The 67,689-nt window shown below is 38.2% G+C and overlaps 3 non-coding genes and 1 pseudogene across 3 annotated transcripts; all 4 read right to left on the reverse strand.

Moving 5' to 3' along the window:
• Positions 1 to 19,509: 19,509 nt before the first annotated feature.
• LOC6637558 lies at positions 19,510 to 19,689 on the reverse strand. Its single transcript, XR_006954801.1, has one exon. It is a non-coding gene; the product is annotated as a 5.8S ribosomal RNA (ribosomal RNA).
• Positions 19,690 to 34,694: 15,005 nt separating this feature from the next.
• LOC124460807 lies at positions 34,695 to 38,504 on the reverse strand. Its single transcript, XR_006954803.1, has one exon. It is a non-coding gene; the product is annotated as a large subunit ribosomal RNA (ribosomal RNA).
• Positions 38,505 to 38,794: 290 nt separating this feature from the next.
• Positions 38,795 to 38,974, reverse strand: LOC6637613 (annotated as a pseudogene).
• Positions 38,975 to 39,544: 570 nt separating this feature from the next.
• Positions 39,545 to 41,544, reverse strand: LOC111519054. The gene has a single exon (XR_006954802.1). It is a non-coding gene; the product is annotated as a small subunit ribosomal RNA (ribosomal RNA).
• Between the last annotated feature and the right edge of the window lie 26,145 nt (positions 41,545 to 67,689).

Consider the following 67,689-nt stretch of genomic DNA (forward strand, 5'->3'; position numbering starts at 1 on the left):
TAACAGATGAGTTGCCAGTTTATCAGCATCCAAGGCGTCTAGCAGAGTCTGATCAGAAAATTGTTGATAGTACAGTACAAGAATGGTTGGAGGAGAAGATAATAAGGCCAAGTTTTTCCGAATATGCTTCGCCTGTTGTACTTGTAACAAAGAAGAATGGGAAAAAACGTTTGTGCTGCGATTACAGAAAGCTAAATGAGAAAGTGGTCCGAGATAATTTTCCTATGCCACAGATGGATACTGTATTAGAAAAACTTCAAAATGCTTTAGTTTATACTACTCTAGATCTAACAAACGGGTTTCTTCATGTTTCTGTTGAGGAAAAATCTTAGAAGTACACAGCATTCGTAACTCAGAATGTTCAGTATGAATTCCTATATGTACCATTCGGAATATGCAACTCTCCAGCAGTTTTTACGAGATTTATAATGGCAGTAATGAGAGAATCAGTGAAGAATGGAGATGCAGTGGTGTATATGAACGATATAATTATACCAAGTGTTAACGTGAATGATGGTCTAATTAAACTTAAAAGAGTGTTGAAGATAGCTGCGACAAAAGGGTTGAGAATAAACTGGGAGAAATGTCAGATACTGCAGAGTAAGGTACATTTTCTGGGCTATATGGCATATGAGGCAATTTTGGGTAGAACCATTTTAGATCCCGTCGATTTGGTTGTTACAAAGTTTGTGAGCATCAAGAGAAAAGAATCACTGTGTAAAGAGAATAAATCTTGTGCTGAGTTGTTTAAGGAATTTGAAAGTATGTGTATTCACAGTGCAGCACTGAATAAAAGGGAAATCAAGAGTGGCTTGTCACATATCATATCTGATCAGAAAATTATTGATAGTACAGTACAAGAATGGTTGGAGGAGAAGATAATAAGGCCAAGTTTTTCCGAATATGCTTCGCCTGTTGTACTTGTAACAAAGAAGAATGGGAAAAAACGTTTGTGCTGCGATTACAGAAAGCTAAATGAGAAAGTGGTCCGAGATAATTTTCCTATGCCACAGATGGATACCGTATTAGAAATACTTCAAACTGCGTTAGTTTATACTACTCTAGATCTAACAAATAGGTTTTTCCATGTTCCTGTTGAGGAAAAATCATTCGTAACTCAGAATGGTCAGTATGAATTCCTATATGTACCATTCGGAATTTCCAACTCTCCAGCAGTTTTTACATGATTTATAATGGCAGTAATGAGAGAATCGGTGAAGAATGGAGATGCAGTGGTGTATATGGACGATATAATTATACCAAGTGTTAGCGCGAATGATGGTCTACTTAAACTTAAAAGGGTGTTGAAGATAGCTGCGGTAAATGGGTTGATGGGAGAAATGTCAGATACTGCAGAGTAAAGTATATTTTTTGGGCTATATAGTTGAAAATGGAAGCATTAAGCCAAGTAAGGAGAAGACTGATGCCGTTTCAAGATTCCCGATCCCACATGATAAGAAGTCAGTTCAACGATTTTTGGGGTTAACATCGTATTTCCGTAGATTTATCGAAGGATACGCAGTAACAGCTAAGCCCTTGACGGACATTTTGCAAAAAGACAACAAGTTTGAGTTTAAAGAATTGCAAATGGTGGCGTTTGAGCAATTGAAGTTAGCATTGATCAAAGGTTCGTTTTAAAGTTATACAATCCTAAGCTAGAGACTGAGAATTACACTGATGCCTCGAAACACGGTTTCGGAGCTGCGCTTTTACAGAAAGATTCAGAAGATGGTTTATTTCATCCGGTACAATATATGAGTCGGAAAACTAAACCTTGCGAAGAGAAGTATGATTCATATGAACTTGAGGTTTTAGCAGTTATTGGAGCATTAATAAAGTGGCGTGTATATGTGCTAGGATTGAGATTTAAGATTGTTACAGATTGTAATGCGTTCACGATGACAATGAAAAAGAAAGATGTTCCGTTACGTGTAGCACGCTGGGCAATGTACCTACAAGATTTCGATTATCAGATTGAACATCGTTCAGGTTCAAAGATGCGGTATGTGGATGCTCTGAGCCGTTTATCTTGTTTTCTGCTAACTGACACCATAACCCATAGATTGAGGGAAGCACAGTTGTCAGATGATTGGACTAAATTGATCAGGAGTTTAGTTCAGGAGAAGGGATATGAAGATTTTTACATTGAAAATTAAATATTTAAAGACCCCAATCAAGAACTTATTGTCGTTCCCTCGCAGATGGAAAAAGAAATAATACAGATTGCACACAAACAAGGACATTTTGGAGCTAAAAAGACTCAAGATATGGTAGAAAAGTCGTATTATATTCCAAAATTAAAAGAAAAGGTAGCCCGTGTTGTTGAGTGTTGCGTGGAATGTCTTATTGTTAAAGCCAAAACCGGTAAAAAGGAAGGATATTTGATCCCAATAAGCAAAGGAGATCAGCCATTGATGACATATCACATTGATCACGTTGGCCCGATCAAGGTCACAACAAAGCGTTACAATCCCGAAATAAGAAAGCTGACAACCGATTCGTTAATAGAAGAATTAGACTGTAGTCGTGATGAGATTAGAGCGGAGGCTCGAAAGAATATTTATGAAATACAGCAGGAAATGAAAACGACGTTTGACAAGAACAGCAAATGGGAAAGAAAATACAATTTAAACGAGTTAGTGGCGATTAAACGTACGCAGTATGGGACAGGTCTAAAGTTGAGAGGTAAATACTTAGGGCCATATAAAGTCACGAAGGTGAATAGGCACGGTCGATACGACGTTGAGAAAGTGTGGAGGTGCCTTGAGTAAAACTTGCAGCTCAAAAGAAAAAAAAAAAAAAGTAAAAAAAGAAAGGAAGGCAGCATTTAAAAGACCCGCGAATGCACTGCTTGATTGCAGAAAGAAAGTTCACCACAGTGGTACATTTCTTTTTCCCATTATGCCAATAGCGGATAATGTCACTTTGACAATTGACTTCGGGTCTAAGCGAAGATCAAAGCTAGGCATAGAGCATAGGCGAACTATCTTGATAAATTCTTTTCAAATTGGCAACCGAGCGGAACAGTCCTTTGCAGGAAGTGAGAAAAAAATTAATATTTCATTTTTTTTGTGGTTAAAATAACCCAAGTAAATTTTAAATCCGAATAAATACAAGCCATCTTCATGGGCTTGAATCGGAAATAAAAAAGAAACCATTGATGTTGGTGTTCTCTATTTCAAGATATACTTCTTGAGTAAGTGCTAATTTTTCTTTGAATCATTAAAAATTTGGTCATTTTTGCAAATAAAATTTTGCACGCAGATTTTCAAAGTCTCGGTATGTTCGTTCATGATGGAAAAGAAAAAAGGAAATTAAAATGTATTGCTTTGATTAAGCAGAAGGTAATTATACAGCTCTAAAGAAAAGAAAAAAAAACGCATTAACGACATTCACATTTTATCACGTATGTGTATATAATTTTTTTTTGTTAGACAAACGTAAAGCCCAAATTTTGGTGTCAAATTTTCCGAAGCCAGAAGTCCAAGACATTTATGTTGGATAGTGCAAGCAGCGAAGAAGTTAGTCACCAAAGAAACGAAACAATTACATTGGCGACCGTCTGATCAGTCAGATTTCGATACGACACGCGGCAAGCGGTGAAAAGTGAAAACAGCGAAAACACGCAGCCCAAAGAATAAATTGTATCCGAGTTAAAAACGAGTGAAAATCAAGTAAAAAAAGGGTTTAAGCCAGAAAGCCATAGTGAAAACGAAAATTTTTAACTTCTTCTTTTGTTTAAACCTAGGTTATATACTAGAATCGAAAGCTAGAATAAGTTGGTGTACAAATAATAATTGGTAATAAGAGAAAAAAAAAAAAAAAAGCAAAAGGAGTGAAGCAAGTGAAAAAAAAGTACACAAAGAAAAAAACGCAAAGCAACATTTCGAGCCACATTGTGCAAAACCAAAATTGTTTTTTTAAGTCGCGAGGTAACATACACTAAAAATGAAAAAAAAGGAGCAAAAACAAAAAAAATGGAAAAAATGAACTAATGCAAAATTGAAAGGTCAAAAAAAAAAAAAAAAATCTATAACAGAGGATGAAGAAAGTGAAAATATAAACGAAAAGAACATTTAAAAAAAAAAAACAAGCATGAGCAATTGCTTTACTTGGTAACGAAACAAAAAAAATGTGAACATAATTAATACAAAAAAAATTAAATTAAATCTATAGCCTCTACAGCAATTCCTCGAAGGCCTTCGTCGGACGCTACAAGGGTGAGTTTTTTTTACTACATTTTTTTGTTACCAAAATATAAAGCGAAGTCGGAGACGTTAAGCAAGAGTATTCAATGCAAAGACAAAAGCGAAAACAATTGTCGTTGCTTATCTCCACTCCCTTTGCCCCTCTATATGTTTTTATATACTTCTAATGTGTTTCAAATAAAATCATGCGTAAAGAAAAGAAAAAAAGAAAATGAACTGAAAAGTGAAAAGTATCAAAAGAGAAAAAGGCAAGAGTGAAAAAATATGCATAATTGTTTTATTGAAACATTTTGTATGTGAAGAGTTGAAAAAAAAATTGAACGGTTAATTTTTATACGCTGCATATGTAAGCATTGCGTTTTGCTTTTGCACAGTGGGTCGAAGTTTAAAAGAAAAAAAAAAGAGAAGTTAATGTTCATGAAATTATGCCGAGTATTTAGAATGTTTTTTTTTGACATGATTTAATTATCTTTGAATATAAATCGATATGCGTTAAAGTTTCGAGCTATATATTTTTTTTGTAATTACAAATTAATTCATATCATTTATGAAGTTGTAAATTTTCTTATATATATATTATGGAATGGTTTTGGTTTTTTTTAATGTGAGTTAACTTTGTTCTCAGAATACTACATGAAACATTAGATTCTAAGAAATGAATGAATGTGAGAATACATTAATTTAAGTGAATAATAATGATTTTTATAATGAGGTAATTTTCTGAACTTTCTTTTTGGGCAATCTAATGTGAATAAGGATGTTTGTTCTGGGATTTTCCCCTAGCGCTGAAAGGAAAATCATGGTAGGGTGGGTAGAGAGCGCGGCTGTAAATACACCTATACAGCCCACACTAGGACTATTTTCTTCTATTCTTTTCTCTCTATTCTATTTCGAGTTTCAGCACAGGGACTTTATTTAAAGTTGCTGACGTGTGAGTGGGTGAAACACATTCATCAAAGAACCACCCCAGCCGATTGTCTTGCTAGCCGCATTAAGAGTCCCGCAGATGAATCGTGTTAACACCAAGATAGGCCTCACACAATAACGTATAGTTGCCGACTGCAATGGTTGGTAAGCCTTTGTGGTGTCGTGGTTATAGATATTTAGTTACAGAAATTTTTGCCGCCCAACCATGGGGCACATTTTAATTAGATACAATAATTTTTGCTGCCCATCGGCTACGTTAAGGCTTTGTACGTTACAGTAATTTTTGGCGCCCAACTGAGGGGCCAGATTCTAATTTGATAATTATCTCCTTAAGGTTTTCTCAGGTAGATAATTCATTTGGTAGATTGACCCCTTTTTACCTTTTGCTTTAATAGAATACGTATTACCTGGAATTATGATTGTGACAAATGGCTGAAACATCATCCAAGGATAATGCAACCGCTAGTATTATTGTAGAGAGTACATAGACTAGTCAGTCTAGTTTTGTTATCCCTTTTAGTATAGCCCGTAGCAGCTTAATTGTGAGTGGTCAGGACATTGGTGAAAACATTAATGGTTTAATCAGCCAACCCCAGATCATAATTGGCATAGCAAGCGACTATATTAAGCAGGTAACGAATCCCTTTTTAAATTCATTTATGTAGGTGCAACTCAAATAAAAGAGGGAAGATGATTTTTTTTTGAGAATAGGAACTATGGGATGTAGAGTCAAGTGACCCTAACCCAACCGCTTAAAAAGAAAGACACTACCCAAAATATGAGTGTACTTATGTATATTTCTATTTCCGGTTGCTAAGAAAATAGCATCCCTAACGCAGATTTCAAGAGTAGTCCCTAGTGATAAAGTAAATTATTACACCTGAATTCACTTAGAGTAACTCGAAAAGAAAAATTATTCAAAATTATTATTCAAGAAAAAAAAAAATAAGAATTTGATTAACATTTGGTTGAATTGATAACGCTATCGAATATTTAAAAATGTCAGTAATACACAGTGATAGAGAGTACGAGGAGGCACCACGATCATCCTCATCACAAGTGTGTAGCATTTGTTCACAAGTTATTTCAGACGTACACGAAAGGGCAACGACAAAGTGTATGCACTCATTTTATAGAAATCGTATAATTACTTATGTTTCGACAAATCAAGAGTGTCCGGTATGCAAGTCTTTATGCCACCTTAGAGATGTACAAGTTAGAACTGAGTTATCAGCCAGTCAAAAACGAGGAGCAGTTCCTAAAGTCCATAATACGCGACACCAGAGGCAAGCACACCTTTTATCTGGTCCAGAACAGTCAGCCATACCTGATGACAATAGTCCGCAAAATACGGTGATGAATTCATCAGAAGAGGTAGAACCACTACGAACAGCGAAAAGACAGGGAAGACCTCCTAAGCGAAGAGTACAACGCGCTCAACCAGAAAATTTTGAGAGACATCAGACAAGAGTCAACGCCACAGCTAGTACATCGGCACCAGCGGTCGACTACGAAAGATTGTTTGAAAGAATAGAGAATCTTATAAATCAGAAGTTTGAAAGTTTGCATACGAATGAAGCAGCAGCCAGCATACAAGAATTAAATACGCAGGCTAGAGCACAATCTTCACCCAGAAATTCTCCGATTTCTACATCAAGTATTAGGAGCGAAAAGGTTACACAGATTATCCAGAGTTGGGGTATAAAGTTCGAGGGATCACAAAAAGGCAGTACCGTGCAAGAATTCTTGTACAGAGTGCGTGCATTAACTATGGATAGTTTAGATGGAGACTTTTCAGTAGTCTGTAAGAACCTTCATATTCTCCTAACTGGAAAAGCCCGAGATTGGTATTGGAGATACCGTAAAGAGATCACGCAAGTAGAATGGACAGATTTTTGTGACAAACTCAAAAGACAATATCGTGATAACAAGGATGATGATTTAATTTTTGAAGAAATAAGAAGCAAAAGATTGGAGAATCATTTGATAATTTTTATGAGGATGTAATATCCATTGTTAGTAGGCTTTCGGTTCCATTGGAAGAGGATAGACTAGTGCAGCAGTTGCAGCGTAACCTGATACCGGAAGTGCGTGAAGCATTGTTATATATATCAGTTGTTTCGGTGTCACATCTACGACAGTTAGTAGAAAGAAGGGAAAATCTATTGGGAGAGACACTAATTAAGCGTCCGATCAAGAGTGTAAATTTTTCTAAACCCGTTTACAAATCCGTAGCTGCAGTACTAGACGCCACAGAACAGTCAGAAGACGAGTTGTCGGTGAAAGAGGTAGATGCAGTTCAGCGAGTGGCGAATTCTTTGGTTTGTTGGAATTGTGACGTAGAAGGACATCGCTGGGACATGTGCCTAGAAGATCGGATTATCTTTTGCTACGGCTGCGGAACAAAAGGAGTATACAAGCCGCAGTGTATAAAATGTTCAAATAGGACGGAAAACTATCGGAAGGGACAACCTTATGGCAACAAGCGGACGGACCCTTAGTAAATGTTGCTCACAAAAGATTAAATCGTAATTACACTGAACAAGAAAAGCAAGAAAACATTTCAGAGTTACAAACAAATAGAAAGAATATTAAGTTACATCCAATTAAACCATACCACATACGTTTAAAAGAATATGCAAGAGTCCGCGAAAGAATATTTTCTGATGATAGTAATGTCGCATGCGTCAAGAGAGCACCAAAGCGCTCAACCTTGCGTATGCGTAACTTTTGGAAAGCTGTACGAAATACCAAAAGAAGGTTAATTTGTTCAGTAATTAATGAAGCCGTAGATGGCCGATTTTATGCTTCAATTTCATTTTTACAATTTTTAGAATTAGGCTTATTAGACACAGGGGCAAATATTAGTTGCATTGGAGCAGACCTGGCTAAAATAGACTGGTCGCACAATTCAAAATTTTGCAAAATTAATTCGTCAGTAAAAACGGCTGATGGACAGCCACAAACAGTTATTGGATCCATACAACTGAACGTAAAATATAGGGAGCAGATGAAGGACATTAATTTCTTTATAATCCCTTCGATTAAGCATAGGGTAGTATTAGGAACAGATTTTTGGAAAGCTTTCAAATTGGCCCCGGGTGTAATTTCCTCGATTGAAACTTCAAATAGCAACGTGCCTAGATTAACAGAGAAAGACGGTGAGGAAAAGTTTCCGCTGACAGCAGAAGAAGAAAAACGTTTAGGCGGAATCATTAGTCTATTTCCAGACTTTGAAAGGCAAGGTCTCGGAAAAACAAAGCTTCTGCAACATCATATAGAGGTAGGCAATGCCACCCCGATTGAACAGCGATTTTACCCAGTTTCACAGGCGGTTGAAAAAGTTATGTTTCAGGAGATCGATAGAATGTTAGAGCTAGGAGTTATTGAGAAGTCAAATAGTCCTTGGAGTTCGCCCATGCGTTTGGTGATTAAACCTGGAAAAGTTCGTTTATGCTTAGATGCACGACGTATTAACGAGGTTACAAAGAAAGACGCATACCCACTGCCCAGCATCAATGGAATTTTCGCAAGACTACCAAAAGCTAACATCATCTCCAAGATAGATTTGAAGGATGCTTTTTGGCAAATAGGTTTGAGTGAGGAATCAAAAGCAATCACAGCATTTACAGTACCCGGTCGTCCATTGTATCATTTTGTGGTTATGCCATTTGGTTTGTGTAATGCCGCGCAAACAATGTGTAGACTAATGGATGAAATAATACCCCCTGAATTAAAATATTGTACTTTTGGATACTTAGACGATTTATGTGTAGTATCAGAAAGCTTTGAGGAACATCTTATTGTGTTAGCCAAGCTAGCTGAGCAATTTCGAATGGCGAATGTGACTTTAAATGTGGCAAAGAGCAAATTTTCTGTCACAAAAGTTGCATTTTTAGGATATATAGTAGGCAATGGAGGAATTTCAACTGACACATCAAAAACAGACGCGATTCAGTCATGGCCAATTCCGAAAACAGTTAAACAAGTAAGAGCGTTTATGGGAGTAGTCGGATGGTATAGACTCCGCAAAGTATGGAGTAGCAGCCCTTTTGTTTGGATCCTACGTTTTCTTGTTGCACCACGGCAACACCTTTTCATACTTCTCTTTTTTTTTTTTCTCTTCTCTTTGATTAATGTAAAATTTTTGCTTAACTAAAAGAAATTTAAATGAAGTATTAGTTTAAGTAACGTAACGAAACTTTAAATATCATTAAAATTAAGTCCCTATTTGGTTAAATAAAATCAGTTTTCCTTAGTGGAAAACCTAATGGGTATGTAATGCGTTGAGATTGGCTTTGTTGCATTTCATTTTTCTAATAACTAAATTATACAGCAAATCCCTGCAGCATCGATGGGCCCAGAGATCGCACCGTTGGATAAATCGTGAGTTAACACACACATGTATATACTATAAATATTTGTTTCATTGCCAACTGGCACACGCGGCCACATAACCCAAATCTCTTTTGAATTATTATGATTTTTTTTTTTTTGAATCTATATTTGCTCTAATTATCGTATTTAAATTTATTTTGCTATATCTTTTTGCATATCTTTATTTTGTAATTTCTTAGAAAATTAAGTCATGAAAACCCTTTTGTTTGAATTATACCCGTAACTTGAAATTTCGTCATGTTTGTGTAAACTAATTCATTGAGGAGTCCGTCACCTGAATCCATGACTATGCTGCCGTTACAAATCGTCTAAGATCATTTAAGAGTCTGTTAAGGGGCAATCAATCAAACCCAATAGGTTGCCAAGGTAGGGTGGGTACAGAAAGGTCTAGCGAACAACACCTTTAGCTAATCGGCAGAGAAGTCGTCCGCACAATTAATAGTATCCCTATCTGATCCAATATTTTGTTTTTTTTTTACATCCTTTTAGTTTCTGATAGTGCACTTATATTTTTTCTGTATGATCCGTGCGTATGCCTAGAGTAGGAAAGAACCCCCCTCATCCGACGAGCTAAGCAAGAGCAACGCTAGAAGTGCACGACCCCGATCTTTAGGATACACTTGTGTTATCGTTAGCAAGGTAAAAAAATTAGGCAGCTAACAACTACACGTGCACAAGTACATTACTATAGAAATGGCGCCCAACCGTGGGACCAGAATTCTAAATTATTCATTACTACAGAAATGCTAACCGTGGGACTCGAATAATTTAGAACAACACTACAGTAATGGAGCCCAATCATAAGGCCCGAATAAAACGTAGGACAACCCCACTACTAATCGGATATGTACACCACCAAAGTATCCACACACATGTTTTCGCTCATTATCATCCATTCATATTTAGATTAACTTTATTTTCAAGCTAGTTATGCAGACTCGTAATGCGATGGTGCCCGTTGTAGATTGCTTGTGTGAATCGCGATAGTAATTCGAGAATTTCCGGATTAGTCGACCAGAAGAAACTATTGGCGGCAACAGCATCGTAGGACGTATCTTTGTATGACTAGGCAGGAACGCAAATTTTATGATCTTTGTAGTTTGAGGCTATCGTTAGGAATTGCAGTTGCAACTCGGTTATATCGGGTTGACTGACCAATGGAGTCGTTGAAGTTACAATAGTATAAAATAGGCATTCTTAGACCTTAAATTTGTTTAGAGTGAAAAGAACCTGGACCAGGAATAGCATATGACTGGCATATGTCGGTATATGACCAGTTTAGGAAATCGTCATTCAGACAAATCGGCAATAGGAATTTTCGTTTAAGATTTAATAGAAATCTATTTTTTTGTGCAGATCGAATCAACTTTGTAAACGGCAATAGGATTGGATAATGATGGCGGATTCCAAATTTATATAATTTAAATTAATTAAAGAAAAATTTAAGTATGTCTGTTAGACACTGTCACGAGAGCATTGCGCGAGCTTTGCAAGAAAATGACCCATTTTGCGGCATTTGCCATGAAACTTTAAATGAAAACGAAGCAATTGCTTCGTCGCCTTGTAAGCACAGATTTCACAATAAGTGTATTACAGAGTGTTTAAAAACTTCGAATTTATGCCCCACTTGCATCCTTGCAAGATGAAACAACTTGTAAGATCAAATATTGACTTGGAAACGGAACTCCAAGAAGCTAGTAAATCAGGCGAGCCCACAACTCAGCCTGTGCCCCCTCATAATACTCGTTCAGGACCTGGTCAAGACCAAACCTATTCGTAATCAGGGAGCAATTCAAAGAAAAGGGATCGGCACGAGATCTTCGACCACCTCTCGTCAACATAGGCCACCGCCTACTCAAGCTAGTAGTCCAAGACCATGTACCCCTCCAGATTATACAACTTTGATACAAACTGCTATCCAAGCACAACAGGAACAGTTAGTAAACCATTTAGCTTTGCTGATTGACGACAAGTTAGCTTCGACTTGAGCGCAAAGAACCAAACCCCATTTCAGAACGTTCTGCAGCGTTCAGCCTCCCGGCACCAAGACAAGAGGAACACTATAACCACACGCAAACATCTAGAAATCTTAGTAGTCAGACTCAGAACTCAAATTATGCAAAGTTGGCGAATAAAATTTGATGGTTCCAAAGAAGGAATGCATTCGGAGGATTTCCTATACAGAGTTCGTTCATTAGCAGAACAAAATTTAAATGAAGATTATCAAGTACTTTGTGATCATTTGTATTTACTGTTTTGGAAATTTCATCGAGCACACCCAAATTTCGATTGGAATAAATTTTGCGTAGAATTTAGAAAGAAGTTTGATGAAGTAGATAACGATATGGACACCTGGGAACTGATTAATAGCAGACACCAGGGCGAGAATGAAACCTTTGAGGATTACCAGTTTAGTGTCGAAAGGCTAGTAGGAAGATTAAACACACAACTTTCAGAGGATTCTTTAGTCAAGTTATTAATTAGACATTCAAAGTCGGCAATTCGTTATGAACTGATGCATCTAGGAATTTTTACCTTATCTCATCTGAGACAGGAAGTACGAACCCACGAGCAATTTGCTAAACAAATGAAGAGCATACCAACCAAGAATACTTTTGGACATCGTTCAAAGATAGCTGAATTAGGATTATGCAGGAGGAGGTGGCAGCTTTTCAACATAAACTTACATGTTGGAACTGCCGGAAGCCTGGACACCGTTTTGATATCTGTCTGGAACCGCGTACTGTATTTTGCTATGGTTGCGGAGCCGTAAATGTTTTTAAACCGCGTTGTCGTAATTGCAACCCGCAGGAAAACCGACCGACGGATGCGGCGATCAACACTTCTTTGTCGCATCCACACCAATAATGAAGGATAAATATTCCCAAACAGAGGAATGTGAACCTCTTGTTTGTAGGAAAGAAACAGATTCACAAGGAAATGTAGGACCAACTTCGAAAACAGTTGATAAAAGCCCATTTCGTCCTCTTCACCTACGTTTGCCTCAGTATGAGACCGTTCGTCATCGCACCTGTGGTGACGTAGACAGCATACGACCAATGATTAAGTCTAAGCGCTCTACGCATAGACTACGCTTCTTTTGGAAGAAGGTTAGAAATAACCGCAAGAAACTGATTTCCAGTATATTTTCCCGATCAGATAATCGATTGTACACAGAAATAAAGATAGAAGGCCAGACCTTCACTGCTCTTTTAGACTGTGGCCCTAATATTAGTTGCTTAGGAAGTAAGGTAGCTAAAGAGTTTTTAAAGCATTCTAAAACACGCAATTGTTCAGGCAAAATAATTACGGCCAACAATTCTGAATGTTTTGTTAAAGGTAAATTGACAAGTGACATTACATATCGACAACTTACCAAACCCCTTGATTTCTTTATTATTCCTGATTTAAAACAAGACATATATCTTGGAATAGATTTTTGGCGTAAATTTGGTTTAATAGACAAATTGAAGGAAGACCCACTAATAGTATCGGATATTATTGAAGAAAAAGGAAAGGATCATGGAGATTCCGTGAAAATGCACCGTTTGTCTGAGTCTCAGCAGCAAAAACTTAATTTTGCAATTGCTAAATTACCCTGCTACGATAAAGAAGGATTAGGTCGCACACATCTCATTGATCATAATATTGAAGTTGATAGTACTAGGCCCATTAAACAAAGGCATTGGACAATTTCGTGGGCCATTGAGAAGTTAATGTTCACGGAAATAGATAGAATGTTAGATTTAGATATCATTGAAGAATGTAACAGTCCATGGAGCTCCGTGTATTGGTGAGACGTGGTGATAAAGTTCGATTATGTTTAGATTCTAGAGCAGTGAATCAGTGCACTCGTAAGGACGCGTATCCTCTTCCCCATATTGATGGAATACTTAGCAGGCTGCCACCTGCTCGATTTATTACTGGACTGGACATGAAGCACGCCTTCTGGCAAATTCCGTTAGAGGAAAGCTCACGTCAATACACCGCCTTCACCATACCTAACCGGCCACTTTACCAATATCAAGTGATACCTTTTGGTTTGTGCAACGCCCCACATACTTTATGTAGACTTATGGATCGTGTCATACCGTCTTATTTGCGCACAAGAGTATTCGTTTACCTCGATGACCTGTTAATTCTTTCCGAAGATTTTGAATCGCATATTGCTTTAATACAAGAGGTAGCATTGAGACTACGTAAAGCGAATCTTACGATTAATGTAGCTAAATCTAAGTTCTGCATGCAGGAGATTAAATACCTCGGCTTTATTATTGGATACGGACAAGTGAAAACCGATCCTGGAAAAATTTGTGCAATAAACGACTTTCCGATTCCAACAACAGTAAAACAATTAAGGAGATTTTTGGGACTGACTGGCTGGTATCGACGTTTTATTGAAAATTATGCCACCATTAGCTTTCCATTAACAGAACTCTTAAAAAAGAACCGATCTCTTAGTTGGAACGAAGATGCAGAACTGAAACGAAGATTAACTTCAGCACCTATTTTGACCACTCCCGATTTTAAGAGACCGTTTATTTTATTGTGAAACTGAACAAAGCTCAACGAAACTATACGATATCAGAACTCGAATGTTTGGCAGTAATTAAAGGAATTAAGAAATTTAGAGCATACATTGAGGGACAAACTTTTGTAGTAGTTACCGATCACGTTTCTCTAAAATGGCTTATGAAACAGAAGGACCTTTCCGGTAGATTAGCGAGATGGGCAATTAAATCGTTCATCGTCCTGGTTGTCAAAACATTGTAGCGGACTCATTATCGCGACGGGATGAAGTTTCAGAACTTTCGGAAATAAAACCTATGATAGATTTGTCGTCTTTGAATATTTTGAATCAGATGAATATAAGCGAACAGAGCACGCAAGCGGAAATGAAGCGCAGGAAAACGATTCTTGGAAATTATGGATTCCATCCAGGCTTACCGAAGACATAATAAAGACAGCACATAATCCCCCGAACTCAGCACATTGTGGCATTGGCAAAACTAGTGACAAGATTAGAAGATACTTCTTTTGGCCCAACATGGCATCCCAAATAAAAAAATATATTGACAGTTGTTCGACTTGTCGGTCTACAAAAAGCGGCAACAAGATTCTTCGACCTCCCATGGGAAAGCCCATGACATCCGATAGACCGTTTCAAAATGAAACGGAAATGAAGCGCAGGAAAACGATTCTTGGAAATTATGGATTCCATCCAGGCTTACCGAAGACATAATAAAGACAGCACATAATCCCCCGAACTCAGCACATTGTGGCATTGGCAAAACTAGTGACAAGATTAGAACAAGATTCTTCGACCTCCCATGGGAAAGCCCATGACATCCGATAGACCGTTTCAAAAGCTTTACATGGACTTATTAGGTCCGTATCCTAGATCAAAGCAAGGGCACATTGGATTATTGATCATCGTCGATCACAACACCAAATTTCATTTTCTCCATCCACTTAAGAAGTTTACATCCAATCGTATTTGCGAATATTTAGAAAATTGTATATTTTATACATTTGGCGTACCGGAATGTATACTGACGGACAATGGTTCACAATTCATATCCGGATTCTTTAAGTCATTTCTTACTCGATTCGGAGTCTCGCATCAATGCACCGCTATTTATTCCCCTCAGGCGAACGCAAGTGAACGTCTTAACCGCTCAGTTCTAGCAGCAATTCGCGCATACATAGGGACCGACCATACCACTTGGGATAATCATCTTACAGAAATTAGAGCAGCCTTTCGTTCTTCTATCCACCGCAGTACTGCATATTCCCCCTACTATCTATGTTTTGGTCAACACATGCTTCATAATGGTAAAGACTATGAACTTTTGCGGAAATTGAATTTAATGACTGAAGACACCTCGTTGAATAGATTCGATGCATTGCAGGTAGCTCGGCAAAAAGCTAAGGATAACATAGCCAAGGCACATGCAACAAATGCTCGTAATTACAATTTACGTATCAGAAGCAGACAACTAAAAGTCGGTGACACAGTTCATGCTCGAAATTTTACACAGAGTTCAGCCCCAAAAAGATTTAGTAGCAAATTAGCACCAGTCTTCATCCCAGCTAAGGTGTTGAGGAAGGTCAGTTCGTCGTATTATGAATTAGCTAACGAGCAGAATAAATCTCTCGGTGTATATCATTTGAAAGACATAAGTACCTAAATTAGCTAAAGAGGTCCCTTTTCAGTTCATGACTCCGTCAGTAGGCTTCCGTAGCATTAACTGTGGTGTAGTAGCCCTCTTTAATAATAATAATTTTAATTGCATTTCGGAAAGAATATTTTCTTTTGTTTGTTTGCAAAAATAAATGAATAACCCCCCCCTGAGTACTACGCACATGTCTTCACTTGGTACGGTTCTTACTCTGCCATTACAAATCGTCTAAGATCATTTAAGAGTCTGTTAAGGGGGCAATCAATCAAACCCAATAGGTTGCCAAGGTAGGAAAGGGTTAGCGAACAACACCTTTAGCTAATCGGCAGAGAAGTCGTCCGCACAATTAATAGTATCCCTATCTGGTCCAATATTTTGTTTTTTTTTTACATCCTTTTAGTTTCTGATAGTGCACTTATATTTTTTCTGTATGATCCGTGCGTATGCCTAGAGTAGGAAAGAACCCCCCCTCATCCGACGAGCTAAGCAAGAGCAACGCTAGAAGTGCACGACCCCGATCTTTAGCATACATTTGTGTTATCGTTAGCAAGGTAGAAAAATTAGGCAGCTAACAACTACACGTGCACAAGTACATCACTACAAGCTGTTCGATGCGTTCTCCGAACAACGTCCCGCATCGCACATACGCCGCATAAGCGTGTTCGTGCTTCGCCTTGATGTGGCTTATGTTTGCCAAGCTTTCCTCGTCGGTTTGGACTGTCAAGGCCTTGTGACAACGGGAGTATTCCATCTCGACAGTTGACCAAAGGGATTTGAGCTGCTCTAAGTGCATTTTAATGGAAAACAAGGGCACTTCAGAAGTTAGAGCTTCACTTTCCCGAGCTTCGAATAGAGTCAATGCGTCGCACGCCAGAATGAAATCGGAGAGGGACATTCTGGAGTGTTCTCTGCGCTGTTGTGATACGGATCGGGTGACGGGAGCGTCAGAGCAGTGCGTCATAACAACGTGCGGTATCTGGGTCTGGGTTGTAAGCTTGGAACGACCTTTGTGTTCATTCGAGTCTTTAACCGAGAATCTGCGACCCTGAGAGAGGCTGGACGAAGACGGACGGGATCTTAGGGATTCGCTGCGGCTGCGAACAGACGAGAACTTGCGCGAAATATCCGTACGCTTCACGGTCACCGGAGTTATCGGAGGCCGAACCTTCTCCGGAGTTGCAGAGGGAGACGAAAGACCGTTAGACTTCGGCGCAGTCTTGGACGGCTCCGTGGACATACTCAGGGGACGACCTTACCTTCGAACACCGAGTTTGTGGGTTTTTTTTTTTTTTTTTTTGTTTTGGAGAAAACTACAGGAAATGAGAAGTGGACTGTATGAGAACGCAAGAGCTTTCTCACTGTGCACCGCAGGATTGCGGTAGAATTATCTCGCGTGTGGCTCGGAAACGGAGCCCTTTTAATGGGGATAGATGCGGAACAACATACGAACGCACGAGTGCGGATCAAAACTTGCACGTAGACAAAGCGAAATGATTACAAAACAAGTTTGTATGGATTCGTAAGTAACGCTGGGAGTACGTATAAAACAAAACACGGAGGAAATATATAAATAAAGAAGTATAGGATAAAAGGAAATACGTTTTTGTATAAATCTGGATCCGGATATATATATGTGCGCAAAATACTGGCCGGAAAAATTATATATATAATTTATAAATATGGACGGATATATAAATATGGGCCCGATAGTGCTGGAAAAATATATATATGTATTTATTTATAAATATGGGCGGATATATATATGAGCGCAAAAGGCTGGCCGGAAAAAATATATATATAATTTTAAATATGAACGGATATATAAATATGGGCCCGATAGTGCTGGAAAAAATATATATGTATTTATTTAGAAATATGGGCGGATATATATATGAGCGCAAAATACTGGCCGGAAAAAATTATATATATAATTTATAAATATGGACGGATATATAAATATGGGCCCGATAGTGCTGGAAAAATATATATGTATTTATTTATAAATATGGGCGGATATATAAATATGGGCCCGATAGTGCTGGAAAAAATATATATGTATTTATTTATAAATATGGGCGGATACATATATGAGCGCAAAAAGTTGGCCGGGAAAATTATATAAATAATTTATAAATATGGACGGATATATAAATGTGGGCACGATAGTGCTGGAAAAAATATATATGTATTTATTCATAAATATGGGCGGATATATAATTAGGCGAAAAAAGGGAACAGGAAATAATGTGATTTGAATTTGGCGAAAACAGCTGTCGGCCGCTGTTTATATATTTGGTTTTTGATTTTGTTGTTTACTTATGTTAATAATTTTTTTTTGTGTTTGTGCGGAAAAACCAAGAACAAAAGAACGTTTTTACACACCGCGAGTGTTGTGCGCGAAGGCAAACAAAACAAACGATTATAACACTTTAATATTTTTTGTTTTTTAAACTTTTACGCGGACTTGGCAAACAGCTGTATAAATTACACACCGCGAGTGTTGTGCGCGAAGGCAAACAAAACAAACGATCAATGCATATGGACAAATGCTTTGATCTATGTATGTACGTATGTATATGCATAAGTACACAGGTGAGTATATAGATATGTATGCACACGCGTTGTTCACAACAAAAAAAAAACGTAAGTAATTGTCATTTAATTGGAGGTGGGGTTGTGTTAAATCAATGCGCGACACCGAAATGGATTATGTGTTGTGAATATGTACATATGTGCAATGTATGACTATGTAAGTATGTATGTACATATGTAAGCAAGTGCACCGGTTTCCAAAGACGCGCGTGAGGAAATTAATTTCGCACCTAATTCGAACGCGCAAGAAATCGCGGTGCATACGTTAAGTGCTATTAAAAAAAATATATTTTTTTTGCCTTTTGTGTTGTGGTAAATGTGCGAAGGGATTATATGTATATGTATATGTACAAATACGCGTAAATCAACAGATGACGATGTATGTATGTACGTTGATACGCGCGTTTGGAAATTTGTTTGGCATTAAAAATAATTATTTCAACACATAAGAAAACGCGGTGAACACTTTGATTATTATTTTTTTCCTATTTTTTATAACACTTTAATATTTTTTGTTTTTTAAACTTTTACGCGGACTTGGCAAACAGCTGTATAAATTACATGTACATGTGAATGCATATGTAAAAAAGGTGGATTTTGACAAGTGCGGGGAAAAAATAAAAATAAAAATGGAAATGTAATGTAAAACGAGAACGTTGGACAAACACGCTAAGGATTAGGAACTACCATGGAACCTTGGAACAGGTCAGGTATGTACATACAATATGTAAAAGTGTGTAGGTCGCTATTGAGAAGCGGGAAAACCTCACACTTTTATTAGTATGTAGGGCAAATGAAATGAATAATGAAATTTTTGTACTTATCAGGAATTCCGCCGATGCAAGCTGGAGGAGCGGAAGGATATCCGGCTCGAAGGACCAATGTTTGTGGAGGGGCGGAATTACCCGACCAAGCCTCAAATGGTTGGCGGGTGCCAATATCTTCAGGGTCTCGTATTTTTTCATTTCATATCATTAATAAGAGTCAATTCTAGATTAAAATTTAATATTTTTTATGCTAGACATTCCTCAGTATCATTTGATTTGAAAAAGAAAATTATACATCTTCGTTTTTGCCATACATATGTGAGCCAATGTGTTTCAATTATTATTAATATTATGAATATACATATATATCCAATAATATACCATATGCTTTAATATTTCGTAAAATATTAAAACAACTTATTTAGCATAGTCTTACAACCCTCAACCATATGTAGTCCAAGCAGCACTCTAAAATTAATTAAAGTACCATAACAGCATGGACTGCGATATGCGTTCAAAATGTCGATGTTCATGTGTCCTGCAGTTCACACGATGACGCACAGTTTGCTGCGTTCTTCATCGACCCATGAGCCGAGTGATCCACCGCTTAGAGTGATTATTAAATTGTTTGTTTCACATTAAGTGAGATGAGTGTTTTATAATTATAAGAAATTAATTCAATAATAATAATTTGATTTTAATAATGAAAAAAGTTTTGCTCTATATAAGTGACATATTAGCCTTCAACATGACTGAACAACCACTGTTCATCATGAGTAAGTTTTGTGCGACATACTCTCGAAATCGACCATTTATGTTTGAAGGTACCACTCAACAATAAATTTACATATGTATTTTTATAAATACCATCAAATTTCATTATAATAAATAAATAAATAGACATTGCCGATTATAAATGCATAAGACATATGTATTTAAGAATTTTACCAATATTACATATTTTTTTTTTTTTTTTTTTTTTTTATTTAACGGGTATCTCCTATTTACAATCTGTCCGATTTGTGGACAATAAGTAAATTATGGGGCGTGACAGTGACTTAAGGAATTGAATTTTACAACAAGTATAACAGACTATGATGTTTAGGCAAATCATCGTTAAGGTTAGGGTATTTAGGGTAATGTTGGTGGGGGAAGGGTGCTTTGGGGTGAGAGCCAGTGAGCTGATCACTCCTCGCGGACTGGTAGGTCCAATGGATGGAGTCTTCTTAGGCGGCGGATGGTAGTGCTGTTGTCTAGAAGATTTATGGCCAGCTGGTTGGGGTGCCTGTCGAGACGCTCCAGATGAGCCTTGCTGAGCCTAGCTATTTCCTGAACCCAGGGCATGTTGAGTTCCTCGTGGAATATTACATATGACTGACCATGCTCGACATCACACCACCTAAGTAGGTTTTTTGATACATACTCTCTAAATCGACCATTTATGTTTGAAAGTACGACTCAATAATAAATTAACATTTTTTCCCTATACAATAAATGGCCGTTTTTAAGAAGTCACCAAAGTATAAACATTCGTATGTGATATGCATATTCCCATATGATATGGATGTTCCCATACGATAAATGGGCGATATTAATATTTTTAGTTTTTATTAAATTTTTTTTCATATATATGGTCGATATTAAATAAATGCCATACGTTATGATATATTTTCATATGATATAAAAAATTTTAAATGTTGAGTAAATTTTTTTTTTTTTCATATGAATGGGCGAAATTAAATAAATCGCATACGTTATGATATATTTTCATATGATATGAAAAATTTTAAATGTTGAGTAAATTTTTTTTTCATATAAATTATGAAGATGACAGTTGGCACCGCCGTATTTTTTTTTTTTTTTTTTTTTTTTTTTATAGACGTAGTCGTACAACGCTCAGTACGAACAAGTGGCCCATATGACACCAGGCCCGGGCCTGTTACGAATGACCCTAAGTAAAGTTAATGTTACAACCTCTACCCACTCCGACCTAAGGGCATAGGCGTATTACATATATAAACATAAATTAAACTAGAGAAATAGAAAATATTAAATGTAATGAGATAATAGGTTACATATAAAAAGAAAACAGGATATGTTAAAATAAAGATGATTACAACTAATTACGAGCGAGGAACAACAAGATCGCAGTTTTTATACCCGGAAGCGATGTTTCGGAACCGATAACCTGCAAAAGTCTGTTGTAGTCACTACATAGTATACGAAAAGGTTCATGCAGAGAAAAGTTAGTTGTGCAAGTGGGAAGTATAAGCGGTGTGAAATTGCGGGTCCTTCTAGATGGAACAGAAATGTTAATTTGGCTCAACAGCTCGGAAGAGTCAATCTCACCATTCAAAAGTTTGTAAAGAAAAGATACACCAAGCATTGTTCTACGATTAGTTAAAGAAGGAAGGCTAATTAACTGAAGTGGACTAGAATAAGATGGAAGTTGTACAGTTGGATCCCAGCGCAAATCACGAAAGGCAAAGAGTAAAAACTGTTTTTGTACATATTCTAATTTGTTTTGATAAAACTTATATTGAGGAGACCAAACACAAGATCCATATTAAAATATGGGGCGGACTAAAGAAGTAAAAAGTATTTTGGTAGTTTATGGATCCTTGAACTCCTTCGACCAGCGCTTTATAACGCCAAGAACACTCTTAGCCCTACTAACAGTAGTCGATATATGCTGATTAAAATTGGGGAGAACCTCCATAAAAAGACATAACTTTGCACTTAGAACAGTTTAGAGATAACAAGTTAGTCCTACACCACCCCTGAAAAGCATTCAGGTCAGCTTGCAAGGTATGACATGAGAGAGAGTCTACGATGCGATTAGCGATTTTTACATCATCGGCATACATAAGAACTCTGGAATTTTAATAAAAAATAATGGGCCAAGGTCACTGCCCTGTGGGAGTCCCGATTCAACACAAATGATCTTAGAAAGAGAGGACCTAAAAAGAACCCTCTGCCTCCTATTGCCTAGATATTGTGAAATCCAAGCAAGCAGAGCATCCGGAAAGCCAACTAAATTCAGTTGTAACGATCCTTTTTCGTCCTTCGGGATATTTACAATATCTCTTGGGCTAGGTTCGGCACAACAAATTTATTTTGTGCCCCGGTGAAATTAAAACACGTTTGATTTCAGTTGCTAATGCTTAATTGTATGTTTATTCAAATCGTTAGTGGACTCGGTTGGATATGACGGTTTCTCGATGGTAGTTCTGGGCTTGGACAGCGTTGGTGAGTCACTTCGAATCCCTCGGCGTCCTTTCTTGTCTTCTTCTTGCTTCTGCAGCCGTTGCTGATTACTGTCTCGATCTGTATAGTGTGCTTGATTTGCGCTACACACCTCTGCACCCTTTTCGCTAAGTTCGTTGAGAATGCTTTTGCTTTAAAGCTTTGGGACGAATCCCGTAGCTGTTATCACGAAGCAGGATGTTCCTCAGAAATTGGTACTCGTCAGGATATATAGATCCTGGAATTTCGGCAGTAGGATATATCCTCGTGCCTACCACTGACTTTGGATACTCCTGGAGATTGCTTGGCTTCTCTCCAATTTACTCTAGCTTGGGTACGGTGTTTGTTATCCTTACTTATGGACTTGTTACTATCAAATGAAACTGTACAGGTTACTCGTAAGGCCTGTATAGTTCTTAGTTTTTCTGTTGCTCCTTGTGTTTCCTTGATAAGTTTCTTAAGGTTACTCGTAAGGCCTTAATTACTTGTTACTTGATCACGACTTGATGACTTGATGCTTTGCTTGATGGGCGTTGCCTTTATATAGGCAGTTCCCACGGCCTCAGGAATATCTTGGTGTAGTACCGCTATACAGGTGGTATATTTCCATCGGCCCTCTGCTTTCACCCACGCATCCACTTGTTACTATGCGTGGTGAAAGTCCCGTAAATCCTTTGCGCATATGTCCACTTTCTTTGTGGCTGAGCGCCCATTTATTCCCTTGTCCTTGTCTAGCTCCCTTGTATCTACGTGCTTCCATCACATTCACGCACTGGCGTCGCCTTTCTATTGGCCGCCCTTCGTATCCCGTTGACTCTCTCTGCTTTCTCTGCCAGCGCTGCCGTCGCCCGTCGCTCCCTTTAATCCACTCGTCATACCCAATTTCACCCATATTTGCTCAATATTATTATTTACATACACATATACTAATTGTATTAACTAAATTATCGTTTAAACATAATTAGCCTGATTAATTTAATATATTACATTATTTAATTCTCCATGGAAATACACTTTCATACGCATCTCGCATCCATTAGATAGAGGGCTTCCCCCATGGCTCATCCCTCCCCCTTCGGCTTGCATATTCCCCTCACACATCCACAAACCATTATTGCTTCTCGCATCTATGCTTTCCCCCCTACTCCCCGATTCACAAGCATAGCCCTCACTTGGTTTCGTTTTGGTACCAAGCGTCCCCCGCACCCGTCTTTCGGGCTTGCTTGGCCCTCACTTTTGTTTTCTCTCGCTCACGAAATTCTTTTGGTGCTCGCATTCTAACTGCTTTCGCTCTCCTGAGCGTGACGTAGGCATAGCGCGACCCATTGGCCACCGGTATTCTCCCTTGCCGTCACTCACGCATAGTGTACGTGTGATGTGCGTGTATGTACGCTAATGCATGCATTTATATTTGCCTCTCCATGCTCTTAATTTATCTAATGAGGCCAATGCCCCCTTTTTGCATGCAATTATGCCCTCAAGCCCGGTTTCATTTACTCTTATACAGCCACTAATATTCATTATGCCTCCCACGCATCTTCCCGCTTGTACGAAATCGCCAGCGGTTGCGTGTGGTTCGATCTGTCATGTTCGATTGCAAATCATGGGTTCGACTTGGTTCGATCGAGCCATGTTGGACTTGGTTGCCCATCGCATGCGCGAATTAAGATTGAGTCTGTTCTGGTTGAGTGTTAAATCAAGACTGCTTTATTGAATCAAATCATATTCTGGTTTGGCTTACATCTAAGTGTTTATAATGTTTTCTTCTGGTCACTTTTCTTGTGACACTCTATGTTTAGGGAAACTGTCACTTATCTTGTGACACTCTATGTTTAGGGAAACTGTCACTTATCTTGTGACACTCTATGTTTAATGGAATGGTATTGTTTATGTTTACATTAATGTGGAGTGTAGACCTCTTGGGTCGGCTGTTATGGGAAGTGTTGCTAATGGCATAACTCCTCCCCTCTGAGAGTATGAATTCTCCTGAATTCTGTTTACATTAATGTTTATATTTTTCTTTTTACAGTATATATGTATATAAATGGATAAACATATAATAATAATAATAAAAAGTGTTAAAAATATGCCATTTGTCATTTTCTTTTCGTATTTAAGTTCTGTGATTTCTTTTAAATTGTCAAAATTATCTATTGTTACATGATCAAAGTTTATTGTGTTTTTATAGGTTTGATTCAATAGTTCTGTTGGATAAAAAAATTTTTCGTGAAATTCTGTTTTTTCGTTAAAAAATATTTCATTTAGAATTTGAATTTTATAGTTACCGAATTGAATTAAGTTACTTCCCTTAAGTATAATATTTCTTTTATCGCAATTGTGATATATTTTTGTATTCTTGGCATTTTTGATTATAATTGTATCATCGTCAATTTCTTCGATACTCGTTATATTGTTGAATATAAATTTGCAATTATTATTAATGGTACAACTTTTACTTAATTTTAATTCTTTTAAAATTTTGTTGGGTTCATATGTAAATGTTTTATTATTTATTTCTGCAATTAACTGATTTTCTTGGTCTATTTGTATATAATCTATATTTGGTATAGGAATAATTAACTTAACATCTATGGTTATAAATGATTTTGGGATTTTAATTGCGATTATGATGCAATTATTCTTATATTTTAAAATGCCCATAGGATTAGCTTTAATTTATAAAAATCAATGTCAAATTTATTTATTTCCTCTTCTGATAAAATTTCTGGTACGATTATATTATTTTTTGCTGATGCTATGTTTTCCTGAATATAATTTATTTTGAATTCTATATTTTTTAATTTTCCCATTTGGTCATTATGAAGTATTTTCATTTCTATTTCTTGATTTTGATTGTCCATGCTTGTAAGTATGTCCTTGATTATTGTTCTGTCTTGTTTAATTGTTTCTGCTAAGTTGTGTATTGTTTTATTAAAATGTGTATTTATAACAATTTGTTGGTTCATGTCTTGTATAATATTATGGTTGTTTTGGTCAATATTGTTAAGGTGGTCTAAAATATCTGTTCTATCTTCATCGTCCATAATTCCAAAAAGCCATTTGTATGTTGTTCCTACAATATTTAACATTCCTCTTTTTATTCTGTTGTTTGGGGTTATGGATTTTATTTTAGCTCTAATTAGATTTATTTCGGCTAATAGCTCCTTTTTTCCTGTGATGTTAAAATTTTTAATGTTTGTCTCCATTTGATTTATTATATTATTTAAAGGGTCGATATTAATAATGTGTAGTATAATTACTGTTTCATTAACTATTTCCGTGGAATAAGTTTGTATAGGTGCATATCCTGCATTTGATTGAATTGGTTCAATTTGTAATCTGCCTTGAACACACATTATAACATAAAAAATTATGAAAATCTGAGGATAAGAGAAAAAAAATTTTTGTTTCAAAGATGTCAATCTGTATTTTGTTGGAAATTAATTTTTTCCTGCTTTGACGGTCTTTTTATATTACATGGATGAATATTATTTAATGTTGTAATTCTAAAATAAGGTTCATCCTTATGCCTAACTCGTTTATAGTTTTTAATTGGTCCTTCCTGTCTTTCCTCCTCATAATCTTCTCTTGTTTTATTTTGTTTGCTTAAAATTTTTTCTTTGTGTTTGATAATAGTGTTTTTTAGTTTTTCCTCATCTTCTATGTTTTTTGCATAATTTGGTGTACATTTTATTGTAGAGTGATAACGGTTATTATAAGCTGTTATTGCTAATTGCATTTTGGATGAAATTGATAAATCATCATCTATACCTGCTATTATTTCAATGAGAGTAGAATGTAGTCTTTCTATGTCTGCATTTCCTGTATGTGAATTTGGCTTTGTATAATGGATTTCTATTTGTTCTTGGTTTAAGTATTGTTTTATCTGTTCTGATCTAAATTCATTATCCATTATTATTTTATGTGGCTTATTGAATTTGGCAAAGTGTTCAATCATAATTTCCATTTTAGTTTTCCAGTTTCTATCTGTTATATTATAAGCGACTGCGAATTTTGTGAGCTTGTCTATGATTGTAACAAACGATTTGTGTATTATATGAAATATGTCCAAATGTATAATTTGATTTTTGACATCCGGTGTTTCTGTGAATTGAAACTTAGGTTGATTGGTTTTCTGTCATATTTAATTTCCTATTCTGTCATATTTAATATTCTGAGTCTGGAACTTCTGAAAAAATTCCTACTGTTCCTTTATTTATATTATTTTGCATTTTGATTTCGATTTAAATTTCTGTTTCTGCTGGGCTTACTTCTATTATTTTTCTACCATGCTGAATATTAATATTGTCCGTTGTTGTATAAGTTACTATTATCTGAGTTTTATATTTGTTTACAATATCGTCTTTTATATAGAAATTTGTAAATCCTCCTTCCTCTGCTGAATGCTGTGTATCTGATAGTTCAAAGTTTGACTTATTTGTTTTATCCTTGTTTATTAGTCCAGCTGTTTCCTGTCTACTTAAAAAATCTGCCACTTTATTGTCTTTTCCTTTCAAATATATTATGTCATAATTTTAAAATCCATCTTTGGTGTCTTGCTGTCATTTCTTTCCCTTTGTATTTTGCGTTTAGATATTTTATCGGAGCATGATCTGTTATAATTTGGAATTTATTACCTATCACATAGTGTCTAAAATAGTTTACTGCATGTATAATGGATAAAAATTCTTTATCAATTTTACTGTAGTTTTTTTCGTGTTTATTTAGAGTTCTTGAAAGGAATGCAACTGGTTGCCCTTGTTGAGACAATACTGCACCTATTGCGAAGTCACTGGCATCTGTTGTAATGGTAAATGGTTTATCAAACTCTGGATATTTTAAGATTGGATGTGAGCTTATAAGTGTTTTAAGGTTTTCAAAGGCATCTATAAACTGTGGGTCATTTGTATTAATTTGTGTGCCTTTTTGTAAATATCTGATCATTGGGTAAGCTATTTTGGAATAGTCCTTAATAAATTTTCTGTAAAATCCTGTCATACCAAGAAATCCTTTCAATTGCTTTTCTGTTTTAGGTAGCTGCATTGCTTTTATTGCTTCTATTTTATGTGGATTGGGTTTAATCCCTTCCTTTGTGAGAATGTGTCCTAAATATTCAGTATATTGTTTCATTAAGGAACATTTGTCTGGTTGAATTTTTAAGTTATGATTTCTAAGTATTTTGAAAATGTTTTCTAGAGCAATCTTATGTTCCTCAAGTGTTGTTGAAAATATCAAAATATCGTCCATGTATACAACACAACTTTTGTTTATATAATCCCTCAGTATTTCATTCATTAAACGTTGAAATGTGGCTGGGGCATTTTTTAACCCAAAAGGCATTCTAACATATTCATATAAACCCATTGGTGAAATGAATGCTGTTTTCTCTATATCTTCTTCTGCCATTAAAATTTGGTGATAGCCTTTTGCTAAATCTAATGTAGTAAAATATTGGGCTTTACCGAGTTTGTCTAATACAGCGTCCATGATAGGTATTGGGTACTTATCTGGAACGGTTACTTGGTTTAAACGCCTATAGTCTACACAAATACGATACTTTTGAATTCCAGAGCTATCTCTTTTTTTAGGTATGACACATATTGGAGAACTATATTTGCTTTTGCTTTTTCTTATAATTCCATTGTTTTCCATATAAATTATTTGTTTCTTTATTTCTTCTTCATATTTTGGGGAGACCCGATAGAGTTTTGAATTAATAGGTTGGCCTGTAGTAGTTTTTATGCTATGAACTATAGTGTTAGTATTGGTTAAGTGATCCCCTTCTTTGAAACATAACTTTTCGTACTTTTTTGAAAAATTTTTTCCTATTTGTTCTTCCTCAGTATTGAGTTCTTTTAACTTAAGATCATCAATTTCACTTACTTCCATTACGCAAACATCTTCTGATTGTTTGGAAAGGAATGGAATTTCGACCCCATTGTTAAGTTTAATAATTTTGTTTTGAAAATCAATATTTGCAAAATACCTTTGAATGAAGTCCATACCCAATAGAAAATCATATGATTTTTCCAGGGGCATAGCCACCCATTTTGTTCTTGCATAATTTATATATTTAAACTCCCTTGGCACTTTTGTTTTCACTAAGTAACTGTCACTTTCTATTTTTCCCTTTATTGTATGTATGGTTTTTGAATATTTTTCAATTATTGTGTATTTGGAATTATGTACATTAGTTGTGTTTAAAATGCTTATGGTTGATCCTGTATCTACTAAAATAATATAAGTATCTTCCTCTATTGTTCCTTTTATAAAAATTTTTTTTTCATCCGAGGCTAGTTGGTAAAAAACTCTTGATTATCTGTGCTGTTTACTACTTCCTCATTTATATTATCTACACTCATTGCTTCTGCTGGTGGTTGCTGATTATTTTGTGGTTGCTGATAATTTTGATTTTGTCTTACGTTCTGACTCTGTTGTCTATTCGGATTTTGATACTGTCTCGTATTTTGACTCTGTTGTCTATTGGGATTTTGAGACTGTTTTACATTTTGACTCTGTTCAGTATTTCGGTTTGTATTTTTATTAGTTGTCTGTTTGTTATATGTACTATGGTCATTGTCATTTTTGGTTAATAATAGTTTTTTATTTAAATTTCCATAATTCAGACCAATATAATTTGCAAGTTCAATTCTTATATCTGTTAATGTTGTTTTATTCATTAAGGCAATGGCCATTGGACCACAAGATAATTCTTTTACTCTTTGAATTAAGAGACCACTTAATATGTCAACTAATCTGCTATTGTTGTCAAAGACCGAAAAATCAGTAATTTCCTCAACAATTGCTCTTACTTTAAAATCAAGATCTCGAACGGTAGTTACCCTTAAGTTATTAATTTTTCTGGTTAGACCCATTTGATCCGTTCTTGGGCGATAATGATGTCGAAGACGAGTTTTGCAATCAGCCCAAGATGTAGGGGGGTTAATATTAAGCATAGTTCTAGCCTGACCTTGAATTTTGGTGTTGAATATAACAGTGAAGTCCTGGTCGTTATCATCATACTCCTCCATGATTTGGTTGACTGCCGAAATGAAACCATGTAACGTTCCCTCCTGTCCAGTGAACACCGGCAAGTACCTTGTTTCCTTCTCGATGCTGTTTCTCTCCCTTGTTCTTGGATTAGAATGCATCTCTTGATTGGATATTATTATTGATGTTAGCATTTGAATGCATTGTTGTATTTCGTTAATTTGTGCCATTTTAATGGTGTATGTTTTATTGTTTCGTTAACTTTTTTTTTTTTTTAAGTTTCCACAATAATTCTGTTTGTTTGCACAAAGTGTTTTTACAATATTATATTGTTTCGTTATTTGTCACAAAATGTTTTTATAATATTATATTGTTTCGTTGGCTTAGATTTTCTCCAAAGTTTCCACAATATATATATTTTATTTTGTCACTAAACGTTTTGTTTTCCACAGTATTATATTGTTTCGTTATCTTTGATTGCGTTCAAAGTTTCCACAATATTTTAGCTGTGAACTCGAGTACCGACTGCGCCAATTAAGATTGAGTCTGTTCTGGTTGAGTGTTAAATCAAGACTGCTTTATTGAATCAAATCATATTCTGGTTTGGCTTACATCTAAGTGTTTATAATGTTTTCTTCTGGTCACTTTTCTTGTGACACTCTATGTTTAGGGAAACTGTCACTTATCTTGTGACACTCTATGTTTAATGGAATGGTATTGTTTATGTTTACATTAATGTGGAGTGTAGACCTCTTGGGTCGGCTGTTATGGGAAGTGTTGCTAATGGCATAACTCGCGTGTATATTGGTTTTTCATTATGCTTCCCACGCATCTTCCCGCTTGTACGAAATCGCCAGCGGTTGCGTGGGGTTCGATCGGCCATGTTCGACCGGCCTCTTTCATTGGCTCTTATACGACCGAACTTATCGTATTATGTTTCCCACGCATCTTCCCGCTTGTACGAAATTGCCAGCAGTTGCGTGGGGTTCCATCGGCCATGTTCGGCCGGCCTTGTTTCATTTGTTCATTTACAGCCGATTTCACTCTTATACCGCCAATTCTATTCTTATACAACCAATTCTGTGCTTGGTCTGATATCGTGTATTTAGTTTGTGTCTTGGCTGCGTTCATATCTGGCTGTTTGTTGTATCTTGTTTGTTGTGGCTTTGTAGCTTGTTTGTTGTAGCTTGTTTGTTGTGTGGGACATTATTCTTGTCTATATAATGTTCCTCACACAGTTTATGTAATAGTAATAGCATGGTTTACCGAATCGAAAGCCTTACTGAAATCCGTATATATAACATCAGTTTGCTTTTGTTTCTTAAAACCTTGGATTACAAAAGATGTAAACTGTAAAAGGTTAGTTGTGGTAGACCTATTCTTGACAAACCCATGCTGGTATGGCGAAAAAATAGATTTACATAAATGCTGTACTTGAGACGTCATAATTTTCTCAAACAGTTTAGGTATCGCTGACAATTTAGAAATTCCTCTGTAATTAGTGACGTCGGATTATTGCCACATTGTGAAGAGGTAAAATAAACGAATCCTTCCATATAGTTGGAAACTCGGACAGTCTAACGGACAACTCGAAAAGCTTAAGTAAAGGCGAGCACAATGACTCCGCACAGAACCTCAAGACACAAACGGGAATACCGTCTGGGCCCGGTGAGTATACCGGCTTAAACGTTATTAGTTCCTTAGCTACCGAACTTTGCGTTATAATAGGATTAAGAATACAGTTGGATTTCGTTATAGGATATGGATATATCTGACTAGAGTTGTACTTAGTAGATATGTACGTAGTCGAGAAGAAGTTAGCAAATAAATTAGAAATAGATTGATCAGAAGAGGCCGAATCATTATTAAAAACTGCAAACGATGGAAGGGAGATAGAATTTCGCTTTGAGTTAACGAAACTATAGAACTCTTTAGGATTTTCGGAGAATTGCAACTTGCAACGTTGTAAGTAATTATTATAGCATTTAGAATTAGAAACAATAAAATTCGATTTAGCAACCAAGTAACGAGACAGATCCGATGATACCCGTGACTTTATATTTTTTGTAATACCTAGACTTAAGATTCTTCAGTTTTGACAGCCCCCGCGTGAACCATGGTGATTTTTTCGTCACCACAGGAGACACTAGGGGTACACAGTCATTAAAGATCGAGTCAACAGTGGTATAAAATAAAGAAATGGCGGAATTCATATCCGTACAAGTGTGTAAATTAGTCTAATCGGTATTAAGAAAGGCATTGTTTAGTGCGACAATGTCAGTCTTCCGAAAACATCGTGTGTGTACCGTAGGATCACACTCGGAGATGGGCTCACGGCTGGGATACTCAATAGATAACTCTAAAGTTGGATGATACCTATCCTCTGGTAACACCATTGGACTAGTTCTAGATACTTCACAAAAGCTAGGATCAGAAGTAAAAATCAGATCCAGAAATCTGCCAGACGTATTAGAAATCGAATTCAGCTGGCCCAACGAAAGCTCAAACAGACCATCAATAAAATCATGACCCCCAGAGGGCAGCAACGTGTTGCTACCATTAACTGTTGACCAAGTCATAGTGGGCAGGTGAAAGTCCCCAAGGACAATTTAAATATATATATTGCGTCACTAAATAAATGACGATTCATTTGGCTACATTATGACGATCACAGTTGGAACCGCCGTTTTCGTTCTTTTAACTTATTGTAACGATCCTTTTTCGTCCTTCGGGATATTTACAATGTCTCTTGGGCTAGGTTCGGCACAACAAAATTTATTTTTGTGCCCCGGTGAAATTAGAACAGGTTTGTTTAATGATTTGTTTTGGTGGTACGTTTATTTACGATTGTTTATGGGCTTGGTTGGATATGACAAGTTTCTTTAGAGGAGTCCCGAACTCGGGCAGTGCTGCTTATGACTGGGGTCCCTCGACGCTCGATCCTGGTCCGCCTCTCGTTCCTATAGTTCCTGCTCCGGACTTGTAATACGATTATCCTGTCTGATGTCTCCCTTGTCAGAATAATACCGGCGTGTTAATGGGCCGTAGGATATATCCTCTGGCTTTACTTTCACGCTATTGGCGTATTCTGATCCTTTAGGGATATTATTGCCACCTCAGTGCCTCTGACTGCGTTTCTAAGATGGTCTTTTTGTGCTCGTAGCCACAAGGATAGATCCTGTGGACGTTTGTTGTAGGGCGGAATTTTCGCAGCAATTGGTGTTCGTCACGATATATAGATCCTGGAATTTCAGGTAACAGGATATATCCTTGTACCTTCCAATATGCTGGGAATCTTCCTGGAGCAGTTTGACCTTTCTTGATTCTTGCCTAGGCACGGTATTTTAGTCCTATTCCAAGGACTTGCTGGTTACGGGATAATTTGAGAGGTTACTCGTAAGGCCGTCTCAAATTATTCTGACTTTTCTTGATACTTTCACTTGTTTTGTTTCACTCGTCTGAGCTTTTAAGGTTACTCGTAAGCCTTAAAACTCCTTGGTAGATCACGACTTGTAGACTTGATGATTTTTGATTGATTGATTTCGGTAACAGGATATATCCTTGTACCTTCCAATATGCTGGAATCTTCCTGGAGCAGTTTGACCTTTCTTGATTCTTGCCTAGGCACGTATTTTAGTCCTATTCCAAGGACTTGCTGGTTACGGGATAATTTGAGAGGTTACTCGTAAGGCCGTCTCAAATTATTCTGACTTTTCTTGATACTTTCACTTGTTTTGTTTCACTCGTCTGAGCTTTTAAGGTTACTCGTAAGGCCTTAAAAACTCCCTTGGTAGATCACGACTTGTAGACTTGATGATTTTTGATTGATGGGCGTTGCCTTTATATAGGCAGCTCCCACGGCCTCAGGAATATATTGGTGTAGTACATTTCCATCGGCCCTCTGCTTTCACCCACGCATCCACTTGTTGCTATGCGTGGTGAAAGTCCCGTAAATCCTTGGCGCATTTGTCCACTTTCTCTGTGGCTGCGCGCCCGTTTATATTTTGTCCTTGTCTTTCTCGGTTGTACATACTGACTTGCATCACTTTCTCATGCTGGCGTCGCCTTCCCATTGGCCGCCACACGTATCCCGTTTACTTTTCGCTGCTTTCTCTTTTCTGGCGGCGCTGCCGTCGCCCGTCGCTCCCCTCAATCCGCTTGTCATACCCATACTTTGCTCATATTATTTCCATATTAATATTATGCATACATATATATATATTCATTAAACTTAGTCTATAATTTAATAATAATTAGCTTGATTAATTTAATATACAACATCGTTTAATTTCCCATGCAATGCACTTTCATACGCATATCGTATCTATTAGATAGCGGGCTTCCCCATTGCTCAATCCCTCCCCCTTCGGTTCGCATATTCCCCTATCCAATCCACAAACCATTATCGTTTCATATAATGCATGCATGCCCCGCACCCGTCTCACGGGCTTGCTTGGCCCTCGCTTGGCTTTGTGTCGGCACGATGCATTCCCCGCACCCGTCTCGTGGGCTTGCTTAGCCCTCACTTTGTTCGCCTAATTTCGGCAGTTCACGCTCTCACTGCTTTTGTTCTCTTATGCGTGACGTAGGCAGAGAGCACCCATTGGCCACCGGTACTCCCTCTCTACGTCATACACGCATAGTATACGTGTATTGTGGGTGTATGCTTATTCAGCGTATTCATACATGCATTGTATGTTAATGCATGCATCTCTATTGTGGCCTCTCTGTGCTCTTAAACTGTCCCACTGGGCCAATGCCCTTTTTTTGATTGCACTTGTTTGCTCTTACATGGCCGATTTTGCCTATTATGCCTCCCACGCATCTTCCCGCTTGTACGAAATTGCTCGCGGTTGCGTGCGGTTCGATCGATCGTGTTTGATCGTAACCGTATCGTGTATCGTACCTCGTATATGAAGTGGCCGACTTATCGCTTTATGCTTCCCACGCATCTTCCCGCTTGTACGAAATCGCTTGCGGTTGCGTGCGGTTCGATCCATTGCGTTTGATCGTAACCTATTTTCGTTGCACTGGTTCGATCGACCGGTGACGCGATTGGTCGAATATCGTACATCTGGTTTGTGTCTCGGCTGTATCTTGTATCTGGTGCGTTATTTACACCGTTGGATTGTTTTGCTGCCGGTTTGTTGTGTGGGATATTATTATGATTTATAATATTCCTCACATTATATATACATATATATAACTTTTTTTTCACCCATTTAAACATGAAGAGTAGGAATCTCTTAAAGTACATTCATTGCGTCACTAAAGAAATGACGATACATTTGGCTACCTAAAAAAAAAAAGAGGATAGAAATGGACTTATTATTATATGAAATACTCTCCCATTTAATAATAGTACATCAGCAATTTAAAAGAAATCGAATCATCAGCAAAGGATAAGCTTCAGTGGGTCGCAGTATGGCAGCTGCTCAACCACTTACAACACCTTGCCTGTTACAAAAGTCGTTTACAATTGATTCTAGGCTTTGTCATTGTATTAAATAATGTTTTAATAAGTAACTAGCGCGGCATCAGGTGATCGAAGATCCTCCCAATTTACTATGTTACAAATAACATTGGCATCACATCCATTGTCGTTTATAAAATAAACTTTTAATGGTTTAGAAGCCATACAATGCAAATTGCCCCTTATTTATCATTGCAGTCCAGCACGGATACGACCTTAGAGGCGTTCAGGCATAATCCAACGGACGTAGCGTCATACCACTGTTCGCTCGAACAAGTATCGTGCCATTGGTCCGTACCTGCGGTTCCTCTCGTACTACGCAGGAATGCTGTCGCAACAACGTTTTGTCATTAGTAGGGTAAAACTAACCTGTTTCACGACGGTCTAAACCCAGCTCACGTTCCCTTGCATGGGTGAACAATCCAACGCTTGGTGAATTTTGCTTCACAATGATAGGAAGAGCCGACATCGAAGGATCAAAAAGCGACGTCGCTATGAACGCTTGGCCGCCACAAGCCAGTTATCCCTATGGTAACTTTTCTGACACCTCTTGTTAAAAACTCTTTAAACCAAAAGGATCGATAGGCCGAGCTTTTGCTGTCCCTGTGTGTACTGAACACCGAGATCAAGTCAGCATTTGCCCTTTTGCTCTATGTGTGGTTTCTGTCCGCACTGAGCTGGCCTTGGGACACCTTTGTTATTATTTGAGAGATGTACCGCCCCAGTCAAACTCCCTACCTGGCAATGTCCTTGAATTGGATCATACCTGAGTAATTGGAGTTATACCAAATATTTCAAATTAAAAATACATAAATGCACTCTCTCATTAAAGAATTTGTTTGCGATTATATAACAAACTCGTGATACTTTGATCAAGAAGCTTGCATCAAAACCCAATACCATAAGATATAATAAATATATCCGTATAATGGCTAGGAAATGATACACGTTCCATTTAATCAAGTAAGTAAGGAAACAATAAGAGTAGTGGTATTTCATTGGCGATATCAAACACAAGGAATAATATCTCCCACTTATTCTACACCTCTTATGTCTCCTTACACTGCCAGATTAGAGTCAAGCTCAAAAGGGTCTTCTTTCCCCGCTAATTATTCCAAGCCCGTTCCCTTGGCTGTGGTTTCGCTAGATAGTAGATAGGGACAGTAGGAATCTCGTTAATCCATTCATGCGCGTCACTAATTAGATGACGAGGCATTTGGCTATTTTTTTTTTTTTTTTTTTTTGATCGCAGAGGGAGGAAATCTTCGAAAGATACGGTCACCTTACTACGGGTGAATTGCCGCATGCACGATTCACTGCATCATCAGAACTATAAAGTTCCACAGCGCCTACGTACTAAAACCTCCTCTTTTAGCCATGCGATGTTTGTGCCTTCTTTTAGATGTCAAGCTGAGGCAGCAAGCGCCTTTGGTTAATTTGTTTGTAACCCCAAGATTAGAATGTGGCAAATCATATTTCATTTATGTTGGATTTTGCTCCAACTTAAAAGTGTACTCAAATTTTCAGTAGGCGGACGTAATCCTAGACCATATTCCAACGTTATCTAATATTCGTCAGGATTAGACCTTCAGAATACCGCCGCTCGAATCTGTTACTAACTAGACAATGGCCTAGATAGCATCCAGAGGACACCACGAGGAGGTTTCGAGTCGACTTGACCTGGATCCGGACTTACGAAGTATAGCATTTCTGCGTTGACCTTCTGCGTTCACCAGGACCCTGTCCTTCCGATACCTCTCGACGGCTTCTTTATGGTCGTTCCTGTTGCCAGGATGAGCACGAGGCCCATATTTAATAACAAACGGATACTCAACAGGTTACGGAATTGGAACCGTATTCCCTTTCGTTCAAAATTATTCAAGTGTTTTATTATTTATTATTTCATTTGACATTTTTAAAACTTGAAAATTTTCGGCTTTCGCCTTGAACTTAGGACCGACTAACTCGTGATCAACCACTGTTCACAGGAAACCCTTCTCCACTTCAGTCCTCCAAGGTCTCATTCGATTATTTGCTACTACCACCAAGATCTGTACCAATGGCGGCTCCATGCAGGCTTACGCCAAACACTTCTAAGCACACCATTGTACCTTCCTAAACCACTAAAGTTTCAAAATTTATATTATAAATAATATAAATCATCTACTTTAGCGGTAATGTATAGGTATACAACTTAAGCGTCATCCATTTTAAGGGCTAGTTGCTGCGGCAGGTGAGTTGTTACACACTCCTTAGCGGATTTCGACTTCCATGATCACCGTCCTGCTGTTTTAAGCAACCAACGCCTTTCATGGTTTCTGTATGAGTTGTTAATTTGGGCACCGTAACATTACGTTTGGTTCATCCCACAGCGCCAGTTCTGCTTACCAAAAGTGGCCCACTGGGCACAATATATCATAACCTTAAACTTCATATCAAGAAAGTTAAGGTTCTTACCCATTTAAAGTTTGAGAATAAGTTAAGATCGTTTCGACCCTAAGGCCTCTAATCATTCGCTTTACCAGATAAGATTATTTTATATAACATTTAAATGCACCAGCTATCCTGAGGGAAACTTCGAAAGGAACCAGCTACTAGATGGTTCGATTGGTCTTTCGCCCCTATACTCAATTCTGACAATCGATTTTCACGTCAGAACTGTTTCGGTCTTCCATCAGGGTTTCCCCTGACTTCAACCTGATCAAGTATAGTTCACCATCTTTCGGGTCACAGCATATATGCTCAAGGTACGTTCCAGTTAGAGGTATAAATAATATAAATATCATTATACATAACTATATAGAACGCCCCGGGATTGTGTTAATTATCTATAAATAGTTAAAAAACGAATCCCATTATTAGTCAAGTTAATTATGCTATTAGGTTTATATCCCAATAACTTGCACATATGTTAGACTCCTTGGTCCGTGTTTCAAGACGGGTCCCGAAGGTATCCTGAATCTTTCGCATTGTTAATCATACAAGTGCATATAATAAACACAGAAAATCAATGATAATCATGCTATTATATAATTCCGAAAAATTAACGCACTGTATTCATATAAATCTATCAACACTTTATCAAATTAATGACATTTATTCTATGTTAAAATGCAAGCAAAATAATTTAAATAAACTATAAGTCATATTTAATGCTAAATTTGGTTTATGTTAATAGATTACAATGTCCTTATATGGAAAAAATGCACACTATTATTATAATATTATTAAAATATTAAAACTCTAATGATGAATTTTCCATAATGGATATTCAGGTTCATCGGGCTTAACCTCTAAGCAGTTTCACGTACTATTTAACTCTCTATTCAGAGTTCTTTTCAACTTTCCCTCACGGTACTTGTCTACTATCGGTCTCATGGTTATATTTAGTTTTAGATGGAGTTTACCACCCACTTAGTGCTGCACTATCAAGCAACACGACTCTTTGGAAACACCATCTAGTAATCATTAACGTTATACGGGCCTGGCACCCTCTATGGGTAAATGGCCTCATTTAAGAAGGACTTAAATCATTAATTTCTCATACTAGAATATTGATGCTCCATACACTGCATCTCACATTTGCCATAAAGACAAAGTGACTTAGTGCTGAACTATTTTCTTTTCGCTCGCCGCGACTAAGAAAATCCTTGTTAGTTTCTTTTCCTCCCCTAAGTAATATGCTTAAATTCAGGGGGTAGTCCCATATGAGTTGAGGTTGTATATACACACAAATATATTATTTAATATATTAAAACCATTGTATACTTTAAGTGAAGAATAATATTATGACACAATTATTTTTTCATTTCATATCATTAATAAGAGGCAATTCTAGATTAAAATTTAATATTTTTAAAGAAAATTATACATCTTCGTTTTTCTCATACATATGTGAGCCAATGTGTTTCAATTATTATTAATATTATGAATATACATATATATCCAATAATATACCATATGGTTTAATATTTCGTAAAATATTAAAACAACTTATTTAGCATAGTCTTACAACCCTCAACCATATGTAGTCCAAGCAGCACTCTAAAATTAATTAAAGTACCATGACTGCATGGACTGCGATATGCGTTCAAAATGTCGATGTTCATGTGTCCTGCAGTTCACACGATGACGCACAGTTTGCTGCGTTCTTCATTGACCCATGAGCCGAGTGATCCACCGCTTAGAGTGATTATTAAATTGTTTGTTTATTTCATTACGTCAATAATATTTTTATTGAAAGAAATTAAAAATACACCATTTTACTGGCATATATCAATTCCTTCAATAAAATCTTAACCCAAACGAATGCTGCGAAATGTCTTAGTTAACATAAGTGATTGAATACTGGACTTGACTATCAATTTATGTAAAACGTTAACCTTAAATGCAGGTACAACATTGTACATTTGGGATGTTGATTTAACCAATGTATGCCCAAACCAACAATGGCCAATACATTACGCAACGCCTGTATATTATGGTACATATACACGCAGATAAATAAAGATATACAAACATAATTTTCAATCTCCGATCGGAACTTTATTATTTTACTTTATTTAAATTTAATTTAATTTAATTTAATTTAATTTTTCAAATCAAATATTGTATTAAATCGACTTCCACTGATCAGATTTAATAATAATAATAATCAATTTCATTTTCATTTTATGCTCTCATCTTCAATTTCATTTTCATTTTATATATCTTTATATTAATTTGGTATTTATTTATTTTAATAACGGTTGGAAAATACAATATTGATCCTTCCGCAGGTTCACCTACGGAAACCTTGTTACGACTTTTACTTCCTCTAAATAATCAAGTTCGGTCAACTTTTGCGAAACAACCGTAACACGCAAGGCGTCACAGTGATCACGTCCGGAGACCTCACTAAATAATTCAATCGGTAGTAGCGACGGGCGGTGTGCACAAAGGGCAGGGACGTAATCAATGCGAGTTAATGACTCACACTTACTAGGAATTCCAAGTTCATGTGAACAGTTTCAGTTCACAATCCCAAGCATGAAAGTGGTTCAGCGGTTTACCCGGACCTCTCGTTCTAGGAAATACACGTTGATACTTTCATTGTAGCGCGCGTGCAGCCCAGGATATCTAAGGGCATCACAGACCTGTTATTGCTCAATCTCATTATTGCTAGACGCAATTTGTCCATTTAAGAAGCTAGTGTCCTTATAATGAGACAAACCAACAGGTACGGCTCCACTTATATAAACACATTCAAACACAATAAATATTTTACTGCTACCATGAATGAAGGCAATATAAGTTTCAACACCAAAATCCTGAAGATATCTATTTAATATATTTGAGTCTCGTTCGTTATCGGAATTAACCAGACAAATCACTCCACGAACTAAGAACGGCCATGCACCACCACCCATAGATTCGAGAAAGAGCTATCAATCTGTCTTACACACTTATGTTCGGACCTGGTAAGTTTTCCCGTGTTGAGTCAAATTAAGCCGCAGGCTCCACTCCTGGTGGTGCCCTTCCGTCAATTCCTTTAAGTTTCAGCTTTGCAACCATACTTCCCCCGGAGCCCAAAAGCTTTGGTTTCCCGGGAAGCGACTGAGAGAGCCATAAAAGTAGCTACACCCAATTGATAGCTGGCATCGTTTATGGTTAGAACTAGGGCGGTATCTGATCGCCTTCGAACCTCTAACTTTCGTTCTTGATTAATGAAAACATCTTTGGCAAATGCTTTCGCTTAAGTTAGTCTTACGACGGTCCAAGAATTTCACCTCTCGCGTCGTAATACTAATGCCCCCAAACTGCTTCTATTAATCATTACCTCTTGATCTGAAAACCAATGAAAGCAGAACAGAGGTCTTATTTCATTATCCCATGCACAGAATATTCAGGCATTTGAAGCCTGCTTTAAGCACTCTAATTTGTTCAAAGTAATTGTACCGGCCCACAAAAACACTCGATTAAGAGCACTAATGTAGGTTTTTAAATAGGAGGAATATATAAAAAAGTACAAGTACTTAATTACATATAAGAACTCCACCGATAATACGCTTACATACATAAAGGTATAGTACTAACTGCAAATGTATGTTGTACTACCCGTATGAAGCACAAGTTCAACTACGAACGTTTTAACCGCAACAACTTTAATATACGCTATTGGAGCTGGAATTACCGCGGCTGCTGGCACCAGACTTGCCCTCCAATTGGTCCTTGTTAAAGGATTTAAAGTGTACTCATTCCAATTACAGGGCCTCGGATATGAGTCCTGTATTGTTATTTTTCGTCACTACCTCCCCGAGCTGGGAGTGGGTAATTTACGCGCCTGCTGCCTTCCTTAGATGTGGTAGCCGTTTCTCAGGCTCCCTCTCCGGAATCGAACCCTGATTCCCCGTTACCCGTTGCAACCATGGTAGTCCTAGATACTACCATCAAAAGTTGATAAAGCAGACATTTGAAAGATCTGTCGTCGGTACAAGACCATACGATCTGCATGTTATCTAGAGTTCAACCAATATAACGATCAATTGATCGCTTGGTTTTAGTCTAATAAAAGCACACGTCCCAGAAGGTCCGTGTTTTAATTGCATGTATTAGCTCTAGAATTACCACAGTTATCCACAGTTATAACTGTTAACGATCTAAGGAACCATAACTGATATAATGAGCCTTTTGCGGTTTCCCCTTTAAATCGTGTGTACTTAGACATGCATGGCTTAGACATGCATGGCAATCATATAACTACTAGCAGGATCAACCAGAATAATGTTATTTATTAAATGTGTTGTTAAATAACGATAAGTTTTATGATTTTTAACAAACACATATTTTTAAATATTTAATGATACTTCACAATATGATATATTTTTGAATAAAATAAATTAAAATACATATATTATTTGTGGTAACATTCTACGAATACGGCCATAATTTAATAGCGTTCATTTTCGTTTTTCATTAATTGAATATATTTAATAAATTTGTTCAAAAATATCTTTATTTTTACACTTACAAAATATATAATCACATTTGCTTTAATTTTGCTCATTTCAAAAGAAAATAAACATTTGTATTTTGATATTAAATTTAAAATTTAACTTGAATTTGACATTTAATGCGTAATATTATATATCAAGTAAAACCATCATAATTATAATTATAAGAAATTAATTCAATAATAATTTGATTTTAATAATGGAAAAATTTTTGCTCTATATAAGTGACATATTATTTAAGTTGCAAACATAACAAGATTTATGATGCATACTTATTTACTCTTCTTATATAAAAGGTTAAAGATTATGAACAATTAAACTAAGAACTAATTTAATGCCCATAATCTTTACTCAAGTATTAACGATAAATCCAAATATAACCAGTGAATCAACTTCAGCAGAGAGAACGATCCTAAGATCGTTTCATCATACACCTTAGAATACCTTGATAGGCTTTTTCATTATCTTTTGCATTTGACATATTAACGTTGAAGTAGAGCAACCTTCAACATGACTGAACAACCCCTTCATCATGAGTAGGTTTTGTGCCACATACTCTCGAAATCGATCATATAAATGGGCGAAATTAAATAAATCCCATACGTTATGATATATATTTTCATATGATATGAAAAATTTTAAATGTTGAGTAAATTTTTTTTTTTTTTTCATATAAATGGGCGAAATTAAATAAATCGCATACGTTATGATATATATTTTCATATGATATGAAAAATTTTAAATGTTGAGTAAATTTTTTTTTTTTCATATATATGGGCGATATTAAATAAATCCCATACGTTATGATATATTTTCATATGATATGAGAAATTTTGAATGTTGAGTAAATTTTTTTTTTTTTCATATATATGGGCGATATTAAATAAATCCCATACGTTATGATATATTTTCATATGATATGAAAAATTTTAAATGTTGAGTAAATTTTTTTTTTTGTTCATATAAATTATGAAGATGACAGTTGGCACCGCCGTTTTCATTTATTAAAGTTATATACATATAACTTTTTTTTTCTTTTGGCCTTTTAATAGGTACAGTAGGAATCTCTTAAAAAATATATATTGCGTCACTAAATAAATGACGAACCGCCGTTTTCGTTCTTTTAAGTTATATCATAACATTATTTTTCCACCTTTCAATATGGACAGTAGGAATTTCTTTAAATATATTTATTGTGTCTCTGAATAAATGACAATTCATTTGGCAACATTATGAAGATGACAGTTGGCACCGCCGTTTTCATTTATTAAAGTTATATACATATAACATTTTTTTTCTTTTGACCTTTTAATAGGTACAGTAGGAATCTCTTTAAATATATATATTGCGTCACTAAATAAATGACGATTCATTTGGCTACATTATGACGATCACAGTTGGAACCGCCGTTTTCGTTCTTTTAAGTTATATACATATAACAAGGTTATATACATATAACATTATTAGTAGGCCCAGTGTCCAAAGGTATTGCAACCACTGTTTAAGCACCGTTATAACTATTGATATTGATTCCTCACTCTCTGATTTCATAAAGCGTCTCTCGCTCTGCCTTGCAAGCCAAGATGCTCTCTTTATTTTTTGAATATCTAACTCTCTAACTACTCTGTCTGCGAGCAGAGAGGCAGTTCGTAAGCATAATCCAAAGCGATCAGATCAAATAAATAAAGCAACGAACAATTAATAAGTGACAAACCTCTATTGTTTGTACTACCATTATATCAGAAGTGGTTCAAAAATCCATAAAATGTCGGAAGATTTAAAAAAAAATTCCTACGGCAAGCCTAAAAAATTGGTTGGTGGCTTTGGGAATGGACACCAAGGGTTCCAAGACGGAGCTAATAGGCAGACTACTGGAAATTCCGGAGAATGTACGTGGAGGTCTTCCATTAGCACGAACATCAGATCCCGATGCCATTCCAGGTACAAGCGGTGTTGGTACAAAGTCATCACAAGAAGAACACCAAATGAGGCAATTGGAGTCTCAAATCCTACAGCAACAACATGACGAAATAACCGAAAGTACAGTTATGTTAGAGGGACTACGCAACGAAATAAAAGAAGCCAAGAAACTTCTAGAAAGTTTGCATACCGCAGTCGCAAGCGGCGACGCCATGCAAGAGCGAGACAGCGATATACGCGTCGGCGCCATGCAAAAGCGAGACTGCAATAGGCGCGACGAAAATGAGAGTGGCGACGAACATACGTCAAAAGCAGACGATGAAAACGACGAAGAGAGTTCGGAGCGCGAGCGTGTAACAGAGATGGCAACAGCAATGGACCAGCAGAACAATGTGACCAGAGTAGCTGAGCAGAAAATAAATAATTGGACTTATGCTGTCAACCAGATGGCTAAGGAAATGCAGCTGGAATATAATGGCGGACCAGACGTACAAAATTGGATTGTACAATTAAATAATGTGTCTGCATTGTGTGAACTCAGCGAGAATCAACGTCATTTGCTTTGCGTTGGAAAACTTAAGACCAATGCACTACAATGGCTACATGCACACCCAAAACGTATATTGGAGCCAGTGGACAAGTTGTTGGACGAGTTGGTGATGGCGTTTGGTTCCAGGAAATCGAAAGCAGAGTTGCGGCGTGCTTTTGAGGCCCGGGTCTGGAGAGAGACCGAGCGATTTTCAGAATACTTTGAGAATAAGGTGAAGCTAGCTCAACACGTCAATATTGAGGACGACGAGCTACTAGATTTCATCATATAGGGAATTCCATTGGAGAGCATGCGTATACAAGCGCGTGTACAATGTTTTGACAAGCCAAACCAGTTGTTAAAAGCATTTGCGGAGGTTCGGCTGCCAAGTAAGAAGTTCGTCGAGAGGCCAAAATTGTAATTCAAGAAATCATTGGGCGAAGGATTGCCTAAAACCTTTACGTGTTCGTGGATCTTGTTATGGGTGTGGTGCCAAGGAGCACCTCATAGCGCAGTGCCCGCAAAGGAAGAAGCCAAAGAACGAAGTAAACAATTATGTAAGATATATTAAATTATTTTTAAGAGACTATATTCATAAACCAATATTTACAGAGTGCCTCATAGATTCGGGCAGTGCCTTTTCGTTTATAAAAACATCAAAAGTGCCTAAGGATGTGCAGCTAAATGATAATTTTGAAAACTTTTGCGGGCTAAATCAAAGTCCATTACAAATTTTTGGAAAAATACAATGTTATGTTTCGAAAAACTGTTTGAAAATGTGTTTTGATGTAATGGTTGTGCCTGTAGAATCTATAAGTAGCGACTTAGTATTGGGTAGAGACTTTATGAAAAAATGTAATTTAGAAATTAGTCCAGATGCGTTGAAAATGATTACGTTGGAAAAAAGCGAACGAAATTTGTTGGAAAATCAGGAAAATTATTCAGATAAAATGCTGAAAAATGATAACGGAATAGAAAGTCAAAATTTGTTAGAAAATCGGAAAACGGAAAAGAAAGTCAAGTTGTTAGTAAAGATGAGAGAAAAATTGTTAGTAATGTAGATAAAGGAGACAAAATGAAAGATGTAGAAATTAATATTAGAAATGTGTTGGTAAAAATTTTGAGAAAGAAATGTTAGAAATCAATTTATTAGACAATGCAAAAGAAGAACTTGTATACAACATCGGTGAAAGTGTTGATTTTAGAACTCGATGTAAGTTTGTCAAACTGTTAGAAGAGTGCTTGTTGCCGCCGAAATTCGTTAACTGCCCAGCGACCCGACGCAGCCACCAATGGGTTAACCCATATCACTCATTCTCTTTCATTCTTATACTTATTCTTAAGCGCCAGCCTACGTGCTGGGAAATTAACCGTTGCATCTTGCGCTTTAAGCTTACATGTTAGGTTCTATGCTTGTTACTAAGCGGCGGACAGAACAGTTTGGTTACAACCGCGAGTAAGGGCGATTAATTTATAGCGGCTCGCATAATAACGACTCGCATACGGCACACACACCATACACACCCCATTAGCATAAGAAATACACGTGGAAGAAATAAATGAAGTATCACGTGAAAAGTGGAGTGTTTTCTTGTGGGCCCGCTAAAACATCGAACCTTAGCGCCAAACTCAACAATTCTATAAATTAATGGCAGGAATTAATTCTATAAATTAATTCTATAAATTATGCCAGGAATTAATTCTATAAATTAATTCTATAAATTACGCCATAAAGGCAATGAATTAATTCTAAAAATTAATTCTACAGATTAATTCCATAAATTAATCTTACAGTGGTAAACCACTAAATGAACCGGAAAAGTTAATTATTTAACTCAACTCGACGGGTCAACCCACGGTTCTATACGCCAATCATATAGAGGTTAACCTCGATGATTGCATAACCAATCACTAAATTGTGATACATAACCTCAACGGTCAACCGTTTACGACCTACATAGGTCACATAACTAATCAACATCGCTTAAAAGTATAAACTCATTGGTAAACCATGGCAACAAAAGACTTATCAAGTGGAATATATCATTGCAAGAAATGCATGCAGGAAGACAATGACCGCATGGTGCAATGCAATCGATGCTGTTCCTGGTATCATTTCGACTGCGTTGGAGTAATAGACGAGAAATCTGAGAACAGCTGGAACTGCGACTGCGGCAACGTGTCATCGGAAGTCATCACAACCATATTGAGCAACGCCCTGCAGAACCTCGGAAATACCACACGAGCAGGCGAACCTCAGGCTACTTCGTCACCAGCAAAACCAACGGCGCCGCTACCAGAACCGGATCGGGACTTTGGACTATGCCCGCCAAAAATATTCCCGGACACAGCTAAACGGCTGTTCCTATTTTTACTTCTGCCAAACAAAAAGCGATGGTCACACACTCAGCTGTGCGTGACACGTGGCATTACGATCACGAGGCACCGCAGCTGCCGTTCCTAACCTCAAACAACACGCGTGCTACGACACGCGAACAACCGCACCTAAGTGCTACGCCGATGGCTCCCTGGAATTTCACAAATACTCAAACCAGGGCTGCATCGTACTATCCAGAAAGTAAAGTGCGAATGGACATAGACCTAAACACAGCAATACCAAGCGCGGCACAACTTGCAGCCCGTCAAGCGATACCGAAAGAGCTTCCAACATTTGATGGCAATCCTCAGAACTGGCCTCTATTCTACAGTAGTTTTCAGACAAGTACGGAAATCGCTGGGTATACGAATGCAGAAAATCTTATGCGGCTGCAAGCTAGCCTAAAGGGAAAAGCACGTGAGTTAGTTCAATCCAAACTCCTTTTACCAGCAATGGTCCCTGAAATCATACAAACATTACGTATGTGTTTCGGTCGGCCAGAGCATATTTTGCACAACTTACTGGAAAAAACGCTGCAACTACCCGCAATAAAAGACAAGCTTGAACCACTTATCGAATACGCACTGTGTGTACGAAACATCTACTTAACGATGGAAGCATGTGGACTCACAGGTTACATGCAAAACCCAATGCTCGTACAAGAGCTACTAGAGAAACTCCCCACACAATTGAAGCTGCAGTGGGCAATGTTTCCCAAATACACTAAGGTACCATCAATGGAGTCTTTTAGCAAATGGATCTACGACATAGCTGAAGAAGCAAGCCAGGTAACATCGCCGCTTTACCATAAGAAGAGCGGAAGCCTAAATCATCACACAGAGGCACCTAAAGAGCAGGTCAAGGAAATTACGTGCGTCGTATGCAACGAACCTGGGCACAAAATACACAGCTGCCAATCGTTCAAAGCCACGCCACATCAACGAAAGATGTCTTTTTTGAAAAATCACAAGCTCTGCCAACAATGCCTAAACCGTCATCACCAAAAGTGCCAACGTGAAAAGGTTTGCGGCATACGAGGCTGCCGAAGCAAACATCACCCATTGATCCAGAGATGCAGCCAATACCAGAGGCTGCGAAATCCAGCAGCCCAAACAGACCAGCTATGGTCACCAACGTGCATACGCCGGAGGGCAAGCACACCCAACGATCCAGAGAGTCTGGCTCAACATATTTCCGTGTCATTCCAATACAAATTATCAATCAAACGAAAGTCACCAACACTTTTGCATTTCTAGATGAGGAATCGGCACTAACGCTCATCGACAACAAGGTCTTTAAGCAACTCGGCTTAAAAGGCGTGCCAGATCCACTGTGCCTAAAATGGACCAACGATACAACACGTGAAGAAAATGCATCGGAACGTGTCACGCTTACGGTTACCAATCCACATAATGGCAATCAATTTTACTTGGAAGAGGTTCACAGTGTAGATACCCTGGATCTACCTGTACAGTCTATCGACATAAGGGCTCTCGCCAAAGAATTCCCCCACCTAGCGGGACTACCGATAGCATCATACACCAACGCACGCCCAAGCATCCTAATCGGCACAAATAACTGGAACCTCGCCGTACCCCTTAAAATCAAAGAGGGGGCATGGCACCAACCAATAGCGTCAAAGACACGACTGGGATGGGCACTACAAATCTCCACGCCATCAAGGGCCACTAGAGCTAATGTCAGCGTTCACATGTGTGGATGCCGAGACGCAGACGCCAAGCTGCATGAGATCATCAAACAAGCGTTCTCATTAGACGCTACCACAGCAAAACCGCTATCATCACCAGAAGAAACTCAAGCTCTAACCAGACTTGAATCTACTACCGCCTTGAAGAACGGCAGGTACGAGGTCGGTCTAATGTGGAAAGACCCTGAAGTTTTATTACCTGATAGCTACGCAAACGCACTAAAACGGCTTAAATGCCTACAAAAGCAATTTTCCCGACAACCACAGTTGAAGGAGCAAATCACCAAGAAAATCGAAAACCTCGTCGAAAAGGGCTATGCTCGCATGCTGACGCCGGAGGAAATAGCTGCACCAAACAGACGGACATGGTATCTACCAACCTTCATAACTAAAAATCAAATAAACCAGAGAAGGTCGGCTTGTATGGGACGCAACCGCCCAATCCGGCGGCAAGGCCCTGAATGACTACATCTGGAGTGGTCCAGATCTCCTAAACTCCCTGTTTGACCTCTTACTCTCATTCCGAGTGGGACGAGTGGCGATCTATGGCGATATCGCCGAGATGTTCCACCAGATCCGAGTGAGACCAGCAGACACCCATGCGCAAAGGTTTCTGTGGTTCGACAGCAAATCCGAGAGGCAAGAGCCTAACGTCTATGTTATGGAAGCGCTTACTTTCGGAATCAATTGCGCACCCTGCATTGCACACTTTATTCGTGACAAAAATGCAGATCGATTCTGCCAACATTACCCTCAAGCAGCACAAGCCATGAAGGACTACCACTACGTGGATGATTTTATATACAGCGGGACCAGGAGACATCCATGCAGCAGGTGGTTTCCACATACGCATTGGTCTTCAAACTCAAAGGAGGTCCTACGAATACTAAAGAGCGATTCGCTACTTCCCGAAGCTGTCGAAATTACCGCAACAGAAAAGGTACTCGGCTTATATTGGATGCCGAACTCCGACGTATTCACATTCATCTGCAAGTTCGCCAGGCTGAAGCGCAACGTTTTAGACAGTGACAAAACACCAACCAAACGCGAGCTCTTGCAAGTACTTATGTCAATGTACGACCCACTCGGCTTCATCTCATGCTTTACAATAGAGCTGAAAATCCTACTGCAAGAAGTCTGGAGAAGCGGCATTGGTTGGGATACTGGTTTGCCCGACGCATTGTTACCCGAATGGATACGATGGAAACGGATCCTTACAACAATCGCCGGATTGACCATCCCGAGATGTTATTTCAACAGCAGCGATCAAATCCATGATGTCCAGTTACACACGTTCGTTGACGCCAGCGAATTGGCATACGCAGGAGTCTGCTACCTTCGGATACGCCAGGGGGAAAGAACCTACCTCAGCTTCGTGGCCTCCAAGGCGAAAGTGGCACCGTTGAGTCCACTATCTATACCAAGGATGGAACTGCAGGCCGCAGTTATCGGAGCAAAGCTGAGTAACCGAATCCAACGCAATCCAAGTTTGTCAATTAACTCGAGTTGTTATTGGTCCGACTCAAAGACTGTTCTCAAATGGCTCCGTATGGATCCACGAAAGTTTCAGCAATTCGTCATGCACCGCGTGGGCGAAATACTGGAATTCACAAACGTTAGCCAATGGATCTGGGTTCCAACCAACCTTAACCCTGCAGATCTTGCTACTAAAACAAACAACGCCAATAAATATAAAACTTGGCTACACGGTCCAGACTATTTGCTGCAGGATCAACACGAGTGGCCAAAATGCGATGACTTGGGGCCACCAAACAATGCTGAAATCAGGCATAACATACTCTTCATCGACAATTCGCCGATGGAGCTAAAACTTAACGCGGAATATTTTTCCGACTGGCGCAGGCTATATCGAGCTTTATTCTCTACATTGAGAAACTGAAAGCGAAACAAAAGAAGGCATCGCCACCTACAGAGGTGTCTTACGAGATGATTCAGCAGGCACGCACACTCCTACTGCGGCATGCGCAGTCATCTGAATTCAACCCAGAAATTCGCAACTTAACGAGAGGTAAACCTTTAAAAACAAATTCTAAACTCATATGTTTGAATATCTTTCTAGATGAAAACCAGCTCCTACGTACCCGAGGGCGAGCAGAAAACCTAAACGGCCAAAACCAAATACTGCTCCCATATGGGCACCACATTACTCGGCTCATAGTGAACTGGTATCATCAGAAAATGCACCACACATCCCATGAGACGTGTATTAACAGGATTCGAGGCATGTTTTACATACCACGTCTACGAGTCTTATACAAAGGCATGCGGAAGTCTTGCCAACGCTGTAAAAATGAGAGCGCCATGCCTGTTCCACCGCAAATGGCTCCCTTGCCCATCGCCAGGCTGGCTGCCTACCAACGTCCCTTCACTTACGTCGGTATCGACTACTTCGGGCCCTTCTTGGTTGCTGTAGGACGGCGAAGCGAAAAAAGATGGGGCGTTATTTTCACCTGCCTAACCATACGGGCAGTGCATATAGAACTGGCATGCTCTTTGGACACTGCATCGTGCATAATGTGCATCCGAAACTTCATCAATCGGCGCGGGACCCCGAGAGAAATTTACAGCGACAATGGCACTAACTTCAAAGCTGCTGAAAAGATTATCTGTGACAAAGCGCAGACGATCAACTTCAACGCCGTGCAACCGGCGTTCGATGACATCAAATGGAAATTTAATCCACCAGCCGCTCCTCATATGGGGGGAGCATGGGAGCGACTTGTTCGTTCCGTCAAGACTGTACTCTACGCAATCTGCCCAGCGAGAAAATTCACCAGTGAGGGCCTACAAAGCGCACTCTGGGAAGTGGAATTCATCCTAAATTCCAGACCGCTTACTTTTGTCTCTCTGGACAGCAAAACGAGGCTATCACCCCTAACCATCTACTACTAGGATCAGCAAGCGGCTATAAACCAGTCTTCGAAACCACACATACCGTACAGCCCATGTGGCAAGCTGTACAAGAATTCGCCGATCAATTCTGGCGACGATGGGTACGCGAATACGTTCCAGATTTAGCCAGGCGAGGAAAATGGTTTACGAAGAGACCACCAATAGCAGCTGGAGACGTCGTTGTAATATTGGACGAGGCTCTGCCCCGAAATAGATGGCCAAAAGGTATAGTCGAGCAAACAATCCTGGCCAAAGACAACCAGGTGCGTCGAGTGATCATCAGAACTGCTAACGGGACTCTTCAACGGCCCGTGGCTAAAGTAGCTGTATTAGACGTCGGCTGTTTTGGAGCAAAGCAACCCCCTGAAGAGAGACGCTTTACTTGGGGGGGAATATTGCCGCCGAAATTCGCTAACTGCCCAGCAGACCCGACGCAGCCACCAATGGGTTAACCCATATCACTCATTCTCTTTCATTCTCATACTTATTCTTAAGCGCCAGCCTACGTGCATCTTGCGCTTTAAGCTTACATGTTAGGTTCTATGCTTGTTACTAAGCGGCGGACAGAACAGTTTGGTTACAACCGCGAGTAAGGGCGATTAATTTATAGCGGCTCGCATAATAACGACTCGCATACAGCACACACACCATACACACCCCATTAGCATAAGAAATACACGTGGAAGAAATAAATGAAGTATCACGTGAAAAGTGGAGTGTTTTCTTGTGGGCCCGCTAAAACATCGAACCTAAGCGCCAAACTCAACAATGCTATATTGGGCGAACAGACCAGAGAACCCAGATTTTAAATGTGAAATGAAGATAACTCTTGAAAATACGAAACCCTTTAGTTGTTCACCTAGAAGGATATCATATACGGAAAAAGAGAAATTATAGATATTAATAGATGATTATTTACAAGAAGGGATTATACAACCCAGTAATTCAGCATATGCATCGCCGATAGTTTTGGTCAAAAAGAAAACAGGAGATTTGCGGCTATGTATAGACTTTAGAAAATTGAACAAAAGTATGGCTAAAGATAACTATCCATTACCATTAATAGACGATCTATTAGATCGTTTAGCACAAAAGAAAGTATTCACAAAATTGGATTTAAAAAATGGATATTTTCATGTGTTCATGGACAAGGAGTCGGTTAAATTTACATCGTTTGTAATACCATTAGGCCAGTATGAATTTCTTAGGATGCCAATGGGATTAAAAAATGCACCGCATGTGTTTCAACGGTTTATAAACAGCATTTTTGATGACATGATTAGGGAAAACAAAATATTTGTATATATGGATGATATAATGATTGCCAGCAAAAATATTGAGGAACATTTAGAAACGTTAAAAGAAGTATTCCAGAGATTAGTGCGGAACAAATTAGAGCTTAGAATGGACAAATGCGAGTTTATGCAAGCTAGTGTAAAATATTTAGGATATTTAATCACAGAAGAGGGAATACAGGCGGACGAAAAGGGTTTAGAAGCAATAAAAAATTATCCAGTGCCAGACAAGACGCAAGCAGTTCACAGCTTTTTAGGCTTGTGTTCCTATTTTAGGAGATTCATTAAAGATTTTTCAATAGAAGCCAAGCCGTTGTATGATTTATTAAAGAAGGATAAACAGTTTGAATTTGGGGAAAATGAGTTGAATTGTTTTTTAAATTTAAAAAAGAAATTGATTAAAGCTCCTGTATTGGCTATCTATAATCCTAACGATGAAACTGAATTACACTGTGATGCCAGTGCTTTAGGGTTTGGAGCAGTTCTGCTTCAAAGAAAAGAGGATAAGCGGCTACACCCAATTTCTTATTTTTCCAAACGCATTACAGTGACTGAGGCGAAATACCACAATTTTGAGCTAGAAACACTAGCAATAATATATGCGGTACGCAGGTTTAGAATTTATGTCCAAGGAAAACGTTTTAGAATACTAACGGATTGTAATTCGTTGACTTTGACTTTAAATAAAGTAGAGCTTAATCCAAGAATTGCTAGATGGGCGTTAGAATTATAGGAATACTGTTACGAGCTAGTGCATAGATCTGGCAAACAAATGCAACATGTAGATGCGTTGAGTAGGTGCACAAACATTATGATCACAGAAGCTAATAGTTTTAAAACAAATTTAGTTATTTGCCAATCAAAAGATGAAAAGATTCAGAGTATAAAAAAATATTTAGAAGAAAGGTAACACAAACTGTACGAAATGCGGAATGGTATATTATATAGGAAAACAAATGATAGAAGGGTTGTATTTTATGTACCGGAAGATATGGAAGAGCATGTATTATATAAATATCATGACGAATTAGGGCATATTGGCAGGGACAAAATGATAGAAGCAATAGGAAGAGGATACTGGTTTCCAAATATAAAGGAGAAGACAACAAAACATATAAGAAATTGTTTGAAATGTATAGCGTATTCACCGAAAACAGGAAAAGGAGATGGTCTTTTGCATAGTATACCGAAAGGAAATAAGCCCTTTGATTCAGTTCACATTGATCATTATGGACCGGTAGATTCAGGAAGATCAAAGAAGCATATTTTAGTTGTTGTAGATGCGTTTACGAAATTTGTTAGATTATACACCACGAGAACTACAAACACTAAAGAGGTCATTAAAGCATTAGGAGATTATTTTCGATCATATAGTAGACCGAAATGTATAATATCGGATCGAGGCATTTGTTTTACACCTGGAGAATTTGAAAATTTCATGAAAGACGCGAATATAAAACATATAAAAATAGCTACGGGATCGCCACAAGCAAATGGACAAGTGGAAAGGATTAATAGAAGTCTAGGACCTATGATTGCAAAACTCACTGAACCTGAGAATGGTTTGTAATGGGATGTGGTCATTGAAAAAGTCGAATTTTCTTTAAACAATACACAACATCGTAGCATCAAAAAATTGCCTGCTGAGATGCTTTTTGGTTTAGCACAAAAAGGAGAGGTTAGTGAGATTTGAAAGAAAAGTTAGACGAAGTGACAAAATTAGACGAAGTCAGTGACAGAAATATAGAAAATATTAGAAAACAGGCAGTGTTCGTGGAGGGGCGGAAGGATCCAAATAAGACGCAAGTGGTTGGCGGGTGCCAATTTCTGCAGGGGTCTGGTGAGTGAGTAATGCAATTAAAACGCGCGAGAACTTCGTTTAAGATTAATTCTGGCTTATTTCTATTTATGTTACATGTTAGATGTCCCGACACACACGAGAATGTTTCGGGTTGAAAAAAGGTATATTATCGAAAGCAATGAAAGAACGGGTGTTCGGGTTAGATGCTCGTACTGGATTGAATATGGCGACTTATAGGAGAACCCTTCGTCACCCTCCTCAGTATGACCGAATTCGGTTTTGGAAAAAACCCTACCCCTCACTCTCTGCTGTTCACCCGGTGGCGTGAACAGGCAGAATTAAATCAACGGTTAGCTCAGGCCGATAATGAAAAATACTATAATAATAAAAAGAAAGTTACACCGGAATATAAAGAGGGTGATTATATAATGGTTAAAAATTTTGATAGTACCGCAGGAATAACGAGGAAGTTAATACCGAAAAATAAAAAGCCGTATATAATAGCAAAAATTTTAAAAAATGACAGGTTTTTAATAAAAGATGTGGATGGATTTCAGTTATCGCGCAATCCTTATCAAGGCGTCTGGAATGCTCAGAATATTAGACATTGGATAAAAAAGTAAATAGTGGAAAATGCTTAGCAAATTATATATATATATACATCGGTACTAGGTTTAAGAATATAATTAAATTGTAAATATTTCACTATAGAATAAGAATATAATCAAATTGTAAATTTATGTTAACGTTACATGACAAAGTTCGTCAGAATAATAAAGTAAAGCAGAGATTGAGGACAATCTTAAAGTCAGGACGGCCGAGTTGTAGTAGGCCCAGTGTCCAAAGCATAAAAAACAGTGGTATTGCAACCACTGTTTAAGCACCGTTATAACTATTGATATTGATTCCTCACTCTCTGATTTCATAAAGCGTCTCTCGCTCTGCCTTGCAAGCGAAGATGCTCTCTTTATTTTTTGAATATCTAACTCTCTAACTGCTCTGTCTGCGAGCAGAGAGGCAGTTCGTAAGCATAATGCAAAGCGATCAGATCAAATAAATAAAGCAACGAACAATTAATAAGTGACAAACCCCTATTGTTTGTACTACCATACATATAACATTATTTTTCCACCTTTCAATATGAAGAGTAGGAATCTCTTTAAGTATATATTTTGCGTCACTAAATAAATGACGATTCATTTGACTACATTATGACGAACACAGTTGGAACCGCCGTTTTCGTTCTTTTAAGTTATATACATATATAAGTTAAGCACTTCTATCACAACTCATACCATAACATAGAAGCAATAAACCCAAGTCCGTCAACACATGCCCATTAACCGCATGCCCATTGGCCGACCCTATTTCATCATCACAAGCAATACCCATTGGTCAACCCCACTCAATCGTCACATGCCCATTTGTCGCATGATCGCCAATCTCAAGTAACAGTCCGATCGCTAGGATAAACAATAAGACTGCACCCCATTTTCCCAGGCCCTAGAAGAATGGTGTCGGGTTCGGTGCATACGCCGAATCACGCCACAAATTTCGGCAATAAACAAAGAATGGTCCTGAACACTTGTGTAAACAAAGAATGGTCCCACGCACTTAAAGTGGACTATTGGACTCAGCCAACGCCGCCGCCTGCGACGACGTCGATTACCCAAGCCTTCATCCAACATAATTGAACCATAGCAAATCAGTCTTGAGCCTAAGTACAAACCAACCGGTAACTTCGCTTAAACTCCGCCGAATTCGCTCACCAAAGTCAGCATCTTTCAGTTATAATTAAAACATACTGTATTGTAATAAAAATGACTTTATAAATAAAAATTCATTTTTTTAACCCGTGAGTGAAGGAAGTGTTTAATTGGCGCCCGAGCAGGGACCCTGCTAAATACAACGTGATCGTGAGTTAGTGAAAGATACCAGTGATTCGTGACCAAAAAACGCGTTAAAGGCCTTTAGAGTCAGTGAAACAAAAACACTATATCGAACTATACCACGAATCAGACAGGGTCATTTTAATCGCTGTGAATTCCTCTAAGACCAGTTCGGAGGAAAACTGAAAACCCAAAAGTGTTTGCCCAGGAGCGTTAGTAACTTCAACGTTGGAAAAGCGAGACCTCCTACAAACCGATCAGTAAAAAGCACCGAGGATGATAGCATTAATGTAAGTTAAGTGAAATAAATTTAAGCAAAAGAAAACCAAAATAAAATTTTTATTGTGAAAACACAGTGGGTGAAAAAATTTTTGTGAATCAATATCAAGAAGCAAAACATTTTTTTTTATATAAAATCCTTCATTAAATTTTTTCCCCACTCGAAAAAGAAAAAGAAAATAATGAAAAATTAAGAAAGAAAATAATAATAAGTAATATTCAAAAAAGAAAAAGAAAATAATGAAAAGATAAGAATAAAATTAATAAGTAATATTAAAAAAAAAAAGAGAAAATAATTTTAAAATTTTGAAAAAAATATTTTTATAAAAGATAACCACATAATATTGAAAATTTTGTATAATACCACAAGCCATTTCCATCCAAGATTAGCGGACATACCGCTATATTTCTATCAATCCAAGATTAGCGGACATACCGCTATATTTTTATCAATACAAGATTAGCGGACATACCGCTATATTTTTATCAATATAAGCAAAAAATTTAATTTTCGCGGATTATATTTTTCGTATTCGCGATACCGTAACACCTTGAATTAATTTTTATCAATATAAACAAAAAATTTAATTTTCGCGATTATATTTTTCGTATTCGCGATACCGTAACACCTTGAATTAACCCTAATTAAAAAAAAATCCATTTCCAAAATGACTAAAGACAACTGGGTTAAAGCCGCAGTCCTTCAGCAGGGTGGTATTCATGCAGCAGGTTCTGATTCCCAGACAGCATCCACCTCAAGTGCATCAACCGCAAATAGAATCGAAGCACTGTCAATTCAGGGACTAGATGTAGCTATCCAGACAATTTTGTCGTCTCAGTTACAGGAAATAGTGAAACAATTAAATCATTCTCAGTCAGGACATATACCCTTTAGGGACCAGACAGCTGGCGTTCAGGATGATTGGCATGAACTAGATAAAGTGCCAGACATCGTAAAGAATCTTGACAAATTCTCAGGTAGCCGTGAAGATTTCTCAACATGGTTTACTACCGCCACACAATTGATGGAATTGTATGCCCCCATTCAGGGAACACCCAAATACTATGCAATTCTTATGACCATTCGAGGAAAAATCACAGGCCATGCCAATACATTGTTGAAAGTCTATCGCACCGCATTACATTGGGGCGCAATCTCGCAGTGTTTGTTATCTGAGTACACGGACAGACGAGATTTAAGCACTTTAGAATATCAGCTGTTTACCATGACCCAGAAGGGCACCTCCATTCATGACTTCTACTTCGCAGTTCACCAACAGATGTCGCTAATACTAGACCAAATCGAAACGATGGGTTATTCTCCCGAGACTATGGAAGCCATGGCTAAACAGGTCAGAGATAGGGCTCTAGATACCTTCATCAGAGGTCTGAACGGAGATCTCTCGGACAGAATGAGCTTAGCTGAACCCAAAGATCTGAGGCATGCATTGCAATTGTGCAATATGTTGGATAATAAGAGGGCTAGAAACATTATCGGCCATCGTGACACTCGTCCACCTGTAGGACCAAAACTCCCACAGTATGCTAAAATTAACGTGCAACCTCAACGATCGTTCATACCAGCAATTCCACCAAAACCTTACAACAACAATAACAACTATTATAATCAGAAACCCATGCAAAACGTGTTCATTCCTTAAAATAGATTCCCTCAATCTAATAACCCCGTATTTTTCAACGCACCACCGAGGCCATTTGCCCCGAAACCTCAGCCGGCACCAACTCCAATGGATGTCGACGGCTCTATTTTAACCAAAAAAGTTAACTACATGAATAAACCGAATGTTAATTTACCACAACAATTTGATCTCAAGAGAGTCAACCAGTCCACCGCAAATTTTCCCAATAAAGTGCAGAGGCAATTCCATATCGAAACCGGTCCGTCAGGTGAACAATATATCACCATACCGCCTCAAGAAGAGCATTACTCCGATATGTCCGATTATCAGGCTGCTTATCAGGGCCACGAAGACCCTTTTGAATTAGTCCCATATTCTGAGCTTCAACAATATCAACAGCAGGAGGAATATTTTACCTCACAAGGTGACAACTCAGAGTTAGTCCCACAGAACAAAGAGGAAACCAGACCACAATCACAGGAGCCTCAACAACCACAAATCGAGGACACCGTTAATTTTTTAGGTTAAAGTGTTCCTCTTTGCCGTACTTTGTTGTCCGGGACAAAGACGGAACCTCATACAACTTCTTAATAGATACCGGCTCGAACAAGAACTATGTCCAACCAGAAATAGCAAAAAATATCAAAACGAATGAACACAAGTTTTACGCGAACACCGTAAGCGGTCGCATTTTAATAACCAGCCATATCCATTTGGGTTTATTTAACGAACCCAATAAACCAATAACATTCTTCCTATTACCTAATCTGAATCCGTTCCACGGAATTCTAGGTAATGACTCACTAAGAGAGTTAAACGCTATCATTGATGTAGGGAAAGATCTACTATACGTCAACAACTCTCATGTTGTTAAAGTAAAGCAGATGCGAGCCCATCAGGTCCATACCCTCAAATCAGATGAGCTCACTAATCAGCAGAAATTGGGATTAAAGGCGCTCCAAGAGGAGTACAAATCGCTATTCGCGGACCCAAATAAAAAATTGACTTATGCTACTAATGTCCAAGGTGAAATCCGAACGACAACAGACACTCCAGTCTACACCAAGCATTACCCATATCCAGCCTCTCTAAGAGAAGTAGTAGAAGACCAGCTACAAGAATTATTACGAGATGGTATAATACGACCCTCACGGTCGCTCTATAATTCCCCTGTGTGGATAGTCCCTAAAAAGAGTGACAGCCTTGGGAATAAGCAATATAGGATGGTCATAGATTATAGAAAGCTCAATGCAGTTAAAGTTTCGGATAGGTATCCTATCCCCGAAATCGGAGAAATGGTTGCGCACTTGGGCAACAATAAGTATTTCTCTGTTCTTGATCTAAAGAGCGGATTTCATCAGATTTCCCTTAAGGAATCTGATATTGAAAAAACGGCATTCGCCGTGAGTTCACGAGACTCCCCTTCGGCCTAAAGAATTCCCCATCAATATTCCAAAGAGCTCTCGATGATATTTTGAGAGATCTCATTGGAAAGATCTGTTACGTCTACATCGACGACATAATAATATTCAGCAATAGTATGGGCATTGGATAAGCTAAGAATGTATGTATACGGCAAATCCAAGGTGATCATTTACACCGACCACCAGACTCTCACTTATGCTCTCAGCCCAAAAATTAACAACATAAAGCTGAAGAAATGGAAAAGTTACCTGGAGGAATACAACTACGAGTTGAAATATAAACCGGGTAGCTCAAATGTCGTAGCAGACGCACTCTCTAGAAACCCTACTAACATAAATGCTAGTAGTACGTCAGCTACAGTCTACAGTGATGAAAGCTCAGGGCATGAACTTATTCCAGCAATGGAAGTACCCATCAATGTCTTTAAAAACCAATTGTTTATCCTCACTGGTGATAACGAATCCACCACCTTCGAAATACCATTCCCCACATACCACAGACACACAATAGTGAGAAGTAATTATTCCGAAAACGATCTTGTAACTATTTTAAAAGAAACCAGAGGGCCGGGCTAACTTCGACCGCGTCAAAGTTTGTATACCCTTGCAACTTTTATGGTAACTCTTTCCTTACCTATAGCCATCAAAATGGAAAAACGCTCTAGCTAAAAAGGTTAATGTTGCGAAAGAACGGCCTACAATCTTAGCATAGGAAAAAACTAAGATATTATCAAAGTCACTGTTTCCACCGATCGTTCGTATGGGAGCTATATGATATAGTAACCGATCTTATCAAATTTAGCACAGTCATTAACAGATATATTAAACTAACAAATGTTTAATTGAAAACAATCGCGTCAAAAGTAACGAAGTTATGACAAAAGTCACTGTTTTCGAAAGATCGTTCCTATGGGAGCTATATGATATAGTCACCCGATCTCGATCAAATTTGGCACAGTCGTTTATATGTGCAATTAACTCACCAATATTTTATGACAATAGCTCAGAAAATAACGAAGTTATTGATAAAAGTCACTGTTCGTGACTTTGTCATTTGTATGGGAGCTATATGATATAGTGATCCGATCCGGCTGAATCCGAGATATACAACGCCTGCAGTATATACAAGCTACATGCAAAATTTCAGCTCTGTAGCTCTTACGGTCTAGGAGGAGTTTGCGTTGATCCAGACGGACGGACAGACGGACGGACGGACGGACGGACGGACGGACGGACGGACGGACATGGCTATTTGAACTCGTCTCGTCGTGCTGATCAAGAATATATATACTTATATGTCAGAAATGCTTCCTTCTATGCGTTGCACACTTCTGACCAAATTAATATACCCTTTTTGCAAGGGTATAAAAATGGATCCGAGGATAGTAAATGGTATTTTCACTTCCGAAAGTATCATGGGTAAAATTTAACAAATTTTTCCGGAGCATTTTAGGAATTACAAGGCAAGATTCACCCAAATCCAAACTGTAGATGTCCATGATCAAACCCAAGAACAAGAAATCATAATTAAAGAACACCTTAGAGCACATAGAAATTCCATCGAAAATAAAAAGCAAATTTTATCTGAGTATTTTTTCCCAGGTATGAAGAAAAAAGTAGAAGCAATAGTAAACTCTTGCCAAACATGTAAACTCTCGAAGTATCAAAGACATCCTCCGAATCAAGAAATACAACCAACCCCTATTCCGACATATCCAGGCGAAATAATCCATATAGATTTATATTCCACCCAAAATAAGATAATTTTCACAGCCATAGACAAATTTTCTAAGTATGCGCAAGTTAAACTCGTAAACTCAAAAGCAGCAGAACATCTTAAAGTGCCCTTACGTGAGTTATTGATAGCCTTCGGTATGACGAAAACCGTGGTAATGGATAACGAAAAGGCTTTAAATTCTGCATCAATAAAATTTCTTTTAAATAATCAGTTAGGGATACAAGTCCACACTACCCCACCTTATACTTCATCCAGCAACGGCCAAATAGAAAGATTCCATTCCAATAATGAGATGCTTGAAGTTAGAGCACCCCGAAATGGAATTTGAGGATTTGATATTCAAGGCTGTAGATGAAAACAATAAAACAATCCACAGTACAACAAATAAAAAGCCAATAGAAGCATTTTTCGCAACAAATTTAATCCATACACCAGAAAAATTAGCACTCGAAAGGGAAAAGATTTCAGAAAACATCTTAAGGAAACAAAACAAAGACCTAGGGTATCATAACAAAACAAAAAAACCCATAAAAATTTACGATCCAGGTGAAATCATCTACGTTAGGATTAATAAACGATTAGGTTCGAAACTAACGTCTAGATACAAAAAAGAATTAGTAGCCGAAGATCTTAATACCAAAATTAAAACCAGGTCAGGTCATCATAGTTCATAAAAACCACTTGAAATATTGATAAACATCCTCTTCCGACAGATTGCTTATGTTACCACTTTGCTGGGGTCACACAACCATATTAAACTGGGTTAGCCGCGCGCCAGAATGGAACCTTTAAAATCGTCCATGTCATCGAACTAGAAAAATATCAAATGTCCATATCCGTTTTAAAAGAAGTCGTCAAAAATTCGACAAACCTAAGTCCGTATCAGCCTTTTTTGGCCTATGAGATAACGCGGATACAGAATGAACTGAGGAGGCTTCAGCCGATGCAGTTTAGAAACAAAAGATCGCTTGATATACTTGGCACGGCGTGGAAATGGTTAGCGGGCACACCTGATCACGAAGATCATATGATTGTGGTAAATAAGATCAATGAACAATTGGTAAACAATAATCAGCAGGTCGTAATTAATAATCTAATAGAGAGTAAGATAAACGATTTAATTAAAATAACTAATACCATATTAATTAGAGGTAAACCCGAATCTAACAATAAGTCAAAAGAAATTGAAATAACCGAATTTAAATTGAGTCTCCTAAGAGAAGAAATAACAAATATTATCTATGCAATCGATTGGGCCAAGGCCAATACAGTAAATTCACTAATATTATCCTCTACCGAAATAGATTTCATCGAAACAATTAAAGAAGAAAGTTTAACATTTATAAACATTGAAGAATTAATAGAGTTTGCTGAGGTCAGCGTAGCCTCAGATGGTAAATCACTCCTTTATATTGTTAACCTTCCCAGAGTAATCAATGAAATTTGTAAACAAATCCTAGCAATACCAATTAAATATCAAAAATTTATAGAAGAAATAGACTATGAAAACATCATGAAATGTAACAAGAAATACTTCGGGTTAACCAATAAGAGTAATTGTAAAATTCATAATGGTAAGACAATTTGTAAACTGGAAGATCTGACTAATTTAGAAAACAGTAAATGTATAGGAGCCTACTTGCAAAGAAGGAATCCCCAATGTAAGGTCATCAACAACCAGCACGTAAAATCTCATTCGAAATAATGCCCGGTACCTTGCTGCTGAACCAAGTCCAAGGGGACATCAGCATCAATGGAGAAAACATCACCCTAGAAGGCACCTTCATAATCCAAGCGGAAAACGCGACAGTCATTATAGAAGACTCCTGGTATATTGTGAAGACACGCTTTGAAGCCAAGGTTCAACCACCGCTGTTACAATTACTATCAAAAAAGCAGCAGAGAGGTGAAAAGCTATCGCTGGAAATGATCAAGGAGTTACACATCAATAATACTAATAATCTGGAGCGTATCCAAAGAAACAACTTGATTATGTCTTCATCAAACTGGATTATTCTAACTCTTCTAGCAGCTGCGATGATAACATATTGCATCATAAAAAAATACTGCAGCCACGGAACAGGCAACCATGGTCCACCAATGGAAGTCTCAATCGGGCCTGTCCAATATGTTGTTGCGACCGAGGACGTCCGCACTTAAAGGGGAGGAGTTAAGCACTTCTATCACAACTCATACCATAACATAGAAGCAATAAACCCAAGTCCGTCAACACATGCCCATTAACCGCATGCCCATTGGCCGACCCTATTTCATCATCATGCTTGTGATGACAAGCAATACCCATTGGTCAACCCCACTCAATCGTCACATGCCCATTTGTCGCATGATCGCCAATCTCAAGTAACAGTCCGATCGCTAGGATAAACAATAAGCCTGCACCCCATTTTCCCAGGCCCTAGAAGAATGGTGTCGGGTTCGGTGCATACGCAGAATCACGCTACAAATTTCGGCAATAAACAAAGAATGGTCCTGAATACTTGTGTAAACAAAGAATGGTCCCACGCACTTAAAGTGGACTATTGGACTCAGCCAACGCCGCCGCCTGCGACGACGTCGATTACCCAAGCCTTCATCCAACATAATTGAACCATAGCAAATCAGTCTTGAGCCTAAGTACAAACCAACCGGTAACTTCGCTTAAACTCCGCCGAATTCGCTCACCAAAGTCAGCATCTTTCAGTTATAATTAAAACATACTGTATTGTAATAAAAGTGACTTTATAAATAAAAATTCATTTTTTTAACCCGTGAGTGAAGGAAGTGTTTAATTTATAACATTTTTTTTCACACATTAAAATATGAAGAGCAGGAATCTCTTAAAGTAAATTCATTGCGTCACTAAAGAAATGACGATACATTTGGCTACCTAAAAAATAGAAGATAGAAATGAACTTATTATTATATGAAATACTCTCCCATATTATAATAGTACATCAGCAATTTAAAAAAAATCGAATCATCAAGCAAAGGATAAGCTTCAGTGGATCGCAGTATGGCAGCTGCTCAACCACTTACAACACCTTGCCTGTTACAAAAGTCGTTTACAATTGATTCTAGGCTTTGTCATTGTATTAAATAATGTTTTAATAAGTAACTAGCGCGGCATCAGGTGATCGAAGATCCTCCCAATTTACTATGTTACAAATAACATTGGCATCACATCCATTGTCGTTTATAAAATAAACTTTTAATGGTTTAGAAGCCATACAATGCAAATTGCCCCTTATTTATCATTGCAGTCCAGCACGGATACGACCTTAGAGGCGTTCAGGCATAATCCAACGGACGTAGCGTCATACCACTGTTCGCTCGAACAAGTATTGTGCCGTTGTTATTGGTCCGTACCTGCGGTTCCTCTCGTACTACGCAGGAATGCTGTCGCAACAACGTTTTGTCATTAGTAGGGTAAAACTAACCTGTCTCACGACGGTCTAAACCCAGCTCACGTTCCCTTGCATGGGTGAACAATCCAACGCTTGGTGAATTTTGCTTCACAATGATAGGAAGAGCCGACATCGAAGGATCAAAAAGCGACGTCGCTATGAACGCTTGGCCGCCACAAGCCAGTTATCCCTATGGTAACTTTTCTGACACCTCTTGTTAAAAACTCTTTAAACCAAAAGGATCGATAGGCCGAGCTTTTGCTGTCCCTGTGTGTACTGAACACCGAGATCAAGTCAGCATTTGCCCTTTTGCTCTATGTGTGGTTTCTGTCCGCACTGAGCTGGCCTTGGGACACCTCCGTTATTATTTGAGAGATGTACCGCCCCAGTCAAACTCCCTACCTGGCAATGTCCTTGAATTGGATCATACCTGAGTAATTGGAGTTATACCAAATATTTCAAATTAAAAATACATAAACGCACTCTCTCATTAAAGAATTTGTTTGCGATTATATAACAAACTCGTGATACTTTGATCAAGAAGCTTGCAATCAAAACCCAAGCTCAAAAGGGTCTTCTTTCCCCGCTAATTATTCCAAGCCCGTTCCCTTGGCTGTGGTTTCGCTAGATAGTAGATAGGGACAGTAGGAATCTCGTTAATCCATTCATGCGCGTCACTAATTAGATGACGAGGCATTTGGCTATTTTTTTTTTTTTTTGATCGCCGAGGAAGGAAATCTTCTAAAGATACGAGCAACCAACTACTGGACAATCTCGTATGCACGATTCGCTGCATCATCGGGACAATGAAGTCCCACAGCGCCTACGTACTAAAACCACCTCTTTTTGACAATGCGATGTTTGTACCTTTTTAGATGTAATGCCAAGGTAGCAGGCAAAAGTATAGAGAAACTAGAGGTTAGTACATCTAGCTTCGAGTATACCCAGCACAATACATGAAATATTTAAAAGACGTCACTCCGCCATTTACTGCTCTGACGCTGATGAGTTTGGTATCTTCAGCGATGAGGAGATCTTTTGCAATCAATCGTTTTACCGACTGACCACTCCAGATTCCTCTCCAGTTGAGTGTAACGGAATGAAACTCGATTTAACCTATCATCACACTCCCAAGTGTTAGTTGGTGATAGAGTTGTGGGATAAGGACAGTCCTAAGTGCAAATAACTTCTGTTGTGGTTTCAGAGGGGCTCTTGTTAATCTTAACAGCTTCGGACCGAGGTCGTCTGCTGGACTATACCGAGCCCGCCCATCCGCAGTGAACCGGATACCTACTTTCACTCTTCAGTACGCTTCAATGAAGGACACTCGCGCTCCTTTACACAAAAGCTCTGTCGTTCTACGACAGTACACTTCTTCTTGGCTTGCCCCTTTATACTGACAGTGAAGCACTTATCAGCATTAAGGGAGAGTCCCACGGAGGCTAGGAAGCCTACCGTGGTATCCAACAATGTTTGAAGCCCCATCGGAGTTTCCGCAAATAGCACCAGATCATCCGCGAACGCTGCCGCGCTTGTCATGGTATTTCCGACTTTGGCACCAATCTTTCTGGCGTAGGACCTAAGTAATCTATCAATGATAAGATTAAATAATAGTGGAGACAGAGGGTTACCTTGCTTAACGCCCCGCGCACGGTATTATCACCGCCTTTATACTGTTCTTCTATAAAGCTTACAAAGTTTGTTGGAGCACCATAGGCCTGTAAAGTCTTGATAATGGCCTGGTGTGATACTGAGTCAAAAGCCTTGCTGACATCCACCGTCGCAAGGTAACATGACTTCCACCGTTTATGGTGCTCCCGCAAAATGAGATCAACCAAAGTCGCATTATCAGCATACCCATCGGTAGGTAGGAAACCGCGCTGCTTTGGATCCCAGTTGACTTTAGAAGCCAATCGAGAAGCCAGAACAGCGTTTAATTGCCTGACCAAAACCGAGGGGACTGTTATTGGACGAAAGTCTTGCGGTCGATTTGCCGTCACAGTCTTCGGAATGAAGATAGTTCTGGCCAGTCGGGTAGAGAATGGTATTTTGCCGCACCAGAGAATCAGGTTCATTATGCGTAGCATAATGCCTAAGGGTCCTGGCTGTTCTTGGAGTGATACCGTCAGGACCCGGAGCACTTGACAACTTTAATTTATTTTCCCGCAGGTCGCGTGGCGTTATCGCTGACCAAACCGTCTCAAGCGAATGTTCCATAGGGAATCTTGTGTTATGCAAGAGCATGTGCTGGGATTCGTCATTACTTGTTTCCAATAGGGTTCCATTATCTCTTGGTTTGGCATAACCGACTCATCTGTTCCATCAAGCAAGGATTTAATGCATCTCCCAGTATTCTTATCCCAACGACGCTGAACCTGTGCGTATTCTTGTTGTCTTAACTGTCTCCTAGTTCGAGGTCTTCGCAAATTGTTTCGACCGATGGTGTGTGGTTCGTTTGGTAATGGAAATACTTCCAGGAGATAGTTGGATAAGCATTGGAGAGTGGTTTCCTTCCCTACGGTCTGCGCCCTATCTACGATAGTTGACAAGACCTGGGCTCTCCACCGGGGACTACATTCTACGGGGCGATAGCCCTGTAGTATCCCCATGATTTCCCAGTTCGACTGTTATTCTGATGGATTGATTGGTTGCGCTTCCGACGATGATACTTGGTGGTTTCGCTCGAGTAAACTAGGTCGACGCTGTGAGGTAATTGAGTCCAACGCTTCTGGGGTGGGAGTAGATTGCCCTCTTATCTGCTCCAGTTTTGCCTTATATTCACCCCTCTTCCGAAAACATTTAATTGCTTCGGAGCTACGGTGAGTAAATACTTCCGCTAGCTTCTTATTAGGAAATCTTAAATTACCACTTGCTTCGAGCTCCACCTCCTTTCTCGCCATCATCCACGCTTCTTCCTCACTCCATCGGAGTTTTACATCTTCACGTTGACGTTGCGTATCTAGTTCGTCTTTGTGTTGATGTGACATATGAACCCCG

The sequence above is a fragment of the Drosophila willistoni genome, unplaced genomic scaffold (assembly GCF_018902025.1).
Source record: "Drosophila willistoni isolate 14030-0811.24 unplaced genomic scaffold, UCI_dwil_1.1 Seg117.1, whole genome shotgun sequence".
Lineage (NCBI taxonomy): Eukaryota > Metazoa > Arthropoda > Insecta > Diptera > Drosophilidae > Drosophila > Drosophila willistoni.